The sequence below is a fragment of the Macaca fascicularis genome, chromosome 5 (assembly GCF_037993035.2).
Source record: "Macaca fascicularis isolate 582-1 chromosome 5, T2T-MFA8v1.1".
In the NCBI taxonomy this organism is placed as follows: Eukaryota; Metazoa; Chordata; class Mammalia; order Primates; family Cercopithecidae; genus Macaca; species Macaca fascicularis.
The window spans coordinates 4,193,336-4,263,728 of NC_088379.1; the positions used below are offsets into that span (position 1 = coordinate 4,193,336).

At 54.0% G+C, this 70,393-nt stretch overlaps 1 protein-coding gene across 5 annotated transcripts; it reads left to right on the plus strand.

The window, feature by feature from the left end:
* Window positions 1-15,422: 15,422 nt before the first annotated feature.
* On the plus strand, window positions 15,423-41,949 carry HMX1 (H6 family homeobox 1). Of its 5 annotated transcripts, XR_010586716.2 has the most exons (3): window positions 36,518-37,259; window positions 38,922-39,139; window positions 41,701-41,838. XR_010586716.2 is itself a non-coding variant. In XM_065544709.1 (2 exons), exons 1-2 carry the CDS (start codon window positions 15,642-15,644, stop codon window positions 41,877-41,879), a joined length of 573 nt encoding a protein of 190 aa, XP_065400781.1. In that variant the 5' UTR covers window positions 15,423-15,641; the 3' UTR covers window positions 41,880-41,949. The 5 variants fall into 5 exon arrangements, 2 of the variants coding, with proteins under 2 accessions (XP_065400781.1, XP_005554424.4); XM_065544709.1 differs by lacking the exons at window positions 36,518-37,259; window positions 38,922-39,139 and adding an exon at window positions 15,423-16,035 and having other exon boundaries at window positions 41,701-41,949; XM_005554367.4 differs by lacking the exons at window positions 36,518-37,259; window positions 38,922-39,139; window positions 41,701-41,838 and adding exons at window positions 15,423-16,035; window positions 18,906-20,187.
* Window positions 41,950-70,393: the final 28,444 nt, after the last annotated feature.

Below are 70,393 nucleotides of genomic sequence, written 5' to 3' on the forward strand. Positions count from 1 at the left end.
TCTATGAAATGAGGATAGAAGAGGCACTGCCTCCGTGGGGATGATACATTCCTGGCTGGGAGGACTATGTGAACACCACAGGACCCTGTGCTGTATTGCCCACCCCATCCCCCGCACCCCCAACCTCACCTGCTGGCCAGGCCTGCCAGGAGCCCTGGGTCATTGCTGTCAGATTCAGGTTGCATATTTGGGGGCAGGAAAGGGGGCGGCTGTGCATGTAGGATTCCCCTCGAGATGGTCTGATTAGCATTTTTAGGAACGAGGAAGAAGTATTTTTAAAGCTCACTTCAGTTCCTCTCCTTCGTAGGCCCATCGGAAACATTAAGATATCATGTGTATCATAGAAACGGTGTGGGTGTGGAGGTGCAGGGGAGTTTTGTTTTGTTTTGTTGTTTTGAGACGGAGTCTTGCTCTGTCGCCCAAGCTGGAGTGCAGTGGTGCGATCTCAGCTCACCGCAACCTCCACCTCCCAGGTTCGAGCGATTCTCCTGCCTCAGCCTCCCGAGTAGCTGGGACTATAGGCGCCCGCCACCACACCCGGCTAATTTTTGTATTTTTAGTAGAGATGGGGTTTCACCATGTTGATCAGGCTAGTCTTGATTGATCTGACCATGTGATCTGCCCGCCTCGACCTCCCAAAGTGCTGGGATTACAGGCACAGGGGAGTTTTAAGAGGGAAAATGCACATTTCCGCATCTCTGTCCAAGGAGGGTGTTGTTATTTCAAGTCAGTTCCACAAACTTCCTGGAGGTGGCGGCCTTGGGACAGGACGTTCATCCCGGAGCAGCTCTACTTTGCCTTTTTAAGCCTTCAGAATAAATTAACCTTAGATGAATACTTCCACTGTGCTAAAGAAGCGAGAGAATTCCAGCAAAATCTGGTTCATTGACAGACGGTTGGCCCGGACAATTCAGGTCCAAGGAGCTGTGTTGTTTTAGCACGTCCTCGCCTGGTCCTGAGAATGTAATGTAGGGTGATTTGGACACTAAGGTTTGTGGGTAAATTTATTTGGGGTTATTTTAAAGCTGGTGTCTGTCCCCATCTTCATCTTGGTGCTGTGAGTCCTCTGGGGGCACCGTGGACTGAAAACCAGGCCCCACCTTGCAAATGTCCCATGCGGTGGTTGCCCTTCCCACCCCAGCCCGGTCCAAATGATCCCTTTTGGGATGCTCAGAATAGACTGGTGGGGACAAAATGAAACTTTGTCGGTTGCTAAGAATCACAAACACAGGGATTCATGAGGGGCCGTGTAGAGCTGAGGGCAGTCAGAGACCACAGTGCAACAGACTTGTTCCCCTAAAGGTGGCGCAGGTCTCCAGGCTTGTCGTAGGGGCTGCGTCTGTCTAGAGGAATCTAAAGGGGGTCCCGGCTGGACTGGGGCCCACTCCTTCTCCTTCTCAGGCCTGGGGTGTTCAGAGAGCTGCTGCCACCCTGTCCTCTCTGGCAGCACAGGCTTTGGGTCTTCTGTGGAGTTGGGTGATGAGTGTGTCAGATTTGATGGGAGCCCAGTCATCCATCCAGCTGTCGCCCCCACTAAGGGGTCCCCCTTCCTGCCTGCCTCCTGCCAATGCGAGTAGTTGTCCCCAAGGAGGGCTGTAGCCAGCCCCGAGTGGGCTTCCCACCAAGAGGGGACACAGGGAGAAGAGGCCAAGGAAGTCGAGATGTGGGAGACGTGATTATCCCCCACCCCAGATACCTCCACAGGGGCTCGGGCTAGGCTCCCAGCCTACAGGGAGACTGAAGTTCAGGGTTAGAGGACACTCAGACCACCTCCTTCCCATCCCCTGAGCCCACCCCTCCCTGTTGGCTTCTGAGAAACCCAGCCATGCTGCCACACTGCGGCTTCTCCGATGCACTGAAGATGGCGGGAGGAGGTTGTCTTGTCAAAGGAAGGGACCCCAATGCACAGCTTGAGACCCCATTAGATGCATCACGTCTCTTCCCAAGGCTCTCTGCAGGCCCTTGTCATGGAAGATCCCCACTTACCTTCTTGTCCTTATAATTGGTCAGCCTGGGTCCAGCCGGCGTCAGCCCGAAGGGTGGGCACTAGCCTGGAGCTTGCCTCTTCCTTACACCCAGTCAGCTCTCAGATGTTCTCGAACAGCTGGCCTCTGCACTCCTGGGGTCCCTTTCTAGCATCTCGGAAGCACTGTCTTTCTGCACGTCGTTACAGGCTTACGTCAAGTGGGTAGTAGGAGCAAAAAACATGAGTAACCTTGTATAGTAGTGAGTTCCCTGTCAGGACAGGTATGTGAGCGGCAGCAAAATGATCCCTGTTAGGAGTTTTCTACATTGGGCCATTGTTTGGGAACCTCCCTTTGAACTAGTTTTCCAGGCTGATTCCTAGATGAGTCAACATTTCTGTTCTCTGGCTCAAAACTGCACTTTCTGCGGTCCCTGGGGTAGCGTCACCCAGGCCAAAGGAGCAAACAGCTGCTACGCTACATAACTTTGGAGGGGCCCTGGCCCAAGCTACTGCACTGGAGGCTAATGAGCATTTAGGGCTGAATACTGTCTGCTGTCATCCCTTTTTGCTTCTATAGCGAAATAGACTGGGTAATTGATAAAGAACAGAAAAGTATTTCTCATAGTTCTGGAGGCTGGGAAGTCCAAGATCAAGGTGCCAGCAAATCCGGTGTCTAACAGGGGCTTGCTCTCTGCTTCTAATATGGCATCTTCTTGCAACATCCTCACATGGCAGAAGGACCAAAAAAAAAAAGTGAACTCGCCCCCTTAAGCCCTTTTATAAGGGCACTTCTTACCTCCCCAAGGCCCTAGCTTGTCATATCCTTGCACTAGGAATTAAGTTTCAACATGAATTTGGGAGGGACACAAACATTCAAACCATAGTAATATTTCCTGAAGATATCAGGTGCTAATACCTAGAACCTGTACATGTTACCTTTTGCAGGAAAGGGTGTTTGCTAATGTGATTAGGTAAGGATTTTGAGATTAACAGGGAGCATCCAGGTAGGCCCTAAAAGGAATCACATATATACTTATGAGTGGGAGGCAGGGAGACCTGGCCACAGACACACAGAGGAGAAGGCCACATGAAGGCAGAGACAGAGTTTGGAGCCATGTGGCCACAAGCCAAGGAACGCCCAGAGCCACCAGGGACTGGAAGGGGTAAGAAGGAGTCCCCCTGAGGGCCTCCCGTGGGGCACAGCCCTGCTGACTCCTCATTTCAACCTGGTATTACTGACTTTGGACTTGTGGCCTCCAGACTGGGAGAGAATACCTTTCTGTTTTTTATGCCACCAAGTGTGTGGAACTCTACGAGTCCAGGTGGACTAAGGCCAGGTGCATGTGGATTGGTCTTTGGTGTTTCACAGACAAAACTCAGCGTCGTAGCTAGCCCGGAGCCCAGGCTGCAGCTGCAGAGCCACCCAGCAGGACTTGCTGTCTGAGGTCTGAGGGGCCTCCACTCTCTGTCTGAAGTCTCAGGGGCCTCTGCTCTCTGCCTGAGGTCTGGGGGCCTCCACTCTCTGCCTGAGGTCTGAGGGACCCTCTCCACCCTCTGCCTGAGGTCTGAGGGGCCTCCATTCTCCGCCTGAAGTCTGGGGAGCCTCCACTCTCTGCCTGAGGTCTCAGGGGCCTCTGCTCTCTGCCTGAGGTCTGGGGGCCTCCATTCTCTGCCTGAGGTCTGGGGGCCTCCACTCTCTGCCTGAGGTCTGAGGGATGCTCTCCACTCTCCGCCTGAGGTCTGAGGGGCCTCCATTCTCCGCCTGAGGTCTGAGGGGCCTCCATTCTCTGCCTGAGGTCTGGGGAGCCTCCACTCTCTGCTTGAGGTCTAGGGGGCCTCCATTCTCCACCTGAGGTCTGGGGAGTCTCCACTCTCTGCCTGAGGTCTAGGGGGCCTCCATTCTCCACCTGAGGTCTGGGGGTCTCCACTCTCTGCCTGAGGTCTAGGGGGCCTCCATTCTCCACCTGAGGTCTGGGGAGTCTCCACTCTCTGCCTGAGGTCTAGGGGGCCTCCATTCTCCGCCTGAGGTCTGGGGAGCCTCCACTCTCTGCCTGAGGTCTAGGGGGCCTTCCATCAGGAATGTTGGTGGGGAGGGTGCTTCTCCTCCCACCCTGTCTACACACAGCCATAAGAGAGTTTGAGTGGGGCAGGGAGAGAAAGTTTGATTCTTGCCTTGTCTCCTTCAAAATCCTCCTCACACTTCAGTTATCAAACTTGTCCTGCAGACGTCAGAACAGATGCGCTGTGCAGGGCCCTGGAATGAGAAATGGCTCCGCGGGGGGGTGCCGTAGCATGCAGACGATTCCATTTCCGGTCTTCCCCAGGCCAAGCCTCTGCGTTCCAGCAGCTCTGGAGGAGCAGAGATTCCCGTAGATGATGATAGATGGGTGGGCGATGATGTGGCCTGAGTTCACCCCTCCAGCCGGCAAATATTTCACCCCTCTGGGACCTGCTGAAAAGCTCACTGGTTTGGGACGACCAGCTCTTGGCAGTGAGGAGGTAACGGTCTCCGCAGGCCACTGGCACGAGACGGGGCCGACTGCCTCTGCCCACTCAAATGCCAGCACCTACTGTGCGCAGAGCCCTGAGCTGGGGTGCAGACAGATGTCATCTCTGTCCTCCGTCTGATGACAATCTCGGCAGCCAGCAGGGGGTGCGGCAGATGGTGTGGTGCTTAGAGGAGCCTGGGGGTAGGGAGGAGTGGATAGGCAGGAGGAGGAGTCCAGTTTGACTCTCAGCAGTGCCCTCCCCACCCTCCCTGCCACACCCACTGCAGATGCAGGGCTCCCTTCCCATCCTGAGTTGCCCACCCACCCACACCGGGCTCCAGAAGGGTGGGTGCCAGTGACATATTCACTGCAACTCACCAGTCCCCGACTTTGAGTAAAGACCAATTTACACCCCGGAGAGTGGCCACTGCTTACACTCCTCAGTCTGGCAAAGCCTCAAGAAGGAGGTGTGCTACCTATAGGCAGAGGAGGGGGGAGACGTGTCCTCTACGGCGCTGGTGGAAGGCCCAGGAGAGTCAGTCTTTTGGAAAAGCAATCTGGAAAATTGGAGTAACATCAGTGAGTGCACACACCCAGCCCATTAGGCCCATCAGTAGTACACCCAGGAATCTCTCCCATAGAAACAGCAGCACCAGCGCCTAAGGAGGCAGCAGCAGGTTTCTTCCCAGGCCCATGCGGTTGCAGGGCTCTGCCGTCATCAGCACTGAAGACAGGGTGAATCCCGTGAATGGGGAGATGCAGAAATGTACCCCCCACCACCACGGAAATGAGTGCAGCCACTAAACAGGGAGTGGAGGCTGAACCAGAAGACAGAGAGGGATTTCCAGGGCCCACTGGGTGGGAAAGAAACAGGCAGAAGAATGTGTGTCATGGATAGAATGCACGGAGAACAGTGAGCCCGAAATCCAACTGCCTGTACGTTGCAGCCACGCATGCCTGCGTTGCTCTGTGTCTCTGCAGGATTCGCTGAGCATGGAGAGGAAGAGCAATGCGTAAAGACATCGGGCTGGCGATGCGGGTTTTGGAGGGGGATGGGATGGGAGTGCGTGTGTTCCTGATGGACCACATAGAGCCTGTGACCCCATGGGTGGGAGTGGGACCTGGTGTCCATCTGGGTGGCATGGCAAGATGTATGGCTGTGGGGGCATGTCAAGGGGGTAGGGCTGTGTGGGCATCTATGTGGACCTATGGTGTGTGTGTGTTTGGGGGGATTTGTGAGGGGTTTATGGGGTGAGGTGTGTATACGGGGACGTGTGTCGGTGTAGATGGGGGAGTGTGTGAGGGGTTTATGGGTGAGGTGTGTATACGGGGACGTGTGTCGGTGTAGATGGGGGAGTGTGTGAGGGGTTTGTATACGGGGAGGTGTGTATACGGGGACGTGTGTCAGTGTAGATGGGGGAATGTGTGAGGGGTTTATGGGGAGAGGTATGCATAAGGGGTTGTGTCGGTGTGGACAGGCATGTGTTTTCATATGTGTGTGTATTAAGGCAAGGGTGTGGGTCTGTGTGTATAGGTTTGTAGATTGTGTGTGTGTGCTCGGGCATGTGTGGACGTGGATGGGTGTGTGTGGGTATGCTGATGTGTGGACGGGGGTGTGGGTGTGTGTGCAGGTGGGGCTGTGTGGGTGCAGGTGTGGATGGTGTGTTTATGTGACTGTGTGGGGGTGTGGAGGGATGGGTCTGTGGGTGTCGGTGAGTGTGGGGTGTGTGTGTGTTTAGGCCTTTGTCTGCCTAAAGACACGCTGGGAGAGACCATCCCAGAATGCTGACGGGGGTCTCAGAGCGGTGCTTTCCAGATGGCCTGTTATCTCTGCATCGTGGAGGATCTGTCCGGTTGTCTGTGTTGAGCATGTATTTATATACTATAAAAAGCCATTTTTGTTGTGGGAAAAGAAGGTTGAGGTGAAGGCAGAGACCCTGACGGCCCACAGGGGCAGCCTGGGCACCATGAGGCAAGGGCCAGGTTCACACACGTTGGGTTCGGGGGGCTGTGCCAGTAACCTGTGCCCCACCTCAGCTTGTGGGGACACGGGGGGTGCCCAAGGCAAGGTGTTGCATGAACTGTCTTTTTTGCTGGTGTGGGTGCGTGTTCATTCCTTTGTCAGAGGAAGAAATTGAGGCTCAGAGAGTCCAAGTGGAGGCTCAGGGTGGCAGAGCAGACTTGGTGGGTCTGATGGGCCTGGTGCAGAGCCCACCGTTCCTGCCTCCTCCAGTAGGTAAGGGGGCTACCCCGGGGCCTCCATGGCCACGCCCTGACTCTCCCTCAGTTTCACATCGGTGGGTCCATGGGATGTGAAACTGCTGCCCTGCTCCGACCCCACGCACCTGCACATGTGAACCTGGAGGGCTCTCCCAGTCTTTCAGGACCCCCACACCTCTCTTCCACATCATCTACTCTCCTTCCACAACTGGGCAGCCTCCTCGTACCCCAAGCCTCTGTGAGCTTCTACTAAGGGCCAGACACCCCTGATCACCTCCAAGTTATCTCTTTGGTGACTTTTTAGTATTTCCATTCCATTTTTTTTTTCAAGAAGAGCAGCATTTTAAAAAATTAATACTTGCACTTGGTACAAAACTCAAACCGTGAAGTTCTGAACAGTGCAGAGAGGCAGAGGTCGTCCCACCTGTGTTTCCACACCTGGTTCTGCTGCAGGGAGGTTCTGTCATCCCTGCCCACAGATAACCATGTCCGGGGGCTGCAGGAGCCAAGGAATGCCGGGTGCTTTAGAGCCACGGGACTGTATTGTCTCATGGTTCTGGAAGCCAAAATCAAGCTGTGAGCAGAGCCAGGCTCTCTCTGAGGCTCTAGGGAAAGATGAGGCCCAGGCCTCTCTGCAGCTGCTGGTGGGTCCCTGGCTGTGGCAGCACTGTCCCCACCTCCACCTCCGTCTTCCCACGGCATCTCCCTGGGTGCGTGTCTGTGTCCACATTTTCCCTTGTTGTAAGGACACCAGTCATGTTGGATCAGAGCCCACCCATCTCCAGCATGACCTCATCTGAACTAATTACATCTGCAGCCACCCTATTTCCAAATAAGGTCACCTTCTGAGGTCCTGGGGCTTAGGACTTCAACATGTGAATTTTAGGACACAATTCAACCCAGGATAGATATACACATCATCAACCGTAAATGCACATGTCGACACATGGTTCTGATGTTGATGGAGGTGCCAATGGACGTTAGCCCCCACCCCTTACTCACCTCCTGTCCTCTACTTGTCTGATTACCTCAATGGGTCCTCGGGGCGGCCCCATAGCAAGTGCACACCATTGTTTCTCCCAGCTGCATAACACGCCAGTGTGATGATGAACGCCTGTGTGCGTCACAGCTGCCGATCCGCATGAAGGCTCTTTCCATTGTTTGAGATTACAAATCCTGCTGCAGGGAATAAGCTGGGGTGGGGGTGGGGGGGCGGTGAGTGGGGACATCTTCAGGCCCAAGTCCTTGTGGGGTTTTGTGAGCATTCACGAGGAGTCCAGCATGGGGTCTACAGCCAGGCTCACGTGGAAAGTGGTTGCCAAACCTGTTGAAGCTTCTGACCTCCGTCCACCTCCAATGTGGGGGTGGGGGGCTTGTTCCCTGCCCACCTCTTGCAGCCCTCCCAAGCCCCCTCCTACAGAAAGGATTGCTAAGCCTGGAATTTTCCTCCAGACTTAACCAGAGATGCCTGTACCAAACATTTCCCCAGCACCCCGAGCATGTGCTGCCCCGTTGCAAGGAAGTGCCGTTAGGTCACGGCGTCCATTCCAAGACCAACAGGGCCAAGCGTCTAGACTGGTGGGGCTCCTGTGCTGGCCGGCTGTGGTTTCCAGAAACTTCCCTCCGGGTCCTTGGGAAAAGGCTCCCTCCACCGTGGCTGCCCCAACCCTGTGTTCCAACCTTGTTCCTCCAACCCCAAGTCACTTCTAATCAAGGTCACAGGCAGCCCGAGCTGGCTGCAGGTCCCCTGTGATTTGGGGAACTCAGAGCACAAATCTGTGCTCCATTGTGGAAACCAAAACCTACCCACCTCGAGGTGCTCTCGATATTAAAACCAGATATTCCCACACCCGGAGCCTTAAAGTGACCACAGCTTCACGTATCTTCACAGAGACCAGGAGAGGCTGGCGTCCAGCGGGCTGTGGCTGAGTGCAAGACCCGTCTACCTCCAGTGCCTGATTTTGGCATAACACCTCTGAAAGTCATCACCAGAGCATCCATCCTCTGGGCGGTTTCCTGGGGACAGAGGTCCCTCTAGCAGAGTGAGTTGGGTGTGCACTGTCACTGTCTCCCCCAGCCACCACAGCCACTCCCATGGGGCCTCGTTATTACGTCGATTTCCAGAGGAAGAAGCGGTGCTCAGGGCGGTGAATAGCGTTGTCTTCCTGCTGCTCCCATGGCAGAGCTGGGACCCAAACTCACGAATTTCTCCCTTTGTATGGGGGTCTGAGAAGAGAGGTTCTCCAAAGCCAGTCTACCTGCAGGTGTGCTAGGGCCTGCCACGCACGATGAAATTGGGGTGGAGGGGAGCAATGGGGTCCTGGGTGAGGGGACTGGACAGTGTTTTCTGTCCGGTTCTTTTCATTGTTGCCCGTGTTTAAAAGTTTTCAAAATCGAAAGAAAGTAAAGAGGGAAATCCTGCACTGAATGGAGGGCAAGGGAGCCCAGCTTGGTGGCCCTAGCACAGGGCAGGTGTTGGGGCCAGCCCCTGGGGTTGGGGGAGGAGCAGCCCATGGGCACAGCGTCCCCTCCTAGGGTGGCTTTGTTGGAGCTGCTGTCCCCGCTGAGGGGCCAGACGTTGGCGCGTCTGCCTCCCAGGCCGGCTATGGGCAGGTGGAGGGGACCCTTTCCAGGGACTCCAGCGGCGGAGGCGGCTTCTCAGCTCGCCCTAGCGGTTCCAGGCTCCAGGGGAGTCACCAGCCTGCAGGGAGCCAGGCGTAGGGGACACACACATGAGGCTGCATCCCGGGTGGGCCCTCCCTGGGAGAATGGTGCCCATGGCCACCACAGCTCCCCGGGACAATGAGTGACCCCAGGCAGGGAGAGGCTGAACCCCGTCGCTGCAAGACCTGTGCGACCAGGAACGCCGAGGTCGACATCTTTCCCCTCCCCCTCCTTCCATCCCTCCCCTCTTCCTTTCCATACCTCCCCTCCCCTTCTGCATGCTTCCCCTCCCCTTCTCCCCGCTTCCCCTCCCCTTCTTCCCATCCCTCCCGCACACTTCCCCTTCCCTCTCTCCCTCCATCTTCCTCCCCTTCTTCCTACCTCCTCTTCTTTTCTCCTTCTTCTTCCTCCTCTCCTTCCCCCTCCATTTCTCCCACTCCTTCTTCCCTTCCATCCCCTCTTCCTTCCTCCTCCCATCTCTTCCTTCTCAGACCCAGTCCTTCCCTCTCTTTTCACCTCCTTCTCCCCCTTTCTTCTTCCCCTCCCCTCCCCTCTCCCCTCCTCTCCCAGCTCCGCCCCTCCCCCCGCAGCCTTTGGGTGTGGTGCTTGATGAAAATTCTTCTCTTTCCAGGTTCTAAAGAGAGTCTTTCACAAGGAAGGAATGGCTAGAGCCCCAGAATAAAGCCACAGTAGGTTTTGAACATTTTGATCTTTTTCAAAGCATTTGGTCTCTTTCAGCATATGCAGAAGGCTTGTGTGTGTGGTGATCTGCACTCCCCACATCCCAGCCCAGGGGTGGGCATTCCTGCTGTTCCCGCTCGACAGTGGGGTACACCAAGATCCCTCAAGGGCAGTGACTTGCTCACTCCTTAGTGGGCCAGAGGCTGAGCTGGAGTGAGGCACCCTAGTTCCCAGCCACATCTTCACAGCTGCAAGGACGTTTTCTGCTGGCGACGACGTGGGGATCAGACTAAGACAACAAGAAGGTCTCGAGACTGTTCTGCTCCCCAGGCCTGAGCGTGAGGGGCTAAAGGGAGAAAATAAGACACAGCCAGGTTCAACAGCCAAGGGTTGCCTGGGGCCCCCTCCCTCCACACCCACCGACACCAGATCTGGCCCCACAGACAGCAGAGATGGGCCTCCGCTTGCCCCTGCCTCCAGGGGACGTTATTGCTCATCCCTGGACCATGTCAAGAACCTCCGCTTGCACCTCTTCATCTCCTGTCCACCCCGCATATGTATGGCGTTCAGATGACTCTTCCTAGGGCCCAGCTTTAACCCTCCCTCCCCAGCTCAACAACCTTCAGTGGCTCCCCATTGCTTTGCAAATTAAGAACCCAACCGTATTGTTCAGCTTGGCATGCAGGGATCTTCATAACAAGACCCCAATTCATCATTTTTCCCTCCTTCCCAGCAGCTGTCTCATATAAACCCAACCCTCCAGCTTCCTAACATGCTCAGCTCTGCACCCTCTCAGCAAGCAGAGACCCATTACCCCAAACAGCCAGGTGTCCCTTCATACCCGTCACAGCGTCACACGTATAAAAGTCAGATGAGACCGAGTGCTGGCGAAGATGTGAGGAAACAGAAGGAGTTACAGTTCTTGTGGAGAATGATTCTGAAGTGCTTTGCGAAGATTGGTCTGTATAGATCCATCACCCCAGGATTCCCATTCTTGGGCATTCATCCTCAGAAAAACTCAGGCTCTTACAGGAAGATGGACCGGTCGGTTCATTCCAATGTTATTTGCAAAAGCGGAGAGTCAGAAGCAGCCTACAGATAGATCTCCCAACGGGGAAATAACTGCCCTGTGGCACCTGGGCTGAATGACCGCAATGGTATTTCTCCTTGGTCAGTCTGACAATGTGACTTCCACATTCTTCCTTCTGAGAGCTGGGTCCATGTCCCTTCCCTTGAATCTTGATGGGAGCTGTGACTGCTCCAATCAATAAGTATGGCCGAGGGTTCTCTTCTCTTCTCTCTCTCTTTCTCTCTCCCTTGGTCTCTGACCTCCTCTACTTGTCCTGGGAACCCGTGCTGTGAGGAGGCCCAGGTCCCATAGGGAAGCCCCAAGCAAGGGTCCCTGAGTGCACAGCTAGCATCAGCTTTTGGATAAATGATCAAATGGGCTTTGAGAAGAGTCCACCATCCCGACCTCTGGCTTTGAGTCTTCCAGAGACCCAGATTTCAGGAATTGGAGACAAGCCATCCCTGACCCGGAGCGAGCATGAAATCCATGGCTGTTCCACACCCCGAAGGTTTGGGGAAACACGTGATAGAAATGGAACCGTGGCACATGCGAGTGCTGGGCTGTGCAGAGAGCGTAAAGAGGAAATAAGCACTGCTGCATGGGCCGGCGCGCTATTGACCTCAAACATATACTTTCAAAATGACAAGTAGTGGAGGTGTGAAATGTGACGCTGTTTCTATAAATTAAGACACCAGAGCAGGTACGTGGGGCAGCACAGGTGAGGTCAGGACAGGTAAGACTGGGATGAGGGATGAAAGAAGCAAGAAAATAGGAGAAAACTTGAACTTAAAATGGACATTCTCTAAAACTTCCAAAAGAAAATTTGATTAAAAGGAAACCAAACCTGTGCCAGCGGCTGTGGTTTGCCTCCCCCAGATCTACACTCTGTGGATTATTCCCACTCACTCAGCTGGCTGCCAGCCCCCAGGGAGGCACTGGGGACGCCGGTGAGGAAGGCTTAGGCCCTGTCAGGCAGCTCCCTGTCCAGTTGAGAAGGGCACTGGGTTCCCTGGAGAGCATTTGCTGGAAGTTACCAGGTGGGTCAGGATACAAGAGAGAGGAGGCACGCAGGTGCAGGAGGGGAGGGCGGCCTAGTGACAAAAGTGGAGTAGGAGACGGTGGGCTTGGTGGCGCACTGCCTGCATGGAAGGATGGCCGTGTGTTCGGATGTGTGTCGGGGGTGCCCTCACAGAGATGGGAGACAGGAAGGATGGCTGTGTGTTGGGATGTGTGTGTGTGGGGGGTGCCCTCACAGAGATGGGAGACAGGAAGGATGGCTGTGTGTTGGGATGTGTGTGTGTCGGGGGTGCCCTCACAGATATGGGGAGACAGGAAGGCGAAAACTCATTCACTTTGAGGCGTTTTGCTTTTTCTGCATGGGGGAGTCCTTCAGTCCCAGAATTCGGACGTGCCCGACAGTGACCAGAAATCTTGAACCGTGGTCCCAAGAGGACGAGAAACCCCGAATGAAGGCGGCGACTTTGCGGGGTCAGCCCCCGAGCGCGAGGAGCGCGCATCCCTACCTCCCCCTGCCCTGCCCGAGACCGTTCTTGGGCTGTGAACTGCGAGCCGCTCTGACCTGCCGCGCATCGAAATGCGTCAAGCCGCGAAGGCAGCGATTCCCGTTTGCGTCTCTGCCGGCAATTCTGTCTCCAAACTGGGCCTCACCACTCACCTGGATGCAGGATTTCCCTCCTGGCCGGCCCCGCCACCAGCACCGACCACAGAGGCAGCGGCCTGGGCGAGCACCAGTCCGGCCAGTTCGCGCATCCCAGTCCGACCCTGCGTCTTAGCGTCAACGATCTGCCCAATTGCTCACACCCATGCCTCGTGGACCAGGCTTCGTCGCTGCAGTTGTCGGGAAGGTAGCTGGGACCCAGTGTGGGAGACTCAGAGTGTGGACGCGCCAGCCTCTGCCCAGCGCCTGGCGCCCGCTCTCTCCGCAAACCCCAGATAGCGGGCGCCCAGATGAAAAGGGCGCATGGTCCTTGCTTCAGATCCACCGCCCCGCTCCGCTCCCACTCCAGGCCCCACGCCGCAGCGGGTGGAAACGCCGCTCTCACCCGCGCCCCCCAGAGGCAGTGGGAAGACACCCGCGAGCGCTACGCGCTCAGAGCCACTGACCCGCCTGGACGTGCCCAGCCTCTACTCCCAACAGCCTGGCACCGGTAGGGACGTTTATCGTCCGCAGTTATAGGATCAGAGACGCGAGGTGCCTCCTTCAGAGCCATACAACCCCAGAGCGGAGGGAATTAGAATTCAGACTCAGAGGAAGCCCGCCAGGCCTGAGGGAGAGAAGTGGAAATGCCACCAACCTGGGCAGGCAACGCTGGACGGGGCAGGAGTGTCCAAGCGCCGCTCACAGACCCAGGGAAGCCTGCGTGAATTGGATGGCTATCAGAAAAATGGCTATCAGATAGCCATTGTCTTTTTATCTGGACCCTCTCTGGCCCCAGTTTCCTTATCTGTCAAAAGCGCCCTAGTGTAGACGGTGTTTGCTCCAAGGCTAGCGCTCCAAACGAATCGAATCGGGCGCTCTGTCCCAATTTCCTTGGCCCAGTCCCCTCTGGCTGGGGTACCTCTGCTCCTTGGAGTCTCTCTGACCCTGGACATCCCAGGGAGCAGGGCTTGGGAGACCTCAGCTCCTCCCTAAGATCTCAACTCGCTCCACTTTGGCTTAGTGGCCTCGTCAACAAAATGGAGGGAGGAACCCCCATCTGTGTGGCTGCCTCCAGGCTAAACAACCCGGGGAGTCCCTGTCATTGATGATTTTTGCCCCTCTTGGGCTAGGATGCCGGGGAAAAGGAGATGGGCTGAGCATCTTGTCTTGGAGCCCCCGGAAAAGCCCTCCCACTCGAGATCGCGGCAGCCACGGAGCACTAGAGGTCCTTCCTGGCAGCTCCCAGAAAGCGCACCCAGGACGCGCTCCCAAGAGGCGCACCATTTTGTCTCTGCGAACCCAGGCCGGGAGGGCCCTGCTGGTTAGGCCTCCGCTGCTCCTGGAGCCCCACCGCCCCGCCAAGCAGCCGGACTACGGGGCATCGGTGCGGGGCGGGCCGGGAAGGAAGGAATTCCAGGCTTGCCGAAGCCACCTACCCTTTGGGAGAGTCTCTTCTCTCTTCCCCCGACAGTTTTTTCCTCTGAAAAATGGGGGCGATGCTCCCTCCACCGTGCTTATTTGGCAGAAGTAAGCAAAGCGGAAGCCCCAGGCCCGCGGTCACCTCCGGGAACGTGGGCGGTACTCGGGTGGACAGGGGCCTGGGGCTGGCCCTGGGAGGATGGATGTATCTCTCCGAAATAACCCGCATCGGGTGAAGCCGGCTTAACCCGTGCTTCCTCGCTGTGACCTAATGTAGGTAAGTCCGAAGTTTACCCCAGATCGGAGACAGCTCCAGGGTGCGTTCTGTTCCCGAACTTCCCGCTGCAGAAACGGGAGGAACTCCCCACCCCTTCAGAGCGAAGAAACGGAGGCACAACGAGGGATGGGGCCTGCCCCCAAGACCTCCGCCCAGGGCAGAGGCTGGGCCAGAAGCTCCCACCCTCTTCTAAGGCCCTGGCTTCCCCAGGATCGGGCGGTGGGGGTGCCGGCTCGGTGAGGACCTGCGTAACATCGAGCGGGCCCGTCGTTGCACTTCCTTACATACTGGTACTGAGCCCGGGAACTGGAGAGTTCTACCGAACTACAGTTGGCATTGAAAGCATCTTTCATTAAGTGCAAATATTAAGATATGCCACATTTCGCAGTCCTGTTTTGGCAGTGTTCCCATTTTTAAATTACATGCAAGGTCTTTAATAAAAATATGCGGCTCAGCCTCTTGCAGTTTCTTGGGAGCTCCGGGGTCTCCACGCCGCCCTCCACACATACACAGCCATTCAAACGTACACTCGAGCACACACCACGCGCGCGCACACACAGTTACTCACGCTGGGTCCAACACCCTCCTCGCAGCGGGGTAATTACAGCTCTGGCCGGAAGGTGATTGGCCAGCCAGTTCCTCATCTGGGCCCCACAGCCAATGGGTGGCCGCTCAGCCCAGGCCCCGCCCCCCCGGAGCTGGTGGCGCGGGACGGGGGAACTGATCACGCGGGGCCGGACCCAGCGCGACCCCCCGCCTGCGCCCGGGGCTGCCCGCCCTCGGCTGCGCCGCCGCCCGCGCGCTCAGGTCTGGGCAGCGTCTCCCAGCAGCAGCGGCGCTCGGGGCCCGCGCAGCGTCCTCGGGGCTCAGCGGGCCGCCCTCCCGGCCTAGCCCGCGACCCCCCCCCCGCCCCTGCTGGCCCCTCCCCCTCCCCGCCCCCAGTGAGGCCGCCCCGGCGGCGACCAGGACGGCGACCTGAAAGGCGAGCCAGGCGGCTGCCCGATCGGCTGTCGGCGCGCACTCGCTCCAGGCCCAGCCCAGCCCGGCGCGGAGGCAGCCGCCTGCCCGGCGGGGCCCGACGCCAGCGCTTCGGGTAGCAGCTCCAGGGCTGGCCCGCGCGTGCGCCCGGGAGCCGCGCGCCACCATCCCCAGCGGGGCCTGAGCACCCGGCCGAGCCCGAGAAGCCCGCGGCCGCGATGCCTGACGAGCTGACGGAGCCCGGGCGCGCCACGCCGGCCCGCGCCTCCTCCTTCCTCATCGAGAACCTGCTGGCAGCCGAGGCCAAGGGCGCAGGGCGCGCGGCCCAGGGCGACGGCGGCCGGGAGGACGAGGAGGAGGACGACGACGACCCCGAGGACGAGGACGCCGAGCAGGCGCGGCGGCGACGGCTACAGCGGCGGCGACAGTTGCTCGCGGTCACCGGGCCGGGCGGGGAGGCGCGGGCCCGGGCGCTGCTCGGGCCGGGCGCGCTGGGCCTCGGTCCTCGTCCGCCCCCCGGTCCCGGTCCGCCCTTCGCTCTGGGCTGCGGAGGCGCAGCGCGCTGGTACCCACGGGCGCACGGTGGCTACGGAGGCGGCCTCAGTCCTGACAGTGAGTGAGGGCGCGAGGAGGGGTGGGCCAGGCGGCGGGGCCCGACTTCCTCCCTGAGCATTTGCTCGGGGACTTCGGGCTTGCCGCCGCCCGTTCTGGGCCATTTTCGCCCTTCTGTGGAACGGCGTCTGGGCCGTGTGGGGCCCCCACGGAGCCCTGGTTGGGCTGGTTTGGAGGCCCACCCTCTGGGGCAGGAGCTCCGCTAACGAGGAGGTTTTGCAGGCCATAGCTTCACCCATTGCGGGGCTCCTCCGGTCCCAGGGAGGCTGGGCACAGGGGACAACAGGCGGCCAAAGAAAAGAGAAAGGAGAGTGAAAGAGGACAGGGAAAGATATAGGAGAAGGTGAAAAAGGCTGAAAAAGAAAATGGGAGGATGGAGAAAGAAAGGAATGTGCTTCGAGAGAGAGAGTGGGGTGGGGGGAAGGGAAAATGCAGGAAAAAGAACCCCAAGGGTGATCTGAGAGATAAAAGAGAAGGAAGAGATGGAGGGAAAGGGAGACAAAGTAGCGTCAGACGTGGAAAAATAAACGGGGGCATTGAGCAGAGAGCGCAATGTTGTGGGGGTGGGGCTGGGGAGGGGAGCCTTTTAACACAGCAGCTGTGCCCCCGCAGACTCCCATTTCCCCTGTGCCCGCTGCAGACAGCCTGGGGCAGGGGCCTGGGCCTCCCTCTTAGTCCTTGAGGGGCGCGGGCTGTGCCAGGCAGGAAGGGAGCCTGTTCTGAAGCCCCCAGTCCAACCCCTCTCTCTTCTTTTTCTGCCCCTCCCCCTCCCTGCCTTTGTTCCCTGCTGAGGGCTTGAGACTGGGGCTGGGGACTTCTCAACCCCAAAACCCCTCTGCTCCCTTGCTTGGGTATCTGACCCGTTAGTTCTGCTTCCCCTCCCCAGGGTTCCAGGGTCACTGCCTCCCTTTTGGACCTGCCCTTTAGGAAGACCCCTGGGAGGAAGGCCAGGCAAGCCAGTCCAACCTCCCAAGCCCTGGCTTAGCCAGCCCCCCACCCCTAACACAGCCTTCGGACCTTGAGGCCGGCTGAGGACGTGGTCCCTCTGCAGGCTCTGGCTCTGGGATCCATGCTGTCCTCTGTGTGAATATCAGTGTGTGCTGGGGAGTAAGTGGCCTATGACCCCCACTCACTCATTAGACAACCCTTTCCATGTCGTGGAGTGTCCCCTTGCAAAAGGACCCACATCGCAACACTTACACTCAGGAAGTCCAGGCCCCCACCCCCTTCACATGGACTAGAGCAGGGCCTCCGTGGTTTCCCAGAAATCAAGCGACTCTGTCTAGTGCCCTTCTGGGGGAGACTCTGGAAAGGGCTTCTCAGGGTGAAATTTGTTATCTGCTCATCCCTGGACGGCATCCCCTCCTGCAGCCCAGGTGGCACCCCTGCACCTCTGCAGAGGTGGCTCCCGCTTATTTCGTGCCATGCGGGTTAGGGTCCCGCTTCCTCACCAGAGCTGACAAGTCAGCCTAGTGCCTTGTGACAGCACATGGCCTCTGTGAGTTTGGGGTATTGCAGGTAGGCAGGGACTCCCCAGATCTAGTAGCATGCACCACAACCTGCTACCTGACTCCTCTGTGGGCGCCGTGAGGGCACACAGCATGGGGACTGGCCACGGGCATGAGTGGGATGCGCACACTCCTTGGGCACAAGGCACAGAGCTGGAACCACGCACAGAAGCCCACCAGTGTGTGCTCCCCGTGCATGAGTGTGCAAATGCTGCAAATACACTGCAAGCACACACCCAGCAGAGTGCACAGCGTTCCAAGGGCCCAGGGCTAGGCCAAACTCTGCCTCCACCTCTCACCTGTCAACCAGGGCCTGCCCTTTGCACGGGAGGCTCCAGACCAAGGCAGAAAAGCAGCGGGTCCGAGTCAGCCTCCTCTGGAGCCCTGCAGTGGGAGGCGGCTGCCTTCTTCAGTCTGGGCAAGCACTTCTGGGTCCCAGCTGGCATCTGTAACCTGACATCATCCCTTGCCAGCCCTGTGGGTCTCTTCTTGTTTCTGGGAGATGAGTAGAGGAGCTTGGTACTTGGAACATGAACTCAGACACCCTCTGTGAGCTTCTCTACCCCCAAACCCATGAGGCTGAACCTCCAGTCTAGAAGGTGTTTGGGGCAGGGCTCAGCTGCTGCATGTTGCTTGGAGTGGCATGTGCCCGTGTTCCCTTTGAGCATGATTGTGGCTGGTGTGGACTTGCCTTGTGGGCACTGGGTCAGGGCTACAGGAATATGCGGTGTGGGGGTGACGGCCTCACCTGATGGGAGTTCTCTTTTGGGGATCCTTTGCATTGTTTTGTCCTCCTACTATGGAATGTTTCTGTGCAAGCGGGCAGAGGGCGCGGGAAGAGGCCTGCGAGCTCTTCTTTCCTCTGTCTGGGGGCCTTGGTGTGGGTCTGGGTGCCAGGTGGCAGGGGGTGTCCGTGCTTATTTTTCGGTGTGTACATTTCTCGGAAGGACATCTTTCCTCTTGTCCAGGGGCTTCTGCGGGAGATTTGTGTGTTTTTCCAGGCCACCCGTGGTGCAGCTGGGAGTGGGAAGTGCTCACTGGGGTCAGCCTGCTTTTCGTGTGTAGTATTTTTGTTTCTTTTCTTTGCTCTGCATCCTTCGTTGTCCTCTGGCATGGGTGTGCGTTTGTGTTTGTGTGTGTGTTGTGGGGTGTTGGTTTGGAGCTGCTCCCTGGTCTCTGGGCTGCCTCCTATGGTTCTGCCTCTGTGTGCATCCCCAGAGCTGCTGGGTGCCCAGCCCTGTGCTGGAAAGTCTCCCTGCTTGTGGCTGTAGGCGACCTCAAGGTGGGGACGGCTGGCCTCGGTGACTGAGTCTGGTAATCAATGCCCTAGAACCAACGGTGGTGCCCCTCTCTCCCCTGCAGCCAGCGACCGGGACTCACCGGAGACGGGCGAGGAGATGGGCCGTGCTGAGGGCGCCTGGTCGCGAGGCCCCGGGCCGGGAGCGGTGCAGCGGGAGGCAGCGGAGCTGGCGGCGCGGGGCCCGGCGGCCGGCGCGGAAGAGGCGTCGGAGCTGGCCGAGGTCCCTGCGGCGGCGGGGGAGACACGCGGCGGCGTTGGCTTGGGCGGCGGCCGAAAGAAGAAGACGCGCACAGTCTTCTCCCGCAGCCAGGTCTTCCAGCTGGAGTCCACCTTCGACCTGAAGCGCTACCTGAGCAGCGCAGAGCGTGCCGGCCTGGCCGCCTCCCTGCAGCTTACCGAGACGCAGGTTAAGATCTGGTTCCAGAACCGCCGCAACAAGTGGAAGCGGCAGCTGGCGGCCGAGTTGGAGGCGGCCAGCCTGTCCCCGCCGGGAGCGCAGCGCCTGGTCCGCGTGCCCGTGCTCTACCATGAAAGTCCCCCTGCCGCGGCCGCCGCCGGGCCCCCGGCCACCCTGCCCTTCCCACTGGCTCCCGCCGCGCCCGCGCCGCCCCCACCGCTGCTCGGCTTCTCTGGGGCCCTCGCCTACCCGCTGGCCGCCTTCCCGGCCGCCGCCTCCGTGCCCTTTCTGCGGGCGCAGATGCCCGGCCTGGTGTGAGCCCCGCCCGCCGGGTCCTCTCCCCGCGACCCTGTGGACCTGTGTGGACGCGCGATCCAGCGGCAGGCACGGGGCGCAGGGGTCGTTAAGGGGAGGGATGGCCGCTCCTGCGGCCTTCTAGACACCTCGGGAGCGCAGGCCGAGGCCGGGCGCGGGCCTCAGCCCCTGTGGGGAGCGCCTCTAGAATGTAATGGGACGCCCCACCCAGTTGCCAGGCTGGATCCCCACTCAAACAGGGGGCAATGCAGAGACTGGGCTGCGCAGCCATGGCCACCCCCGGCCTCAGCAAGGAGCGGTCGGCCACGGCCACCCGGGGCAGCTGCCCTGAGGCCAAGCCCAGCACAGCAAAGGAAAACTCGGAACCGGCTGTTCAAGGCTGCGTGGTGACTGTCCCCACAGACTGCCCCCAACACTAAACGTCCTTTTCCTGGGACCCAGACAGCAGGCGGGCGGAGGGCTGCGCTGCCCCTCCCGCGGGTGCTGGTGGAGAAAGGACCTGGACCTGTGGGCCCATCTTCCCTTCCAGGAGCAGGCAGGCTGGGGCGCGCTGCAAATGTGGCGGCCTCTGGGTGGTTTTTTTAAATGAATCTACTTATTTGCGTATGGAATAAAAAGGGACATTTTCTGGACAGTTTCACTGCTTTGTGATCACGAGGGCAGGGACAGCTGAAGCTGCGGTAGGTGCCGTCCCTCCTGGGAGCACCTTTCAGTGCTGACTGGGGACACCTGGAGCCCAGGGCTGGGCCAGGTGCAGGTGGGTCAGACAGACCCTAGCCGGAGGTGGTGGGCGCTGTGCCCCTCTTCTATGACACACCACAGGGAAGGGCCAGCAGCCGGGAGTAGGGAGAAGTAAGTGACAGTGGTGTGTCCGAAGTTCTAGAGCCTTGACTGAAACCGAAAGGCAGGAGCAGGTGAAGGCAGAGGCCGACCGAAGGCCACTGGCATTTGTCACAGCGGCTCCGCTGTGTGGCGCCCCGTGTGCACAGCCCTTTCCTATCTCGCATGGAATTTTTCTTTGGGCCAAAACAAAGCCGTGGCACTCAAGGTCAGGCCACTGTGCTCTTGCCTCGGGCCTTCCTCCTGGCCTGCAGTCTCTGGTCGGCTGGAGGACTCACGCGGTGGGCAAAGCTGTTCACGGCTGATGGTGATGGGCTGTGGAGGAGAGCTTGTTCCCTGTTCTGGGCCACTGGGGCCACCCCACCTCTGTCAGCCCCAAGCTGGCTGCTTTTGGGCCCTGCCTTGGGTGGGGGAGGGACACTGGTGTGTGTTTGGGCTTAGGAGAAAGACGTTGTTCGGGTCTGAAAAGGTCACTTCCATGGCAGAATTGAGCCCCTAAGAAAACCCGTCCCCCTCCCCTGCTTCACTTGGGTGCGGACACTCCCCAGGTGAGATGGGCAGTAGCCAGGCCATACGCTGGGCCTGGGGCAATCAAGGTAGTGCCAGATGGTGGAGGACACAGTGTGGTGGGTCTGGGGTCCGTGCATCTGTGTGTCTCTACCATCCAGCTCCTGATCCAGAATCATGTCCTCCAAGTCCCCGCCCCCACCCTGGCCCATCAGTTGGTTCCTTATTGTAAGGCCAGGGTTCCGGCAAGCCCAAGGGGCCTCCTTCAGCCTCTGGGCCCTCAGGTCCACACCTGTGGGTTCCAGGCCCTGCGTCATGACGGGGTGGGCATTTTGAGAGATTCTTAGAGGGGGCAGCCATCCTTGGCCTTGAAGCAGCCCTCCCCCAAAACCCAGTCCCCATCCTGCAGGTTTGTTGCTGCTTGGGCCTCCAGCCCTTCCCAGAATTGTGTCTGGGCTCCCCCTCTGCTTTGGGGTTGCCCCCCAACTGCTTGCCTGGCTAAAGCAGGAAGTCCATTCTCACTCGGTTTCATCTGGGAGGGCCTCAGGTGAGGCCTCAATAAAATGAAATGAAAGCTCCTGGCTGCGGCCATGAGGGGCAAGGGGTGTTACAAGAGGCCCCTCGTGGCTACTCAGGCAAAGTCCAAACCCCCTGCCCCTTCCGACTCCTCTCCCCACTGGGCCCTCTAGGCCTCGCACCCCTGACTCAGGCTTCTGGGACCCTCACCTTCTGGGCTTCTGTCGCTTTTGTGCTGGCCTCACCCAGTCATCAGACACATCACTGAGTCCAGGAAAGGGGCCAAGGCACAGCCTCCGACACTGGAGCCCCACATAGGCCTGGCAAGCAGCAGCAGCAGCAGCAGCCTCTCCTTTTGAAGTCCAGGGACTGTACACCCGTGGCACCACCTCGGCCTTCCCAACGGCAATGCTGCTCGGGACTGGCAAGGTCTCGGGCACTTGCACCATGAGGTTGCCTGCCTCCTCCCCCTATTTGAAGGGGGTCATTGGAGCTCAGGCTAAAGAGGTTATCGCTGTGATGCAACTGTTTTATCTGACTGCTTCTGACCGACGTGGGTGTGGTCCCAAGGTCGCATAGCAACTGCAGGGCACCACTGAGCGCAGTGGTGGTGCCAAGGTCTGCGGGCAAATCCCCTTACAGGTGGATCAGTCAGCACTGGAGCCCTTCACAGGTGGCCGTAACCACTCCGGGAGCTACCTGACTCCGGGCCACCAGGAAGCTGGAAGGGTGAGGGCCCTATGGGTGCCGGTTTTTGATCGACCACTCTGGCTACTGGGGAACCATGGAACCGGTCACCAAGCTTAGTCTTGGCAGCCAGCATCAGAGGGTGCAGGGTCTACACAGTTCAAATGCAGGGCAGATTCGGAGAGAGTGGATGTGTCTTTCAATAGAATTAGTTAAAAATTGGGTTGGAGAGAGTCTTATGGGCCGCGGCTCAGGGCTCACCCTGGTGGGAAGGAGGGAGCCATGAGGGAGCCGGCGTGGGAGGAGGCGACCATTCCCGAGCTCAGGGAAGGGCTGGGGCCTGGAACACTGTAAGAGAGAACAAAGCTGGATTAGGCCAACTGGGCTCAGGGAACCTGGCTCTGCCCTGTTATCCGTGGGGCTCTGGCGTCTTGGGGCTGGCACCGAAGGCAGAACAAACCAGAGAGAAGCAGTATAGGACTCGGAGCCCACGGAGCCCTGGAGGGTGCACAGGACCAGACTGGGGGTAAGCCTGGCCCCTCTGAGTCCTAAGCTCCAGGGCCATCGATCGCGGGTGCACCTCGGGCGTGCGCGTTGGCTGCACCGCTGGCAGAAGATGAATGGCTTTGATCTGTCTCCACCACATGCGCCATGCGCCCTCCCGCCTCGCGGGTTCCACCCACCACCTCACCCTCTCTGCACCAGAGGCTGGATTCCAGCCACCCCGAGCTGCTCAGGGCTTCCAGTTGCATAGCCCCGAGCACCACTGGGTGCAGCGGGCTCTGGACATCCTGGACACACTCCTTTGCTGGACCCAATCCGACTTCCCCATGACTGTAGTCGTGCTCCTTCTCTTCTCCAGGCCTTGGTTTTCCCACCGCACGCCTATGGTGAGGACTGGGGTCTGTAATTTGTAAATGCTGGGCCTTCTGTGATTTGAGTGAGGCCAGCAGGACATCCCTCCCCAGCTCCCAGGGCCCACGCTGTAGTGGGACTGGAGGGTGACCCACCTCCTCTGGGCCTCTCAGTGCTCTAAGACTACAAAAGCTGAATCCCCACTGGAGCTGGCCTGAGAGGTAGGAAATCAGCTCCCCGTCCCCCGCCAGTGTTGGGCATCTGGGACCTCCGAAGGCAAAGTCCATACCTGGAGCACCAGGAAAGGCCACTACGGTGGTGTTTGGGCATGGGGGATGTGCTGTCTGGGCTTAAGGGCCCTGTCCTTGGGAACTGACTATTGAGCAGAGATTCCTAGCCTAGCTCAAATTCCACAGGGATCAGAGCTGCTGGAATCCTGGAGGCCGAACTGGGCCTGCCCCATTTCCCCCAGGTGGTGGCACCGCCCTTGGCCACTCCAGGCCCTTGACCGAGAGCGCAGGCAGCAACCGGGGCTCTGTCCTCCCAGCTTCCTCCAAAGCCACAATGAGAGACAGACAGATACCCAGGCACTGCCCTTGGAGGTGTCGATTCCCCCTGCGCTCCACCCAGCTTGGCCTTTGCACTCCGAGCCCTCATGGGACACCGCTGCCCATCGACTCCCATTCAGCCGGGAGCACCATGAGAAGATCCTCCTCATCAGGTGCAGGGGAGGGGTGCCCAGTGCCCTTACCCATCCACGTGCAGGGAGGCTTCCCAGATCCTTGGCTCTGAGCCCACTCCGAAGGCAACCCAGCTGGGCGGAGGCAGAAGGCGCTGGACCCTGGCGGGGTGAGCAGCACGAGGGAGGTGGGAGAGGCCGGGTGGGTTTCGTTCCCTTTCTGTCAGTGCGTCTCCCCCAAGAGTCTTTCGTGGCCTTCCGCCCCACCTTGCAACTGGTTGGAAAGGGAAACCGGCAGGAATTCTGGGGCAGGGTGGCACTGAGGCTCCCCGGTGCCCTCCTGCGGTGCTGCTGCTGTTCCTCCCCGCCTGTGCACTCATATGCTTCATACCCTTTGGCCCCCCTGCCCCTCTGGTAGCCAGAGTGGGCATGCCTATCCAGGGTCCCGCTAGGAAGTGGGGTCGCAGCCGCCGGAAATTCGTTCGCCAGAAGTGTCTACTGGACCCGCCGATCCCCAGGTCCCCAGGGCGGATCACCCAATGAATGGCTGCCCTGCAGGGAAACGGAGAGGTGGACACCCCTTCACAGGTGGGCCGAGAGGGGACAGCCCTGTTCTCACAGAGCTAAGCTCTGCGTGTCATGCACGGAAGGACACACAGGACCAGGCGCCAAGAGGGCCCCGAGAACAGTGGAGTGATGGAGGAGCCAGCCTCACTGCCTGGGGAGCAAACGGCCCTGGCCAGCTTTGGGAGCCGTGGGGCTGAGATTTTCTTTCTTATTACAAAAGTAATAGTGCTTTTTATTATCTGGACATTGCAGCAAAGTTCAAATGGAAATCCGTCTGCACGTCCAACATCAAAAGCCAACTGCTTTTGAGTGTGGATTTACTGAGAATTGTGACTTAAGCCGTATTGTTATTTTTAAGAAAGTTATTATCAGTGAAAATGCATTTATGTATTCCCCAGTGAAAATGTGTCTGTGTTTGCTTTATAATAAGGCAACAAAAATAAGTTAATAAAAATAAAAAGAGGCCAACAGAGGGAACTAGATTGGTCAGGGGTTAAGAACTGTGGGATAGGGGTGGGTACATGGGAATTCACTTGAAGGCTCCCTCGATTTTGTTTTATATTTGAAAATTTCCATAATAAAATGTTTCAAAAAGTGACTACCAAGAAACATTGGGGTATGTGCTCCGAGCGGCTGAATCTCTGCCTGGGGGCTGTTTTGGTTGCAGGTTTATTTCCGCCCAATCGGGGTCTCACTTTGGTCCAGCTTGCACTCTGCTTTTAAAATTGTTTTTCTGCTTAGCTAGAATGTTCGCATTTAAACCCATTAATGTGCTATCTGTAGAACGATTTCAGTCTTAACCCTTCCTCTTTTCCACGCAGCTTTCCCGGCCTCTGCCTCTTCTCCATTGGTCCTGGTGCCCACTCTGGGTTCCCCCACCCAGGGCACCTGGCGCCGGGGCGTCTCCTCCGATGGGGGGGCCTCAGACCGCGCCAAGGACAGACCAGGGAGGACGGAGAAGGGCTGACGGATCCTTGGCGCCGCCTCCCGGCCCGAGTCACCAACGCGGACGCGGTTCCGACTTCGCTGCAGGGTTTGGGAGGTTGCGCGCAGCTGCCTCCTCTTGGTCCCGGGTGCGTGTCTTTGGTTTCCGGGCACTTCCTTGACGCACTTGGCGTGCCTGGTCTGCAGCGCCCGATCCACGCGAAAGGTGCGTCCCGCTTGGCAAGAGGTTGGGGCCCTGGATCCCGGGGCTCTAAGGGTCCAGAGAGCCGCCAGGAAGCGGCGCAGAGGTCCCTGGAACAACGGCGCCCCAGGCCAGAGCTGTGGGCCTCCTCGGGTTTCGCCAACCGCCAGGGAGGGCGCCTGGCGGACAGTCCTGAAGTGCAGCCTCGGCCGTGTCCACGGGGCTCCGCCTGCGCTGCTCCGCGGTCCCCTTTGCCTCTCTTCTCCCGATGCTCCTCTGCTGGTCTCTCCTCTCGGTGCTCGAGGATCCCGCCCGCGCGTGCGTCTGCCCTGGTGGCCGCGGCTCTCCAGTGGTTCCCTATTCCTCCTTTCCCGGGCGTGATTCTCCCTACTTCCGACCGGCCCGAGTCGGGGTCCGGGAGACCGGGCGTGTTTATTTCTTTGCGGAGAGGCTTCTTGGCATATGACGCAGGAGGCGCGGACTCCGGGGCGCACCGGCACTCTGATCCCAACCTGCCCGACCCTCCTGTGCCCCGCGTCGCCCGGTCGGGCAGTGGGAAGTCGCTGCCGCGGCTTCTGGTCCGGGCCCTCCCTGCCCCGCTGGGGCCCTGTTGCCAGGCTCATCCCTGCCCGGCCTGCGCTTCCCAGCAGGTAGAGGAAAGCAGCGGCGCCCGGGCCCGCGGGGCTGCCGGAGCTAGATGGAGTGGAACCCGGGCAGTGGCGCCAGCTCCGCTGTGCCCGGGACCCCGCGGACGCGGCGCGGCCCCTCCTCTTCCCAGTCTCTGGCCGCCTGGGACCTTCCCGGCTCGCTGCCCTCCGGGGCGCCCCGCCCCCTCCCCGCGGTTCCGGCCCCGCCCCCGCCCCCGCCCCCGCCCTGCCCGCTGGCGCCCGAGCCCCCGCCCGCCCCCGCCCGGCTCACCTGGCGTCTCTCTGGCGTCTGGATGTCTGGCTCAGCCTTCGGCCCCGCCCCTCGGTTCTCACCTCGCCCCTTCTCGCTCCCCTCCCCTACCCGGTCCCTTCCCCCCTCGGGCTCTGCAAAGCGGATCTGTCCGGTCTTCCCACCGCCAACCCGAGAAGGGCGTTGAGCTCAAGCTGCGGGCAGGGCCTGGGGCTGTGGAGAAGGGAGGCGTCTGACCCGCCCGGGCCTCGTTAGGCTTCTAGGAAGCGGTGTTAACCCGAAGGCTAGAGCGGAGCGAAGTTCGAGGCGCGCAGGTGGAGACAAGGCGAACCGCCTTGCGTCTTAGCCCGTGGCGGGGGACGCGTGTCTCTCTGCCGCCTGGCCCCTTCGGGTCGAGACCTTCCCTCCCCACTTTTCGTCGGGAAGGGTTAGATTCCTGGACGGTACAGTGCCTACACTGGCCCGGTGTGGCTTTGGGAAAGTCACTTCACCTTTCTGAGCTCGTCTTGCCCATCTGGGGAGTGGTCATCGTAGCAGGGGTTAAGGCGGCGCGATGTAATGACGGGAGCGAGGGTTTGTGGCTTGCTGCTGTGTACATAGCCTTCCGTGTTCCCACTCAGCACCCACCAAAACCCGCAGCACCTCCGAGGCGCTCAACGCACGGGTCGGTCCGCTCAGCCTGTACCCGGACCCCTGCATTATATCGGTCCCAGCTGTCTTGGCCCCGGGCATAGGAAAGGTCAGGGGACGCCCCCACTTCCGTTCGGCGCGCAGTCATGCTCTCACTGGGGCACCAGGGCAGCCACTCCGCGCGCACCCAGGGGTGTCCAGGCACCAGGGCCCTGCTGGCCAGCGGACGCGTGCGCAACGGCGCTCCACGAACTCCGCTGCGCCCCTGGCGCAGTCCGCGCTGTCTGCACCGCAGTCCGCCCCGTTGGGGCTCTGCCGGTTGCTACGTCCCTAATGGGGACCCAAGCCCTCCACTCCCACCACGGGCAGTTGTGCCTCCTTGCTCCCAACCACACGGTTGGTCGCGGGAACTGGGTATCCAGAGATGGACACAGACCCAGGCCCAGAGCCGTGGGTCACTGCCCGCGCCTGCTCTGGAATGACTAATGGCCCTTCCGCCTCCCCTGGAAGCTTTCTTCGGGCCGGGAGCTGATCAGCCCGTCTTGTTCCATGGTATTTCCACGATGACAAAGGGGCGAGGGTATGTCCCCATTCGGTACCAGTGCGACTCCACGTCACACAGACCACGCACGTGTGTAGAAAAGGCAGAGGCTCTGTCCCGATTTCTCCATGGGGGCAATGACAGGGCGAGGAGGTGAGGATGCTGAGCCCAGCTCAGCCCCTGGTCTGGGTGAGTGGGGGAGGGTGTCAGCCCCGGAGGTCCCGCACCCTCGCCACTTCAAGCCTCCTCTCCCTCTTCCAGCGGGCTCTCTACATGGGGGTCTCAGAGACGGTACCCTTGTGCCCCCAGGCTGCATCTCAGAGGGCCCCATACTGTGGAGTGCCTTTTATTTTTTGGAATTTTCTAAGTCCCGCAGGCCTTTTCTGGGACTGGGGTGGAAGCGCCAAGCCAGCTTAGACCTGTAAGGCCCAGGTTTCAGGAGGGCTGTCAGTCGGGACTGGAGAGATCGCGCTAACGGGATGGTGCTGACATGCTGAATTTGGGGTGACTAAAACTGTTTATATAGACAGGAGTCCCCCATATTTGCCTAGGGTTCCTCACATCCTGGAGGGTGGCACTGTCAAGAGGTGTGGGATGGGGGGGTGCCAGCCTTGGAGTGAACCCGCCTCCCCAGCAGACCCTTAGCCTGCTAAAAGAGACCTTGGCCAACCCCATCTCACCTGTGCCCATTTTACAGATAAGCCCAATGTGGCCCCAGGAGAGGCAGAGGTGGGCTACTCAGAAGCCAAAGCCACCGGCCTCCTTCCTCCCCACTGCTCCTGCACCCAGCAAGGGGTGGGTCCAGCCAGGAGGGCGCACCCCACCACAACGGGTGCCCCAGGAACCAGAGGGATTATTCCCTCCCCGCCCTGCTCCGCGTGACGAAGAGAGGAGGGAATGGGAGGGCCCAGTGGAAACCGAGTCTTTGAGGAAGCTCGCCCACCCCAGTGTCCCCCCAGGACCTCCCAGTGGCGATCCTCCGAGAGTTTCATTCTCGGCGGGGCCCAGCGGAGGAATGCACTCAGGACCGACTTCAGGACCTTCGCTTTTCCTTGCCTGGAGCTCAGCGTCCCTAGCGGGCCCGGGGCATTGGTGTATGTGTGCGTGTCATGGTACCAACCTCTCCCGGCCGCCAGAAGCAAGGGCCCGGACGCCTGGGGCCCTGCGCTCAGGGGGCACTCCCCGCCTGACGTCCCAGAGGGGACTGGTCAAGGTAGGGGTCGGGGCCTCTCCGTCCTGCATGGACTTAGGTCTCCTGCCGGACTCAAAGGAGCTCAAATAGACGCCTGGGTCTTGGGGTCCTGGGGGGTCCTGGGAGTCTTGCCGCCCCTGGCCCAGAAGCGCATCCCCAGCCGCGCCGTCCTCTTCTGCGAAAATTTCCTGAGGCTGCTTCCTTTTGCCACCTAACCCCTCGGTGTGTCCGTCTCGCTCTTTCTCTGCCTGTCGGCATCTCTTTCTGCTTCTCCAGACCTCTCCGCTTCAGTTTCTCAAGCCATTTCGTGGTCGCCGCTGCGCCCTTCCCAGAGCGCTCTGGGGCTCCAGCTCCGCGCGCGGAACCGCAGCGTCAGCACATCCGGGCCTCGCTCATTTGATTTGGGTTTGTTTCTTAAATCGCGAAAATCCATTTCCCCCAAATGGGCGGGGGCCTCGCCCGGCTGGGGGTCGGTCGGCCTGCTGCCCCCTCCCCCACGCCGCTCCCCGAGGCCCGGCATTGATCCCCGTCTTACAGTACATCGCATTAGCCCTAATGGCTTAGCTGATGCTTCAACTTCTTTTTCGTTAAAAGCCACCCCTCGGCTTCACCCCTCCTCCGCCGCCTCTCCCCGAGCGCCCGAAGCCTTGTTCTCTCAGGACCCACTGGCCCGTAGAGACGCGGCTTCTGGAAGTGGGGCCCGGGGCTCGGCACTGCGCCTGTGGATGACCCTGGAGGAGCGCACTTCCCTGGGCAGGGGCAGGGGCAGGGGCAGGGGCAAGGAGAGGGGGAGGGAGGGGCTGCGGCAGTTTGGGATCCTCAAAGACCTCGAGTCCCCTGCCGCGCAAAATGCACGATTTAGACACAATCCAACCAGAAAAGTCCAAAGATGTTTCTCGAACCTCCAGACTCAGACCCAGGGCAGAACCGCGGGACGATCCGGAAGCTGGGAGACCCCTGCGTGCTAGCAAAGAGGCTTCTGGGCTGCGGGTTCCACAGGTCGAGGGAGGCCTGAAGCCGCGCCCCGCCGGGTGCGGAAACTCGGGGTGAGACCTGGGAGGCCCGGTGCAGCAGGGAAGCCGCGGGGGAAGGTGGAAGGAGGAAGGGGAGGCAGTCCCGGACCCCGCTTCCTGCCTCCTACCTGGGTAGGGGGTCCCACTGGCAAAAAGAATGCCACTCCCGGCGAAGGCCTCCGCCGCCCGACCCTCCAGGACTGAGGCTCCGACTGGGCGAGGCTGGCGGCCTGGAGGCGGCTGCAGGGGAGGAAGTGGGGACGGCGTCCAACCGCATCTGCCCCCGACGCCTCCTCGGCGGCTGCACTGCGTTTAAAGGAGTTCTCCTCGCAAGGAGATTGTTCGTTATTTTAAAAATTCAGAAAATACAAGCACTGAAAACAAAAGGCATCCCAAGTTCGACTACCTGGAGAAGCCAGAGTTTCAGTTTGTTTTTGAGACAGGGTCTGTGTAGCCCAGGCTGGAGTGCAGTGGCGCGATCAGGGCTCACTGCAGCCTCCATTTCCTGGACTCGACTGATCCTCCCATCTCAGTCTCCGAGTAGCTGGGACTTCAGGCGCGGTCACCACGCCCGGCTAGTTTTTATTTTTTGTAGAGAAGGGGTGCTGTATGTTGCCCAGGCTCGTCGTGAACTCCTAAACTCAAGTGGTCCTTCTGCCTCGGCCTCCCAAAGTGTTGGGATTACAGGCTTGAGCCACTGCGCCCGACCAGAGTTTTTGATAAAGTTTTCCCCCTATGATATATGTATTTTTTTAAACAGGCAATGCATCACCAAGGCACGAAATTCGAACGTATAACCGGTAGAAGATGGAAACGCTCCCTCCCCTCCGGCTTAAAAACGGGAGGTGAATGGCCAGGCGCGGTGGCTCACGCCTGTAATCCCAGCACTTTGGGAGGCCGAGGCGGGCGGATCACGAGGTCAGGAGATCGAGACCATCCTGGCTAACACGGTGAAACCCCGTCTCTACTAAAAACACAAAAAATTCGCCGGGCGAGGTGGCGGGCGCCTGTAGTCCCAGCTACTCTGGAGGCTGAGGCAGGAGAATGGCGTGAACCTGGGAGGCGGAGCTTGCAGTGAGCTGAGATCTGGCCACTGCACTCTGCACTCCAGCCTGGGCGACAGAGTGAGAAAAAAAAAAAAAAAAAAAAGGAGGTGAATGTACTGAGGGAGAAAAGTGCAAATTTAAGAGTGCAATCGGAGGAATTTTGATAAATGTACACACCTGTGTAGCCACCACCCGAATCCCCCATTTTTTAAGAAAGAAAAATGCCTACATAGATGCCTAAACTATTTAAATCCAGGGACCTAGTGCCCCCTTCTTCCTCCCCTTCCCCTGCCCCGCCTCTTCTCCTCCTCCTGGTCTTTATTTGTACCAGAGCTCCTCAGCACACAATTTAAAGTGTCCTCCACTTCTACAAAGAGCATAAACCACTCCCAGAAGAGAATCTTCCTTCCACCCCCACCAGAGGACACAGCTGTCAGCCCTGCCAGCTCTTTCTGTTCCTACCTGCCTCCGTATTTCTAAATAGGACGCTTTTGCCATGATTGTTTGACACATTTTTTCGGTTCTTTCTTTTTTAAAAGGAATCTATCAACTGCCTATGGCCTGTCTGGAAGGTAGGAAGTTCACTTGGTCACATGCCACTCAAAAGCACTCAGGGCCCTTCCCTCCCTCTCTCCCTTGGACTGAGCTGAGACGGGTCCTAGTGCTCACGGTGGCTTCCCATGAACAGCCTGCACAGCTGGGCGTGCGCTGCGAGCACATGTTTGTTCTATACTAGTGGCCTTTTCCCCTTGGTTTTCTATGGTCCTGTCATTCATCTGTTCCCAAGCTCCCTTCCAGCATGCTGCTGTCGGCTGGAGGGAGTAGATCCCCAGGGACCCCACCACATTGAGTGGGGAGGTGAAGGGCAGGCAGGCCCCCTACAGGAACCTCCTATTTCCAGCTTCCTCTGGATCCCGCTTTCAGAGACCAAGTCCAGAGGCTTCTGTGGATCAGCAGGCAGTTTGGCTCTCACTCCCAGCCTCTCACACTCCCCAGGCCCTTCCCGCCCCCACGTGAACCTCCTCAGCCGCGGTGGGTGACATTCTCAAAGATACTTGAGCCTTTCTTTGTGACTTCTGGGTCACATTTCGTTCCCAGTTCACACCTGCGAGGGCAGACACATTCCCGACCACAGGCTGAGAGTCTCCAAGGGTCCTGGCCACATCACCGGGCTGCAGAGTGTCCTGGAGGGAGAATCCTTGACCAGCCTCCAGGAGGCTCTCACTGAATGAAGCCCTGCTAAGTGCCAGGTGAGAGAACCTTCCGGACCTCTGCCAGGACTCCTGCACTTGGTGGCTCATCCGGCAGCTGGCCATCTGCCCAGGGCACCCACCCTGAACCCCAGGCTCTGCTAGGAGACCCCCGCCCTCCGCCCCCCACAGTCTCGGGTCCACCCATCATTGCCTCCCTTGCATTCCCTGACATCATGGCTGTTTGTCGTCTGACTTTCTTGTGAGACTGTGAGACTGTGAGCTCCTTGGGGACAAGATTCAGGCTGTGCCATCCCAGCAAACTACTCAGGGCTGCAGAGGTAGGCATCATCACTGATAAACAGGTGAATGAGACAGCAGCTTCATCCTCACCGCCGCCGCTCAGTGGAGGTCAGCCTTGCGTGGCCAGTTAGCTGAGGCTTGAATCCAGGTCTGTAAATTGAATCTAACAGTGTGGGTCTTCCTGGTCTGTGATGAGGCTGGAGCAGGAACCTGGCTCACCTGCATGGAGTCCACTGGGAGAGGGCCTCCAGGCACTGGGGGAAGCGGAGGTGGGGCATGGGCGTCACTCCTGTTCTTGGCTAAGGGATGGTTGACTGCTGGTGTCTGCTGTGTGGGGACTCACTGTACTTATAAGGACACCTGTGTTTCGTGCATAAGAAGGATGTGAGGGAAGAAAGAAGTTGAGTGCTTCTCATGTGCTAGGATTCCCATTGTTCACTGAAATTGTTTTCAGTGCACACTTCTGTATTTGCAGATTTAATTTAGGATGTAGAATGTATCCCTCTCTGTGATTATAGCTACAAAGTAGTTTGAAGTGTGCTGGATGATGTTGGACTTACTACTGTTACTTTAGACTTCATGTTTTTTTTTTTTTTTTTTTTTTTTGAGACGGAGTCTCGCTCTGTCGCCCAGGCTGGAGTGCAGTGGCCAGATCTCAGCTCACTGCAAGCTCCGCCTCCCGGGTTCCCGCCATTCTCCTGCCTCAGCCTCCCGAGTAGCTGGGACCACAGGTGCCGCCACCTCGCCCGGCTAATTTTTTGTGTTTTTAGTAGAGACGGGGTTTCGCCGTGTTAGCCAGGATGGTCTCAATCTCCTGACCTTGTGATCCGCCCGTCTCGGCCTCCCAAAGTGCTGGGATTACAGGCTTGAGCCACCGCGCCCGGCCTTAGACTTCATGTTTTGAATGTTTTTCTTTATATTGTACTTAGGAAATAGGGTTCTCCAAAGAAAGAGAATCAATAGAAGAGTCAGACAGACGGACAGACAGACAGGGAGTGCGTATGCAACTTAAAGAAATTGGCCCACATGATCGTGTGGCCTGGCAAGCCCAAAATCTGTAGTGCAGGTTGGCAGGCTGGAAGTTCAGGCAAGAGCTGATGTGGCAGTGTTGAGGACAGATTCCACGGGGAGCAGGCTGGCAGCCCAGGCAGTGTTTGTGTTGCAGCCTGGAAGGGAATTCCTGCTGCTTCTGGGAACCTCAGTGTTTGTGCTTCAGGCCTTCAATTGATTAGGTGAGGCCCACCATCCAGTGGCCGGTCATCCGCTTTCCCCAGAGTACATTGATATTAATCCCACCTCAGAAATACCTCCATACCTCCAGACATCTAGACTGGAGTTTGACAAACAGCCGGGCACCACAGCCCAGCTAAGTCGGCACACAGCATAACCACCGCAGGTGTCCAGGCCTCGGTGTGAAATTTAACACCCCTCCTTGATATAAACACACAGGAATGTCCCAGCAGTGATATTTTCACTGGCATTATGGCAAATGTGTGCCTCGATTTGAGCAGGCTCTGTGAGTGTCAGGCTCTTCATCCCATCAGGTTTCCCCTAGCTCCAGCCTGTGTGGGGCCCGGGCCCTGTTGGTGGATAGAGCCCAGCCCTGGGCACAGCTCTTACCCTCCAGGGCTGGCCAACAGCCCCTGAGTCCTTCCCTGGAGGTGTAGCAGGATCTGCCAACCCCTCACTGCCAGGCTGCAAGCTCCTGGAGGGCAGGGACGTGTGCCCTTCACATCAGGCCTCCAGGACCCATTCGAGGCGGGGTAAGACAGGGAGAAGTGGTGGGCGGGGATGGACAGCTGTTTCTCCCACACCATGAAGGGATCGGCAGGAGGGGACGGCAGGGTGGGGCCATGGTTCGGCTCAGGGCACACACTTCCTCTCAGGCTGGTTCAAGATGTAAAGGCAAAATCAAAAAGCTTTATAAAAAGATTAAAAATACTCATACATTTTTATCTGATCTCAAGGTGAGGAAAGGAGGGATCCATTCTTCCCCCCTCTTTTTTTTTGAGATGGAGTTTCACTCTTGTGGCCCAGGCTGGAGTGCAGTGGTGCAATCTTGGCTCACTGCAACCTCTGCCTCCTGGGTTCAAACAATTCTGTCTCAGCCTCCCAGGTAGCTGAGATTACAGGTGCCTGCCACCACACCCAGCTAATTTCTGTATTTTTAGTAGAGACGGGGTTTCATTATATTGGTCAGGCCGGTCTTGAACTCCTGACCTCAGGTGATGCACCCGCCTTGGCCTCCCAAAGTGCTGGGATTACAGGCGTGAACCACCACGCCCAGCCACATTCTCCCCTTTTGCCTTTTACTAATTGAACCCTTCTGAATTTCAGTTGGGCACTTAGCTAAAGACTACATTTCCCAGGCTCCCTTGCAGCTCAACCTGGTCACATGATGAGGTTCTGACCAGTGGGCATGAGATGTGCAGCGGGCAACATCTGGATAGATCTTTGTCTTCTCAGGAAGTTGGGTGACCCTCAGACTCTCTCCTTCCTGGCTGCCTGGAACGGGACTGTGATAGTCAGGTGAGGACAGTTTACTTAGAGCAAAGCAGAGCCTTGCATAGAAGGAGCCAGGTCCCTGGTGACCTGGGGCAGAGCTGTCCTACCCACTGGACGGTTTACCAGCTTCACTCATTTGTTTGTGAGAAACAAAAAAAACTTTCTGTCTTGGGTGAGCTACCATGACTTGGCTTCCATTTAAGAAATAGGATCAATACCCTAATACGGGAGGCCTTTGTAAACTGGGTCAGTCAGAATCTGTGTTTGGCTGCTGACAGAGCACTGGCCACAGCAGGAGGTGGGCAGCCCTGGGCTAGTGTGGCCAGGAACCCAGGGGGACTCCTTCTATCTTGCTTTTTTTTTTTTTTTTTGCCATCCTTAGTGGATAGGTTTCATCCTCCAGGTCACAGAATGGCTGCTGAAGCACCAGCCCTCGCATTCCCCTTTTATTCAGGAATAAGGGGAAGGGCGAGAGGCAAAGGTGGGCCTCCTCTCAGCTTTTAGAGATAGCCCAGAAGCCTCTTTCACTGATTTCTGCTTTCGTCTCTCTGGCTACCCCTATCTTCAAAGAGTTCTGTTGCTAAAGCAGAAGGGACAGTATGTCTTGAGAGGCAACGTGGAAGCCTTGCACAGAGGGGAAAATTCACAAAAGAGAATGCTGTTAGCTTTGGCCACAAAGCACCAAAACCAGGACTTGTAAAGCCTTTCAGTGGCACCAGTGCCCTGGTTCTTCCCCAGCCCCGGGGGCTGACTCCCCATCTCCCCTGAGCTCAGACACAGGGGTGGGGTGCATCCTGTCCCCCACACCCAGGCCCCGGGCATGCAGCCTCCTGTGAGGCAGCGTGGTGCAGAGCAGGGAGCCTGGGCATTGGAATCAGACCAACCTGGAGGAACTCCCAGCGCAGAGGACTGGGGTTCCCTGGCTGTGTGGCTTTGGGCAAGGCTCCCAACCTCTCTGATCCACCACTTCCTCATCGGTCACAGATGCTCAGAAAACAATAGCCAAGGTCGTTACAGCTGCTCCGCGACAAAGTGCAGTGGGGCAGATGCGGGGCGTGAAGGCCTGGGTTTCAGGCGGCTCCAGCGGGTTCCACGCCTCTCTGCAGCCGCATTCACTGGATGTCTGCCTTGCTGGCTGAGCCCATCTGTTAGTTTTCTTACAAATTGCCACTCAGTTGGCTTCACCCAAGGCCTGTTACCCAAAATAACGTGAGTGATTGCCCAGCGAATGCAGGGTCAATACTCATCACGCTCTCCTTGACCACAGCCCCTCGGAGCCAGGGCTGGGGCTTGGAGGAGTCAGGAGAGGTGGAGACCCTGGATTGCGCTCCCACCGCAGTGTCTGGGGACGAGAGGGGCTGCCTGCCTGGAAACCAGCTTGAGCCCTTTATGGTTTCCTGTTGGTGCCTCCTTGACACAGGGCACAGGTTCAAGGCCCTCCCGTCTCTACCTGGAGCTGTCTCCAGCCTGCTGCCCACCCTCGGGGCATGAGCGGAGGAACATGTGTCCCCACAGTGCCCAGGCCTGGGCTGCTGGTGGGAATGATGGTCTTTCCAGGACAGCAGGGAGGCCCACCCCACTGGGAAGCAGGAGGGAGAGTCCTTGGACTTGGGGGTTGGAGTTCAGGCTCTTGTTTTATGATGGCGAAATGGAGGCCCCGAGAGGCCCAGAGACTGACCCACAGGCCCGTGGCAGATTCGTGCCTGAGATGACCGTGGGTCCCAGGCCTCCTCTTTCCCTTCCAGGGCATCCTGGCCTGAGGCCCACGGATCCTTTGGTGATCCATGAGTGGGCCTCAGTGGGTCTTGTATCCAGCTGATGTGTCTGTGCTTTCTACAGAGGGCCCTTGGATGGCATCAGAGCTTACAGGGTGCCCCGACCGGTGATGAACCATGAGAGACCTTCTAGCAGTACCGTGCTGGCCACCTTCGCTTCTCAGCTGCCCCTCGGGGCATGTTGTGCCCCACCGGGAGCCATGGAGGGAAGCTGTGGGAATGTCCACCTCTGCGTCCTGTCCTGTCAAGGTCCTGGGTCTCTCCCAAGCTGGATCTAGGTGGTCCCTGGGCGCAGGCTGTGGGAAAGAAAGCCTGGGATGGGAGTGGGGGCCATTCACAGGTCTTTTGTTCTGCCACGAAGACCCGAACCCTCTTCAGATCCCAGCCTGTCCTTCCCGTGTCGTAAGGGCCCCAAACCAAAGGGGGCCCTCAGGCTTGGGTCAGACACACAGGGTCTGGTCTCCATCCTCAGCAGCGATGGCTCCTTGGGCAGCTGGCTCAGGTACTCCAAGCCTCTGTTTTCGTGTTTGCAAATGGGAATGCCGTTCAGAATTCCAGAAGCCTGGAGAGTATCTGCCAGGGCCCCGCGCTAGGCACGGGGGCCCAGAAGTGGATTCCAGGGTCCCTGCCTTGGGGGGGCCCAGTCCGGCCAAGGGAACAGCTGTGTCTGGAGAAGCAGTGTACTCTCTGGGGCACCCAGCACATGAGGGCACCGTCCTGGAGACCAGAATTCCGGACAGCGCTGGCGGCAACAGTCCCATCCTCTGAGGAGCCTGGGTCCAGCAGGAGCGATGCCAGATCCAGACCAGGAGCGGAGACCGAGTTGCAGGGTTGGGTGAGTGGAGTGGTGACGCCCTCCCGCGGGGAAGGGCAGGCGCTAACACTGGTGTTACAGGGAGACGGAGGGGCAGGTGGCCGGAAGAATATTCTGAACCGAAGGGATGGTGTGAACAAAGGCGGGAGGTGGGATAGGGTGTGGTGGAGGCGATCCTGGATGAGTCATGTGTTGTGGGGCGAGGTGCGGACGCTGTGGGAGCCTGAGAGGCCTGGAGTCCAGGCAGCTGGCCAGGGAGGGCAGCAGAGGCCAGGCCTGGAGGAGGGCACAGCCTCCACCCCAGCCAGGAGCCTGGGCTTAATCTTGCAACCCGAGGTCAGGGTAAGGGACAGTGCTTGGAGGGGCCACGATGGGCTTCAGCAGGGCCAGTGGGGACTGGGGTGGTCGGAATGGAGACAGCACCTCCAGGAACCCCACCAGAAGGAGTCGGGGCAGAGCCGACCACCCCAGGGTGGTGCCTGGGACGCCCACACTGTGCAGGGGCTCCCCACAGGCAGGTGGGTGCAGGCAGAGGTTGGCTCTGAGGGGTAGAAATGTGAGGGTCAGGAGAGTGCTGGGCTGAGCTTGGGGCTCCTGGGAACCCCCACCCTCTTCCCAGCAGTCTGCAACCTGGGTGGCCCACCCTTCCACTCCTTACCCAGCCCCAGCCAGCACCCCGTCTGCCTTTACTCATTCAGTCAGCAGACTCACTGTGTGCCCATCGGGTGCCAGGCTTGCCACGTGAGACACTCTTTGGCACACGGGTGGGCTTAGGGGGTTGTGGGACTGTGGGAGAAGGAGGCCCAGAGAAACCAACACCCACAGGGCTTTGGACACACCCATGGCCACTTCCTTTGTCACCTGCCCACCTGTGTCCCTCCTATCGGGTTCCCCTGACAGGAAGCAAGGGCAGAGAACCCTCATCTGAGGACTCCAGGCTGAGGATGGAGTTAAGTGACAAATGGTAGACCACACCCGATGCCTGTAGGGGCTGTTCCAACTCGGAGACCTCCTGTGAGGGTCCCCATTTCCTCTTGCCCCACCCAGCAAGGGCAGAGGCTTGGAAGAGAGGGAGAAAAATCCTGGGGGTTGCACCCATATGGGCCTGATGATAGTTGAAGACCGCACGCTGGGGCCGGGAGTCCCCAGGAGAGCTGCCCTGCGTGTCTCTGTGCGTGTCCTGGGGCTGCCAGGACCAACGGCCACAGGCGGCAGGTTTCAGACAATTGAAATGTTTTCTCTGCAGTTCTGGGGACCACAAGTCTGAGCCCCAGGCGTCAGCAGGGCTGTGCCCCTCCAGAGGCTCTAGAGGAGAACCCATCCTGACCCCTCCAGCTTCTGATGGTCGCCAGCAGTCTGGGGCTGGAGGCCACAGGGTGCCAGCCGAGTGCCCACCTTCTCCTTGGCTTCACACTGCCCTCCCTCTAGTGAGTCTGTGTCCAAAGTTCCGTTTGTCCTCATACACCACTCAGCTTGGGGTAGGGCCCTGCCTGCATTTCAGCTTGCCTACCTCAGGAAGACCCTATTTCCAAATAAGCTCCCGTTCTGAGGTACTGCCGGCCAGGAACTCCCCATACACATTTTGGGAGGACACAGTTCAGCCCATGACAGCTGCCATGGTTGGACCCGTCTCACAACCTCATGAAAAGGCTTCATCCCGCGCTTCATACGCCCATTTCACAGATGGGAAGATCGAGGCTCTGAGAGAAGACGTCCACGATGGAGCAGCGGGCAGGGGGAGGAGGCCCACATGTCTCAGCCGGGTCTCCACCCCCACAATGCTGCACTCTGTTCAGAGAGGAGGAATTGCTCCTGCTGTAACATGAGCTGGACAGGAGACCCTCTGCTGGGTACAGCCCACCTTTTCACAGAGGGAATATTTTTCTCTTCGTAGTTGGAAGGTGAGGCTTTGGGCGCTGTGCACAGAGGGCCAAGTGTCAGGGACTACAGGCCCTTCCCTTGGACAGCAGCCTGTGGTCTTCGCCAACCAGGAAAAGCCCTTACAATGTCTCCTTGCTACTTGCCCTGGGGTAATCTTCTGACCTGGGTTGGGTGTCAAGCGTGTTGGCATCTTGCTTGGTTCTAGTGGCCTGCAGATCTGTGTTCCTACAAGGCGTATCTGAAAAAAGGGGGACTGGGGAGCCTGGTTTAGGTTGGTCTAGAGCAGCTGGCACCTCCAAGCCTGCCTGGAGCAAGTGCCAAGCTATGGGCCCAGCTCCATCCACATGCTGTGTGACCCAGGCAACTTACTTGCCTTCTCTGGCCTCAGGTTTCCTATTTGTAAAACAAGGGGATTGAATTAGGACATTCCAAGTACTCCGCCCAGATAAGTAAAAAACAATCATAAAATTTCCACAAACTCTGTATTTCCATTTTATCAAAATATCATAGGCTTTAAGGTGACATTGTCCAATAGAAACTATGACTGCGAACCACATATGTGATATAAATTTTCTAGTAGCTACATTAAAGAAGAAACAGGTGTAAATAATTTCATCCAACATGTTCAAAATCATGTCAGTATGCAATCAATATAAAAATATTAAGATGCTTTACATGTTTCGGACTCTCTTTGGAGAGCACAAAAGCATGCATTTTTTACTTACAACACATTTCAATTCAGATGCTGAAATTTTACTGGAAATACTTTATCTGAATTTAGCTATCGTAACATTTACAGTTGAGAAAGCAGATTCTTAGACAGAAGTTGTTCCAAACATACTTCAATATTGTCCAGTAACTGAATCAAGTGTCGAGTTTTAGATTCAAAATTCGGTTCGCTGAGCTCAGATGTCACCCTGGACCTGGCACTCCAGGGATTCGGAGCCTGTTCCAGTTACCGTAAAACCTGGAGTATAGGGAACTCTTTGATTCCAGGTCAACTTAATCCAGCCGCTCTCAGCTCAGGTCCTCTCCAGAGCCACTCCAGCCTCCCCCGAGGTTCTTCCTATCCTTCCCATTCCCCTGTTTCTGAATCCTGTTTCTTTATTCTTGTGTCCAGAAAGCAATTACAGAGTACCAACTATATGCAGGATGTAATGAAGGAGGCGGTATAGTCAGGGCAGGTCTCATATCCTGGAAAGACCACAGTTCCAGGTTCGTATCTGAACACCGCCAGCTCCACGGGAGCCTGTTTCCACATCTGTGATCTGGGAGCCCTCAGCCCTGAGCAGAAGCATCTCTTTGGGGACACAGAGGGGCGGTGTGCACGTGTCCAGTGTCTGGCCGATGCTCCTTCAGGCCTGCCTGCACTCAGGACAGGAGTTCTGCTGGGCCCAGCACCTTCTGAGGAGCAGGGCTCAGTGGCTTCCGTCTGTTGGCCGCATCCCGTGATAGAAATAGCTCTTTGCAGATGTGGCTTCACCATGAACAGCATTTCTCAAACCACATTCCCAGAAGCATCTTGCTCCTCCTGGTATGAACCAGGAATTCTTAAGTCAAAGATAATCTTGGGAGACATCAGATCAAACGAAGCTCAGTGGCTTTTTAAATTAAATTAATTAATTAAAAATTTTTTAAGACAGAGTCTTGCTATGTTGCTCAGGCTGGACTGGAGCTCCTGGGCTCAATCCTCCCACCTCAGCCTCCCGAGTGGCTGGGATTACAGGCATCCCTCACCACGCCTGGCTCAATGGCTTTGTACTTTTATTTGCAGACTTTCTCAGAGCCCTTGATGTGACAATGCAAATGGTCAGGGAATTCCCACTTAGCCAGTGTGTCAGCAACCCTGGACCTGGCACTTTGAGACAGGAGCTGAATCATACTCATTCCTGTGTCCCATGTCACTTTTGCACACAGGGAACCCCTAGCTGGCACCCTGCCCTCAGGGGGTGCCTGGCAGTGGCCACTGATGAAAACATGGGCTAAAAAGCACTAAAACAACAACATGCTGGAGATCAGGGGAAGGGCCAATTATTTTCAATCAGCAGATCAAGGAAGACTGCCTGTAGGAGGAGACATTGGAACTGAGCATGAAGGATGGGCCTAGAGACCAGGGTAAGGGGTTCTGGGTACACGAAGGGGGCATTCACAAGCCCAGGAGGAGCTCTGTGTATGGTTCGATGCCCACTGGGGTGAGGGGTGAGAGGTTTGGGGTTTGGGGTGTGGGCAGGGGAGTGCGAGAGGTGGAAGAGGCAGGAGACCTCCTCAGGACTCATGGGGCTGCAGGTGGCACTTCACCCTGTGGTCAGTGCCACTCACCCCAGGGCCACTGCATTGGAATCCCAGGGGAGCCTGTTACACCTGGGCTCCCAGCTTGGTCCTACTGCACCAGTTTCTGGGAGTGGGAACCCCTATGTTGACAAGTTCCCAGGGGAGTGCTAGGTCCCTGTAGTTTGGAGACCACTCTGTGAGCCAGGTTTGGGTTTTGAGCCATGTGGCTGGCAGTGGAGCATCACGGATCAGCTGACACCTTGTGCAGACATGACTAGTGCTCCCAATACCTGATTTTCCTCCCCTGCAGGCACACAGAAGATTACACCTCAGCCTGTGCAGCGCAGGGAGGGGCAGGTGACCGGCACTGATAAATTCAAAGTGAACAGAAGTGACAGAGGGAGCCTCAGGATGGTGGAGAAGGCCACAGGGACTGGATGGTGCAGCCACAACATGGTGGAGCCTTCGTCAGCCTGGATCCCCGAGTGACCACGTGGAGCAGTGTTCCCACAGGGGGCACTCAATGTGAGCAAGAAATAAACCTTAGTGTGTGCACTTACCTGGATTGTGTTTGTTACTATTGTGTAACTTAGCCTATTATGCTGAATGCACACTCATTCCCTTTCTTTTTTTTTTTTTTTTGAGACGGAGTCTCGCTCTGTCGCCCAGGCTGGAGTGCAGTGGCCGGATCTCAGCTCACTGCAAGCTCCGCCTCCCGGGTTCACGCCATTCTCCTGCCTCAGCCTCCCGAGTAGCTGGGACTACAGGCGCCCGCCACCTCGCCCGGCTAGTTTTTTGTATTTTTTAGTAGAGACGGGGTTTCACCGTGTTAGCCAGGATAGTCTCAATCTCCTGACCTCGTGATCCACCCGTCTCGGCCTCCCAAAGTGCTGGGATTACAGGCTTGAGCCACTGCGCCCGGCCACTCATTCCCTTTCAAATGGGAAGTTTAACCCAGGGGGCACACTGTTAAATGTTTGTGGACACAAATTTTGAGCACTTAAAATAGATCACATTCCCTTGCCTTTTCCCTTCTCTCTCCTTCCCCTCCCTCCCTCCTGGGTGGCAGCTAGCCTCTCTACCAATCTTTCTGGAAATTAAGAAAAGGCTTGCCTCCAAGCCCATGCAGTTTTGGGCTGTTCAGCTTGATGAGTAGTGAGCAGAGTGAGCTGAACTTCAGCCTTGACCCGCTGCCTTGACCAGGCACTTTTGAGCAGTGCACAACCCACACAACAGCCCAGGGTGACCCAGCTATTCATCCATCCCCAGGCCCTGAGTTGGGCTCTGCAGGTTCAGAGAGCATAGGATGCTCTGTACGCCTCAAGGAGCTCGCTTTAGGGGAAGCAGACGGGACGTAGAATAGCCCTCATTCTGGTCAGCATTGAGGGAGGGATGTCAGGGTGCCTCTGACCAGGGGAGGTGGCGGGGGCAGCGCACACTGTGAGAGGCGGGCTGTTCAATGTCTGACGTGTGGAACCTCCAGCAAGCAGATGGAAGGGGTGAGGTGAGGAGAATAATGATAAATCATAGCTAGAACCTTCTGGACTCTTCTTTGCTAAGAGGCGCTAAGCAGCATTTGCTGCTGCCTAGGGGTCATTACTTCTGGATTCGTCCAGGGGGACACTGTGAGGTTGGGGTCTTGGCCTCAGAAGGCCCTTTCTCTCCACCCACCTCTGCACCTGCTGTACCCATCTGTCCCTGGCATCATAAGGATGAACATCCAGCCCAGGGCGTGGTGCAGCTGGGGGCACCCTGCACAGCCAGCCCAGGCACAAGGCGACAGGACCCCTCAGCATCTCAGACTCATCTCCACCCTCCTCATTTCCCAGTTGGGAAAAAATTCTTCCATTGATCCACCAACATTTATTGGGGGCTTCTTTTTTAATAATAGTTTTATTGAGATATAATTCACATACTGTAAAATTCACCCTTTTAATTATACAATTCAGTGTTTTTAAAGCATATTCATAGAATTGAGGTGTAACCGCCACCCCACTTTTAAATTTTAGTATCTAATTTTAGAGGATTTTCTTTTTTTCCTTTCTTTCTTTTTTTTTTTTTATATTATTATTTTTTTGAGACGGAGTATCACTCGCCCTATCACCCAGACTGGAATGCAGTGTTGCAATCTAGGCTCACCACAACCTCCACCTCCCTGGTTCAAGCGATTCTCCTGCCTCAGCCTCCCAAGTAGCTGGAATTACAAGTGTCTGCTGACAGCCCAGCTAATTTTTTTATTTGTTTGTTTGTTTTTTAGTAGAGATAGGGTTTCACCATGTTGGCCAGGCTGGTCTCAAACTCCTGATCTCAAGTGATCAACTCGCCTTGGCCTCCCAGAATGCTGGGATTACAGGCATGAGCCACCACACCCGGCCTCTTTTGTCTTCTGTTTTGAGGCAGGGTCTTGCTCTGTCACCAGGCTGGAGTGCAGTGATGTGATCTCAGCGCACTGCTGCCTTGACCTCCTGGGCTCAAGCAATTCTCCCGAGTAACTGGGACTACAGGCACACATCACTATGCTCAGCTCATTTTGTTAAATTTTTAGAGATGGGGTCTCACTATGTTGTCCCGGCTGATCTTGAACTCCTGGACTCAAGAGATCCTCCCACCTCAGGCTCCCATAGTGGTGGGATTATAGGCATGAGCCACTGCACCGGGCTTAGACCACTTTCATTACCCCCCAAAGAAACCCCATACCCCTTAGCAGTCACCCACCTTTTCTCTCTACTCCCAGCCCTGGCAACCACTAATCTACTTATATCTCTATGGATTTGCCTATTTTGGACATTTACGTAAATGGAATCACTTTAGTGGCCTTTTGTGTCTGGCTTCTATCATTTTGTGTAATGTTGTCAAGGTATGTAACAGCATTTCATTCTTTTTTATGGCCAAATAATATTTTGCTGTATGGATAGTCCTCTTTGTCCATTCATCGGTCGGTGGACATTTGGGTTATTTCCACTTTTTTGGCTATTATAAATGATGCTGCCGTGTATACACATGCACGCTTTTTTAAGTTGACAATGTTCTCAGTGCCCTTGGGCAGATACCTAGGAGCGGAATTGCTGGCTCATGTCATAATGCTCTGTTTTTGAGGAGATGCCTGACTATTTTCCAAAGTGGCTGCACCATTCTACTTTCAGCAATGTGTGAGGGTTCCCATTCGTCCAGATCTTCACCAGCATTTGTTATTATCTGCCTTTTTTTATTCCAGCTATGATCATGGGTGTGAAGTGATATCTAATTGTAGTTTGATTTGCATTTCCCTAATGACTAATGAGAATGAATATCTTTCCATCTATTTATCTGCCATTTTTATATCCTTTTTAGAGACATGTCTATTTGAATCCTTGGGCTATTTTTAAATTGAGTTATTTGTCTTTTTATTGTTGGGTTGTCAGAGTTCTTTATATGTTCTGGATACAGGTTCTAAATGATATATGTGTGTTGCAAATATTTTCTTCCATTCTTTGTGTCATCTTTTTACTTTCTGGATGGAGTTCTTGGAAGTGAAAAGCTTTACACTAATTTACATTAATGTTCAGGTAATTAATAACAATGGTGACTGTCCCGTGCCAGAGTAGTGTACGTATTGGCCCATATAAGCTGCACATCAACCCATGAAGTCAGGACTCCCATTGTCTCCAGGCCATAGCAGAGGAAACAGGAATGCAGAGATCAAGTAAGAGGCTCCAGACAGTGAACCTAATACAGACAGAAGCAGGGCCTGGACCTGGCATCTGGTTCCAAGCTCTGGCTCTTCACCACCACACTGTCGGGGCTCTGCATTGAAGCCTTCACCATTCAGAGGAGACAGGAAGGTGGGCTTGTAGTTGTACCAAGAAGCATTATTGCCTCTTGCAAGCATCGGGGATCTTCAAGGGAGGGATAGTTATCTTCCAGGAGTGGAGCATCAGAGGATGGGCTCCCAGGCTCTTGGCAAACAATTATGTTGCTGGGCCTCACAAATCCTGGATGCTCATGTATGGCTGTCATTCCCTCATTAAGGAGGCCATATGCCCCACTGCCATCATCTCTACCACATCATCATCACCACCACCATCATTACCACCACTATCAACACCACCACCATCATCACCACCAGTATCACCACCACCACCATCATTACCACCACTGTCACCACCACCATCATCACCATCATAATCACCATCACCAGTCATCATTACCACCACTATCACCATCACCACCATCATTGCCACCACTATCACCACCACCGCTATCATCACCATCATAATCACCATCACCATCACCACCATAATCACCATTATCACCATCATAGTCACCATCACCATCATCACCAAAATAATCACCATCAACACCACCATTATCACCATCACCATCATCACCATCATAGTCACCATCATCATCATTACCACCACCATCACCACCACCACCATCACCACCATTATCACCATCACCATCATCACCACCATAATCACCATCACCATCATCACCACTGCCATCATTACCACCACTATCAACACCACCACCATCATCACCATCATAATCACCATCACCATCATCACCACCATCATCACCATCACATCATCGCCACCATAATCACCACCACCATCATCACCATCATCATCATCACCATCATTATCACCGTCATCACCACCACCATTATCACCACCACTATCAACACCACCACATAATAATCACCATCACCACCATCATCACCACCACCATCATTACCACCACTATCACCACCACCACCATCATAATCACCATCACCATCATCACCACCATAATCACCATCATCACCACCATTATCACCATCACCATAATCACCATCACCATCATCACCACCACTGTCATTACCACCACTATCAACACCACCACCATCATCACCATCATAATCACCATCACCATCATCACCATCACCATCATCACCACCATTATCACCATCACCATAATCACCATCACCATCATCACCACCACTGTCATTACCACCACTATCAACACCACCACCATCATCACCATCATAATCACCATCACCATCATCACCATCATCACCACCATAATCACCATCACCATCATTACCATCACCATCACCACCATCATTATCACCGTCATCACCACCATCATCGCCACCACCATCATCACCACCACTATCAACACCACCACCAACATCACCATCATAATCACCATCACCATCATCACCACCACCACTATCACCACCACCACCATCATCACCATCATAATCACCACCATAATCACCATCACCACCATAATCACCATCACCATCATCACCATCATAGTCACCATCACCATCACCACCATAATCACCATCTTCACCACCATAATCACCATCACCAGGACATCACCATCATCACCACCATTATCACCATCACCATCATCACCACCACCACCATCATCATCATCATTAACATATCACCATCACCATCATCACCACCACCACCATCATCATGATCATTAACATATCACCATCACCACTGTCATCACCATCACCACTGTTACCACCATTGACACCACCACGACCATCATCAGCACCACCACATCACCATCACCATCATCACCATCATAGTCACCATCACCATCATTACCACCACTATCACCACCACCACCATCACCACCATTATCACCATCACCATCATCACCACCATAATCACCATCACCATCATCACCACCACCGTCATTACCACAACCACATCACTATCATTGCCATAATCCCCATCACCATAATCACCATCACCACCACTAACACCATCATCGTCACCACCATCACCATCATCACCATCACCATCATCATCCTCACCACCATCACCATTATCATCAACACTACCATCACCATCACCATTGTCATCCCATCTTCGTCATCATCATCATCATTATTTCCATCATCATCGCCACCACCATCATCACCATCACCACCATCACAATCATCACTGTACTGGCACTGAGAAGGTGTACTGAGCTCTTGGGGCCAGGCCCAGAGCTCTGTACTTTATAACTGTCATCTAATTTAGTCATCCTGGCTGCCCTACAAACTGGGCCTGAGGCTCAAAAAGAAACAGTCACTTACCCCCCATCCCCATAGCACCCATTGAACCTGACCTTTGCTCTTAAACAAGTCCTGCCCATCCATCTTACAGATATGTGAATGGAGGACGTGGTATTAGGGACTAAGGGAAAGTGAGGGGAGGCGGGTACTGGAGTAAAATCCTGGCCAACGTGGAGGGCTGGCCAAGCGGTCCCAAGACTGTGGCCTCCAGGAAAAGATGCTTCAGCAAGTCCTGAGAGAGGGAGGCTAGAGGCTGGGCTCCCAGGCATGAAGCCATTGTGGACAAGGGCAAGGGTTGGGGGACCACGGCCAACCCTATCAATTAGTGCAATTAGGCGTCAGGACGGAGGCCTGGGCGCTAATTGCCTGGTGACCAGCTGAGGTGCTCAATAATGGATTAGCTGAGTGCTGTGGCCACAGCAGAGGTGGCCTTCACCTCCTGGGGTCAAGGCCAAGTGCTCCAGGGATGCTTCCTCTCCTGGGCACAGCCCAGACCTCCGCAGCTGTGCACCGCCCCTCCTTTGCCTATGCCGTTTCCCCAGGACTGAGAAAAGCCAACCCAGGTGGGCAAATACTGTGGTCACAAGCATCCTGAGGTGCCTCATCCAGGCCCTGGGAGCGGGGGGGCCTCTCCCCCTGCCGAGACCCCCCCTCTCACACGTGGGCTGTCTGGGAATTTCAGCCCCTCCTCTCCAGGAAGCACTGGGTCAAGCAGGACCTGGGGAGAGAACACCCTCTCCTGTCATCTCGGTCCCCCCTCTGTAGATGGGGGGCCACTTGCCTACCTCGCCTCCCTGCGGGGATAAGAGGGGTCCATGTTCCTGAAAGCTCCTTGCAAGACCTGCCACCTGGGGTGGCTCAGGCCACTGGTGGAATTGGATGGTGCAGTCCCAGCCACCCAGAATGGTTCCTGTCTCTTCACCCTCCTTCACGTACCTGACTGGGCCAGGTGGAAGACAGGGGAGTGGGGCTGCTCTCTAGGGACCTGGAAGCTGGGCCAGGCACGGGACTTTCTCCTGAGGGCAAGGGGGAGCCACTGAAGGGCTCTGAGCAGGGTGCCTTGGGCCCCTTTTGCATTGTAGAACAGTCCCTGATGGGGGCTATGAAAAGGGGCTACAAAGGGGACAGGCAAGAGCTAGGGTGGAAGGGCCTGTCCCGAGCCAAGCCGGGTGTGGGGAGGAGGTACAGATGTGCTGGACCTTGGGTGACAGTAGATGAGCCCCTGGGACTAGCTTTCTTCACTCGCCCTTAAGTTTCAGCCATTGGCCCCTCCTCCAGGAATCGCCCTGCTCTGCCCCTGGGGCCTCATAATGTCACCTTCTCTGTCCCCACCCTCGTCACCCTTGGACCCCGTCTCCTGCTCTGGGCTGAAGGCCTCATGTTTCACACCCCCCACCCCATCCCGGGTAGGCTCGACTCTTCTCTCTGTCTCCCTGAGCACAGAGGAGGCTCCCATGCAACCCTGGCAGGGCTGGCCTTCCCAAGGTGCCGGATTGTGCCCATCCGGGTCCCACCGCCTCACGCAGCAGCTCTGGGCAGCTGAGGCACAGGATTGTTATTATTGTTTTTAATTTAATGAACTTTACTTTTAGAGCAGTTTTAGACTCACAGAAATATTCAGCAAAAAGCACAAAGAGTTCCCATATTCCCATATCCCCCTATTCCAATATCCCCATATCCCCATATCCCAATATCCACGTAGTCCCACCTTCCCACACCCCCATATCCCCATATTCCAATATCACCATATCCCCATATTCCAACATCCCCATATCCCCATATCCCAATATTCACATAGTCCCATCTTCCCACATCCCCATATCCCCATATTCCAATATCCCAGTATCCCAATATCCCCATATCCTCATATTCCCATATCCCAACATCCGCATATTCCCATCTTCCCATCTTCCCATATCCCCATATTCCCATGTCCCTATATCACCATATTCCCACATTTACATATCCCCACATCCCCATATTTGCATATCCCCATATCCTCACATTTGCATATCCCCATATTCCCATGTTCTCACATCCCCACATCCCCATCTTCCCATCTTCTCCCCCGCAAGTTTCCCCGATTCCTATCACCTTGCATTAGTGTGGTGCAGAGTGGTGACCAACAGTGATCCATGATTACCTAAAGCTCACATTCACATCGAGGGTTCCCTCTTGGTGTTGCACACATGCAGGTTTGGACAAACACACGATGACATGGATCCACCACGGGAGCACCATCCGGAGCAGCGCTGCTGCCCTCAAATTCCTCCGAGCCTTGCCGCTTCATCCCTCCCTCCCCCAGCCCCCACCAACGGCTGAGCTCCTCACCGCCTCCACGGTGTTGCCTTGTCCAGAATGCCATTGAGCTGGACTCACCGTGTGTAGGCTTCTTTCACTTTGTGACATGAACTCAGGGACCCTTCATGGCTTTTCATGGCAGGATAGCTCGTTCCTTTCAAGGGCTGAATCATATTCCACTGTCTGTACCACAATTTATGTATCCATTTGCCTACTGAAGGACACCTTGGTGGCTTCCAGTTTCCGGTGACCATGAATAAAGCTACCATAAATGTCATGTGCAGGTTTTTGGGTGGCTATAAGTATTTAATTCATTTGAGTAAATATCAAGGAGTGCAATTGCTGGATTAGATTTTAAGTACATTTAGTTTGGCAGGAAGTTGCCGAACCGCCTTCCAGAGCAGCTGTGCCACTTGGCGTTCTGTGTTGTTCAACAGGAGCCATGAGTGAGCGCTCCTGCTTCGTACCAGCATTCAGGATAGTCTGTGTTCTGGATTTTGGCCATTAATAAGTATGTAGTGGTGTCTTGGTGTTGTCTTCCTTTTTTTTTTTTTTTTTTTGAGAGCGGGTCTCGCTCTGTTGCCCAAGCTGGAATACAGTGGTACAATCACAGCTCACTGCAGCCTGGACCTCCCAATCTCAGGTAATTCTCCCACCCCAGCCTCCTGAGTAGCTAGGACTACAGGTGCACACCACCACGCCTGGCTAATTTTTGTGTTTTGGTTTTTGTGGAGACAAGATCTCACCATGTTGCCCAGGCTGGTCTCGAACTCCTGGGCTCAAGTGATCCGCCTACCTCGGCCTCCGAAAGTGCTGAGACTACAGGTATGAGCCACCATGCCCAGCCTTGGTGTCGTTTCAATTTGCAATTCCTTGGTGACATATGACACGGACCATCTTTCCGTATGCTCATTACTTTCTGGGTATCATCTTTGGTGCCTGTTAGGATCTTTGGCCCCCTTTTCACTTGGGTTGTTGGTTTTTTATCGTTGAATTCTATGTGTTCTTTGTACTTATTCTCTTAACGGTGTCTTCTGCAGAGCCTAAGTTCTTGATTTTAATGAAGTCTAATTTGTCAAGTTTTTCTTCATCGATTATGCTTTTGGTGCATAAAAAGTCATCGCCAAATCCAAGGTCACTTAGATTTCCCCTCTGTTACCTTCTAGGAGTTTTTTAGTTTGTCTGTGGCCCAGTTTGAGTTAACTTTTGTCGGTATAGGTCGGGGTCTGGGTTCAGGTTTCTCGCGTGGATGTCCACACACAGGATTTTGCACAGCTGCTTCCTGGTGACTCTCCCTTGCAGGAGCCTCTGCTCTGGGGTCAGTGGGTGGGATCCCAGCTCTGGGTCTGAGATGCTGTCCTGGGAACGCTGGCACTCATATCTTGAGTCTCTGGGAGAGGAGCCTCATTCCCACGGGGGATGTGAGGGTACCAAGACCAGAGAGGCCAGGCAGCTCATCCCAGGAGGGCCCAGGTTGGCCCCTGAACCTCTGGATTCTGGTTAATGAACCGTGATGGCTCCACACCTGGGTGACCAGGGCTTGCACCTGTTTGGAGGAGCGACGTGGGAACCCCTGGGCTGTGCTGAGCTCAGGCAGGCCCCGGTAGGAGGGGGCTCTGTTGACCAACGTGAGCAGGGTGGTTGTGCTCTTGGGGGCCGTGGTGGAGCAGTGAGGGAGGGCTCTCTGAAGGCGGTGAGACCAAAACCTAGCCTGGAACTGGATGGAGAGTCAGGATCAACCATGCAGAGTGGACTGGGGAACCCACCCCTTCCCATCTCTCCACACCCGACTCCCAGGTCCTGCCTGTTCCAGCCCCAACACCCTTCCAGTGCACCCATGTCATGTCCTGGCCCCGCCCCTACCCCGTCTCCCTGCCTCATCCTCCCCATGCCTGTCCGGCCCCGCATTCATCCCAGCGAGGCCACCAGCTCCGAGGTTTCACACAGATCTGGCTGGGCCGCTCCCTGACCGCTCTGGCGCCTGCAGCCTTATGCCTTGGTGGGACATAAGGACTTACCTGACCGGCGCCTGTCCCAAAAGCAGGGACGGAGACAGGGGCTGCATGCAAAGAATTGGTTTAGGAGATGCAGGGCCCCCAGCAGGGGAGGGGGAGGCGAAGTAGGGAAGGGAGGGGTCAGCCAGTTATCCCCCGGGGGCCACCCCATCTCTCCAGGCACTCCTCCTGAGTGATCCCGCAGTGGGGCGGGGTGCTGGCTGAGGGCCGCTGGGAGGGGGTGTTCATTTCCTTGGCACCCCCTCGGACAAAGAGATGTGGACAATGTGGAGAGGAAAGTAGCCAGGAGCTGCAGGGCGGGGCTGGACAATGTGGGTGATAGGGGTGCTGCGTTATAGGGTCAGGGTAGTAACGCATAGAGGCGCTAAGCAGGGCAGGCTGCCACCAAGGACCACGGGTAGACGATGTCGTGGAGGACGCCCCCGTGGCTGCGTGTCCCTCAGGGATGCTGCACAGCCCGGGGTCCTCCTCGCTAGTCCTCTTCACCAGCATCCCCGTGGCCTTCTCCGTCCCGCACGAGGAGCAGGCCTGGCTGTGAGATTGGAGGGCATACAGGGCCGTCGTGGACGTGGCAGCGGCTCTAGTGTTCAGGTCCTCAGAGGCTGATGAAATGCCACAAACCAGCACGCCTACAACCCTCCAGAGCCCGGGATCCTGCTGGGCGCCTGTGATAACGCCGATTCAGGGCCTGGACTGGGGCCTGAAAGTCTGCATTCTAACAAGCTCCCAGGTGATATCAGGCAGCTGGCCCAGCTACCACACTCTGAGAAGCCAGGTGTGAGCTCCAGACAGCCACACACACGTTCTGAAATGTCACCCAGAAACCTTCCGGAAGCAGCTTTGAGAGAAAAAGGATTGGCTTCTCTTTTTTTTTTTTTTTTTTTTGAGACGGAGTCTCACGCTGTTGCCCAGGCTGGAGTGCAGTGGCGCGATCTCGGCTCACTGCGGATTGGCTTCTCTTTCTGGCTCCAGAACTGATTGGCTGTGTGATGCTGGGATAGTCATGGCCCTCTCTGCTCTGGAGTGTCCTCAGAGATAAAACAAAGCCTAGGACCAAGCCATAGCCCTTCTATAATCTAAGTGCCACCTTCGGTTTATGGAGCACCTCAGGTGTCACACAGCACTGACTCATGATCACAAATCTAGAAAACATTGCCCCCATTTCACAGGTGAGAAAACTGAGGCTCAGACAGTGTCCCGGCAGGGAAGTTATCGCCCAGCTTTTCGGTGGCAGAGGCCCGCTTTGAACCCGAGTCGGCTGGTTGCAAAGCCCTTGTTTTTTTCTCCATGAAGTGGTCTCCTGTTTCACTTGGGGAATAAAATAAAACTTTCTCACAATGAGAGATGAGACGTGAAAAGGGTTTGAATTTCTCCATCCAGAGAACAATCATTGCTTAGGCAAAGCCATTTGTGGTCACTTCGATTTCCTCCAAAATAGTTTTTGCAAGTTGATGAGAAAGGTTTGTTCTCTGTACTCTAAGGAAGCGAGTCAGTAAACAATAAATCGGCGTTCTCGTAATTAGCTCTTAAACTGTTCCTCCGTATGAAAGTTTCCCCCAGTCCAAGCTCCACGTTGCTTCTTGCACATTCTTACTATACAAATCCGAACAATTTTTGACAAGATTTTTGAGTTTTGTCAGATGTGAATTGTTAAGATTTAATTGAAAAAATGAACAGAACACAGCCACTATTTCAAAGGGAGTGACCCAGAACCAATTAGAATTTAGTAACAATTGACCATTCACCACTGAAATCCATGTTGAGAATCAGATTAAAGCCACTTTAATTTCCCCCCCACCCCCTTGTTCCTGAACTCAAAATATCATTAGTGGGAGATTTCCCTGAATTTTTTTCCAATCAATTTTCCTGGTTTTAAAGGTGAAGTTCAACTGGGGGAACTGTGCTGAGGAGGGTGCCGGCTGGTGATCTCCAGGGCTGAGATGATACACAATATAGGTTACCATCTTGAAAAAACAGGTCAGGCCGAGCAACATTCCTCGTCAAATTGCTGTTGACAGCCCAAACAGGAGATGGAGGAGGGCCACAAAAAGACCCTTTCATCTGGAGACAGCACAGCGTATAATTGGTCATTCTTCCCTTCTCCGGCCTCTCCTTCTCAGCTGGGGGACATTTCCCAAACAAAGCCAGGCGTCCTAAGGCAACTTCTTAATCCTTTCTGGCAGATGCGCCCGGGGAAGTGTTGGCTGAGAGGACAGGGCAGGGCGCTGGCTGGGCCTGCGTGGGCACGGTGCCTGGTGCATAGTAGGCACATAGTAGGTGCTTCTGGCCGTGGAGTCGGTGAATGGTTGGCATCAAGAGCTGCGGTACCTGGCTAGTTAGCTCTGTCCACGGCACGAGGGCAATGGCAGAGCAGACGTGTGTGAAGCGGCTTTTCCTGATCCGTCCCAGACCTCTGCTGCATGACCCCAAACCACCCCACTAGTGGGAGCCGAGGCCACATTCTAACAGAAGAGAGCCAGAGCTTCACGTGGGCTCCAGCATCTTCCAGTCCAGCCTGGTTTGTGCAATCCATGACTGCTCCCTGGGCTTTCCCGGCTCATCTCCGAAGGCCTCTTTAGCTCCAGGTCCCGGTCTGCTTCTCTGCGCAGCTCCTGACGGTCACCACTGTCTGCTGAGTACACACCAGGTGCCAGGTGCTGCAGGGGCTTTGCGCCATAGCCCTCCGGGAATCCTACTGGGAAACGGAGGCTTGGGGAGGCCACATGGCCTTGGACTAGACCCCCTTCCCGCCCTCCAGTGCTCACAACGCCACTGCCGTTTCCCAACGCTGGGTCCTGGAGCTTCTAGAAGCAGGGCGCTGCCCCAGGCCTTTCTGTGTCTAGTCCCAGGGAGTGAAAGAGCTCAAACCCAAAACCGGGGCACATCCTGGACTTGATTTTTGCAGGATAAAGTGAGTCACAGACACGAATGTCCAGGCCGGACCGTGCCACGGCTGTTACCTCATTATTGCTTTAACGTCACCTTGCGGAGCACCCTGGAATTCTCTGCCTCCAATGCAGGCTTCCCATTAGCCATGTCATCACATCCAACCCCAAACTGGTTTGGGTACATTTATGTGCATTTCCAGAAGTTGAGGAAGACCGCAAAGTGTTTTCTGAGTATCAGAGTCCAAACGCAAACAGAAACACACAAACAAAAACACCCCACAGGCGTTTAGAATAGGAAGTCCGGGGCGATCTTCAGAGGACTCCAATACTTCCGAGGATTCCAATCTCAGCTGCTTGGTGTCTTAGTTTGGGTCCCCAGGTGCAGACACGGAGACGAGGACTTATTTTTGAGGTGATCCCAGGAAACACGGGTGGGAAGGAGGGAAAGGAAGCAGTGGGTGGCTTAGAGTCAGAGGTGCTTCCACAGCAAGCACCTGGAGCTTCATCCCGTCGGGAAGATGTGGGGCACTGCGTAGAACAGGGGCTCGAAAGTTACACCCAGTGGTGTGGGCGCTGGGGTGTTTATCCGGCTCCCACCTGCTTCTGGGTGGACGGGCCATTCATTCCCTGGGCACTTCTGGCTGCCTGCCCTGCACACAGCAGAGAAGGGCCTACCAGCCACACAGGCCCCAGGCTGAAGGGTGCAGCTCCAGCCTGTAGGCAGTTGGGGTCACAGCAGCTGCTGTAGCGGGGACGGCCTGTCTCCTGAGCATGGTAGCAGCAGCCCATTCAGCCTTCGGTTCAGAGGAGCTGGCAGACCTGGGTCTGTCACAGATGGCTATGTGGACTTGGGTGAATCACATGACCTTTCTGAGCCTCCGTTTCCTCACCTGTATGATGGGAATAACAGCTTCAGTATGAGGCTTCAGTGAGACCCCACGGGTGTGGCATCTAGTGCCAGAAGGGCCAGTATGAAGAGCCGCCCCACAGTTGGGTCAGGTTCAGAAGTGCATGGGGCTATTGTCCCCACTCAGGGGCAGTTCACTGACTCTTCTGGGTACCTTACATTAAGGTAATTAGATAGTGCCTGAGGTGGTCCCAGGACACAGTGTGAGGTCATGGCAGAAACTGAGCTGTGACACCTGAAAGAGAGGGGATCAGACCCTGAGAACACTGTCTCTGGGAAGAGGGGCTCACATGCCCTGCACAGTCCTGAGGTCAGCACTGGGGACTGCAAGGGGAAGCGGCTGTTTCACATGCATTTCAGGAAGGATGAAGCTGATGGCAGAAAGAGCAGGTCACTCAGTGAAGTAGTGAGCTCTCCGTCCCTGGAGGTGTGTAAGAGGCTGGATGTTGTGTTCAATTTTCTTGGTCGTGTGGGGAGCTCCCGGCTCTGGATGGCAGCAGTGGTGGTGGATGGGGGTGGCTGGATAGGATGCCTTTTAAGATCTTTCCCACCCGAGAGAGTCTAGAATTCCATGTGTCTGTCAGGGGCCGAGCGCTGGAAACGTGCTCCTCATTTGATGCATTGCATCCGTGACTCCTTGAGGCGCCCTAGGTAGAGTTCAGCAGCTCGGGCCTGGTCTGAATTAGTGGGAGCGACGTTGAAGGGAAGAGCCTGGCTGCAGCCTGAATGATCTGCTGACTGGCGGCCTGGAGCCTTCGTGGAAGAGGAGCCGCTAGTCCACGGAGTCCCTGGGGCCTCCGACTGCTATGAAAAGCAGAGAGGAGACTGCCCTGATGGGGGTGGGGAAAAGCTTGGGGGGCCTGTGTCTAGCCGGAAGCTCATGCTTTGGGAAGTGCCCTGGGCAGAAGCCTGCGGGAGGAGTCTCCGAGGAAAAGGAACTGCATTCACACCCAGCCAGGGGCCACCTGCACACCTCGGCCCATCTGAGCTCCTGGGCCCGGGGCTGGGAGTTCAAGTCCTGCTTCCTCCTTTATGTCGTCCCGAAGGCTCCCCGAGCCTCCGGTGTTCTGCTGTGGCGAGGTGACGTGCCCCTTTCCTGGGGAGGTAGGTTGGCAACTGTGCCTGGGGTTGGGATGCTTCAGGAGACAGTCAAGACCACATGCTGCCTGGGGCTGCTTCTGCTTCTCTGGCTTGTCCTTGGAGTTTGGGACCCTCAGGCTGGGAGTCCCTGTTGGGGGAGCCTCATGGTTCGGTCACGTCCCATCATCCCTTCTCTTGCCTGGTTGATATTACAGATGCTGCCTCCTGTGCAGCTCACAAAAGGAAGCCACAGAGACAGATTGCAAAGGAAATCAGAACCACTCTGCACCTGCTCCAGGCTGCTCACCCAGCCACGGTGGACCCCGAGGTAAAGAAGGCAGCCTCAGTCCCTGCAGGCTCCTGGCTGTGGGCTCCGGAGGGCTTCATTCATTCATTCATTCATTTACTTGCCTCCTCTGGGCTAGGCTCTGTGTTAGGAACAGTAATTGATCCCAATCGATACGATTGGCAATCCTTAGGCGTGCAGTAATTGATGAGGCCTCACAATCTGAGTTTCCTGTGTCTTTACCTAATTCCTGTATCATCTACAGAGTGGATACCCTACTACTAGGCCCTGCTCGGGTTTTAAAACCCAACCATGCACTATGCACATCTTTATAGATCACTTGCCATGGCCCCATGTGATTAATTTTAGACAGCTTGACGGCTGTGCCTTGAGCTTCTCCATGCCTGGTGCTGGGCCTGGGACTGGAGGTGCAGAGGTGACTGCACAGTCCTAGAGGGGCTACGAGAGGCAGAACCTCAAGGACCAAGGCATTGAGGCCATTCCCCTTCTCTCCTCCCCTGTATAGATCTCAGATGAAGGAGCCAACACTCTCATAACAGAAAGTCACCCGTCCCAGCTAGAGGGGTTTGGGGCAGCCCCTCATACCAAGCTGACACTTGCAGACACCTGATCAATCAAACCGTGAGATTCACATCACAAGGGCTGGAATTCGGCCTCCACCACTCGCTTGTCTCGTCAAGTTATTAAGCCCTGTGGGCCTCAGTGTGCCCATCTGTAAGGTGGAGGTAAGAGCTCTCCCACATGAGGCTTTTGAGACATTTAAATGAGGTGACTGTGCTTCTAGAAGAGTAACCTGCAGGAGTATTGATGGAATTTAATTTGAGCTGCGGAAGCCCAGGACACCGAGGCTGACAGAGGCAGAACTTGGAACCCAGGTGCCTGGGCTTCCGGACTTTGCCACACGGCCCTTGAAAACCCACACACTGGGAAGGAGTTTGCAGGATGGGGGCCTTGGTGGATTCTGCCTTCACCAGAGGCGCTCCCGTCTTCCTGGAGGACCTGGCTCACTTGTCTCCTTAGGGCTAGGAGAGAGGAGTGGGGCCAGAAGAAAGGCTTGAAACCGTATCCTGCCCCGGCGTGGGGTCAGGGGATCAGACCCCCATATTTTCCCCACCGTCAACTCCCCTAGGATTTTCTTGAAGTTAAGTTTCACATCATATGGCTGAACATTTGGAACTTTTTAAGCAGAAATTGTAGAAAAAATGAAAAGTATTTTAGTCTCAGAACACAATACCTTCCTGGCAGGGAGCCACAGCAGAAATTTAGCAACAGGCTCGACGCCGGAGAAGAACGCGTCATAATTGTCCATCTGGATTAATCTGGCGTTCTTTAGCTTAACCTCATGTCAGGCTGAGTGGCTAATCAGGGCTGGGAAGACATTGTCTTTTGTAACTGTACCGAGGCTCCAGTTTCACACATCAGCTAATTTTCCTATCACATTTCCTTAATTGTAAGCTCGGTTTAATGGAGCCCCGGACAGGACTGAGCCGTAAGGAACATGCTCATGCCCCGGCTAGGGGGTGCCAGGAATGTGTGGCTGAAATATCACAGCTCATCACCTGTGACTTAGTGGGCAATGCTCAAAAAACACTTCAAGGCCTCTGGAAAAACTCAATTAGTGGTGGGCCAGGGGCAGGGCAGGGCACGTGTGGTGTCATGATTAGAGTTACCGTGTGGGAGAGTCCTGGCCTCCAAAAACCCAAGGCAGTGCGGTGGCATCATCCTTCAGACTCCCGGCAAGAGGGGCTGCCGCAGTTCCATTCCACAAATGCTGAAACTAAGGGGCAGACAGAGGGTGGATGGGGTCTCCTGTCCTGCGCTGGGGTCCTGGGGTGTGTAAACCTCCCCGGCCTGTGCCTTGCCTGCCAGATGGGTGGGTGGTGTGTCCACGTCTGCCTGGCAGGGGTGACAGGAGGAGGAAAGGACCTCTAAAAAGGCCCCGCCCACTGGATGCAGGCCTTGAGGAGGGAGGGTTGGGCAGAGCTGGTGGGAGCCCCTCCCTCTCTGTGACAGCCTTCCTCCAACCCAGGCCCTTCGCTTCCTCATTTTCCCTTCCTGCGCCCTTTCTCTTGTCCCAGATCCTCATCCTCCCGGCCCCCAGCCCGCGCTCTGGTGAGCCCATCCGGCTTGTGATGGGGCTGGTCACTGTTCTCCCCTGGGCCTCAGTTCTCAGGGCTCCGGCTCATGGGGAGGGGCAGACAGAGACATGAAGAGGGGGTGATTTTAAGGTGGCAGGTGGGGGCGGGTGACTCTGAATTTACCCTGGAGGCAGAGGAAAGTTCTGGGCTCAGCAAGGGATACCCCTGCGGTGTGGCTTGTTGCCTCCTCTCCTGTGATGTGAGGGATTTCGCCCAGGGGACACCGAGGCCCTGCCAGTTCATCCACCCTCTATGGCCTGGGAGCTGAGCTCCATCCAGCCCTCAGCAGGCTCAGTCCAGATCTGTCAGGCCAGAGGCTGGAGCGGCTTCCTGAGCTACAAAGCTCTGATGTGCCCAGGGAGAGCAGCCGCCATGCCTCGCCTTCTCTGTTCAATGGCCAAGGCCACTGGGCTTGTGTGGAGGTTGTCAGAGCCAAGCCAGGCTCCGGGTTGATCTCTGTTTCACCAGCTTTTGGTGGGTTCTTTTAGGATAAGCCTTTAGTCCATCCCCATGGAACCGGATCGGACCGTGGAAACGGATCAGACATCGTCCTGCCGTCAGAGAGCACATGGCTCAGGGGAGCTGTTCGTCCTCAATCAGAGGTTGTCTTGTTGCCAGTTACAGCACAAAGGCAGGATGTCAACTCTGCTTGGTGCCTCTAGGAAGGCTTCCTGGAGGTGGTGTCACTTCAGAGATTCACAAAGATTAAAGTGAAAATTGCTAGATGCACAAGGTCCTGGGGGCAGTGAAAACAGAGGAACCGGAAGGAGTAGCTGGTGTGGCCCTCAGGGACCTAGGGGGCTCAGCCTCAGGCCCCCTTGAGACAGAGGATGTGGTCAGGAGTCTACAAGAGCCTTGACTTTCTGGTTCAGAAGAAAACTTTGTCCAGAGGCAATGGTGAGCCTGTGGGGTTTTGTCTGCAGGGAAGGAACTGATCCTACTCTGTTGTGAGCTCTCCGTCAGCCGTGAGGGAGAGGCGGGGGTGAGTCTGGGACAGGTGACCACAAAGAGGTCCTTGGGGATCCAGATAGGCTGGAGTGTTAGTCCTGCCAGGCAGTGGCAGTGGACCTGGGGGGGTGGACAGACAGGAAAGGTGGTTCTGGAGGGCTTGGTGCCTGGTGGGACATTGGATGGGGGTAGGGGAACCTGGGCGGGCATCAAGACTGACGTCCTAGTCCCTAGTCTGAGGGTTCAGAGAGATTTGGTGTGGAAGCTGCAGGGACAAGAAAAAGGCATCATCAAAAACACTGCAGTCCCCCCAAATTAACCTCTAAGACCCCGGCAGAGTCTTTGAAGATGAGAACGCCCACTGCTCTGCGGTCAGCCTGGCCCTCTGCAGCAAATCAGCTCCTTGGCTGACTCTGAAAAGCCCTTTGGATATCTGGGACCAAAGACTTTGCACCCCAGAGTGCCCCTGACACCCCTGCATACCTCCCACATCTCCCCTGAGTCCAGGGAGGAAAGTCAGACCTGAATCTGGGCCAGATGTGCCCCCGTGCCCAGCGGAGCCACTGCAGGGAATGATTAATGAATGCTCCGTCCTCAAAGCTCTGGAGATAAATCCCCACTTGTGTTTCATTCTAGGAAGCTCATCTCTGCAGACCAACTGGTCAAAGGTGACAGGTGGCTCCCTGCGGGCTTCTCTTGACTATGGTTACCACGCTTGGGCTTCCCTCCCAGTGCCCACTGGTGTTCTTCTGGCCAGCCTGGGTGCCAGCTGGCACCGGCTCTCTGTCCCCTTCTCAAACTACTCCCTGTGCCCCACGTGCCAGGTTCTGGGGGACCAGAGTGGGAGGGAGACAGGCAGATACTTGCTGGACCTCCTGGACCAAACACATGCATTTTTAAAGGTTTCCAACGTCAGTCACTTTGGAAAGAGTTGCAATGAATCTCCTTCTGCTTCAGTGGGGACGCCCAGACCCCCCTCCTTGGGTCACACCTCACTGAGTTATTCTTTTTTCCTAATTTTCCCCCAGACTTCTGTACTTTCTCCATCATCTTGCTCAAATAGGGCTCCTCTCCATGGTCTTCCCTGACTACCAGGCTGTGGTATGGAAGATTGGTGGCGATAGTGACCAAGTCCTCCCCCCTTCTTCGTAGCTGCAGCTTAGCCAGGTGATTCTTCAGGGTGGAGTTCGTGCCAGCCCTGTGCCTCAGAGGCCCATGACTTGCTTCGGCCAATAGAACACAGCAGAAGTCACAGCGTGGCCACTGCAAGCCAAGGCCTAAAGAGACGGCATGGATCTTCATGAAGTCTCGGGACCAATATTTCCCTTCACAGTGTGCATATTTGGGCATTGTGTTTAGAAATTCCTTCCTACTCTGGGGTCACACAAATATTATTGTATATTTTTTCCTAAAAGTTTTGTAGTTCTTTTCACATCTATGTCTTGAATCCATCTGGAATTGATTTTTCTGAACAGGGAGGTAGGGATTTAACTTTCTCTTTTTCCTTGTGGAAAACCGACTGTCCCAGCGCCGCGAGGGGCTGGTCTGTCCTCTTGGTGCCGATTCGTGTTGCTGTTTCCGTCGAAAATGGAATTCCCACACTCCTACGTGTTGTTTCCATGCTTCCTGGTCGGCTCCCTTTGTCTTTCTGTCTCTTCATGACCCACTCACACACTTTCCTAATTACTGTAATTTTAAATTAGTAGGCTTTATTTTTCAGAATAGCTTTAGGTTCACAGCACAATTGGGCAGAAGATATGTACAGGGATTTCCCATTTCCCCCCCTGTTCTGACACATGCATAGCCCTCCTCTGTACCAACATCCCTACCAGGGTGGGACACTCCTCACAACTGGTGAGTCTCCACAGACACACTGTTAGGACTCAAATTGCGGAGTTTGCATGAGAGTTCAGTATGGGTGTTGTGGGTTCTATGGGTTTACACAAAGGTACAAGGACAGGTGTCTCCATTTTACTGTCATACAGTATAGTGTAACTGCCTGACACTCCTCTGTACTTCACCTGTTATGTTTCCCTCTCCCTGAATCCCTGGTAGCCACTGATTTTTTTTTTTTTTTTGAAACGGAGTCTCACTCTGTTGCCCAGGCTGGAGTCCAGTGGTGCAATCTCAGCTCACTGCAAGCTCTGCCCCCCGGGTTCACGCCATTCTCCTGCCTCAGCCTCTGGAGTAGCTGGGACTACAGGCGCCCGTCACCGCACCCGGCTAATTTTTTGTATTTTTAGTAGAGACGGGATTTCACCGTGTTAGCCAGTGATTTTTGTTAATCATCTCCATAGTTTTGCCTTTTTCAGAATGCCACATGGTTGGGGTCATATAATATGCACTTTTTCCAGATGTGCTTCTTTCACTTAGTAATGCACATTTAAGTTTCCTCCATGTCTGTTTATGGCTTGATAGCTCATATCTTTTTAGTGTTGGATAATATTTCATTGCCTAGGAGTTTTATGATGTATTTATCCAATCAGTTACTGAAGGATATCTTGGTTTTCTTTTTCCAGTTTTTGGCAATTATGAGTAATACTGCTCTAAATGTTTATAAGTAGGTTTTTGTATGGATATAATTTTTCAACTCCCTTGGTTAAATAAATACCAAAGGGAACAATTTCTGGATCTTTGGTAAGAGTATGTTTAGTGTTGTAAGAAATCACTAGGCTGTCTTCCAAAGCAGGCATATCATTTGGCATTCCCACCACCCAAGAATGGGAGTTCCTGTTTCTCCACATCCTTGCCAGCATTTAATGATGTCAGTAGTCTGGATTTGGGCCATTCTACTAGGTGTATAATGGTGTCTCATTGCTGTTTTAATTTGTAATTTCTTAATAACATATGATGTGGTTCATCTTTTTTATGCTTATTTGCCATCTGTATATCTTCTTTGGTAATACATCTGTTAAGGTTTTTGGCCCATTTTTTAGTTGGGTTTGTTTTCTTACTGTTAACTTTTGAGAGTTCTTTGTACATTTTGGATAATATCCTTTATCATGTATGTCTTTTGTAAACATTTTCTTCCAGTCTATGGCTTGCCTTTTCATTCTCTTAACAGTGCCTTCATGGAACAGAAATATTTCAATTTTAATGAAGCCCAGCTCATCAATTCTTTCCTGGATCCTGCCTTTGGAATTGTATCTAAAAAGTCATTACCAAACTCAAGATTGTTTAGATTTTCCCCTATATTATCTTTTAGGATTTTATAGTTTTGAGTATTATATTTAGGTCTATGATTCATTTTGAGTTACATCTTTGTGAACTATATAAGATCTGTGTCTAGATTCATTTCTTTTTCTTCTTTTTGCATGTGGATATTCAGTCATTCTGGCACCATTTGTTGAAAAGACTATCTTTGCCCCATTCTATTGCCAACCTTTCTTTGTCAAAAATCAATTGACTATATGGGTCTATTTCAGGGCCCTTTATTCTGTTATGTTGATCTATTTGTCTTCTCTTTTGCCAATACCACACTGTCTTGATTACTATAGTTTTCTTTATGGTAAGTCTTGAAGTCAAGTAGTGTTGGTCTTCTAACTTTGTTCTTCAATATTGTGTTGGCTATTCCGAGTTTTCTGCCTCTCCATATAAACTTTAAAATTAGTTTGTTGACACTCATAAAGTAGCTTGCTGGAATTTTGATTGGGATTGCACTGAGTCTATAGATCAAGTGAGGAAGAATGGACATCTTGATAATATTAAGTCTTTTTATCCCTGAATGTGGAATATATCTTCATTTACTTAGTTTTTCTTTGATTTTTTTTATCAGTTTGTATTTTCTTTTTATAGATCTTATACATATCTTGTTAAGTGTATACTTAAGCATTTCATTTTGGGGGGGTGCTAATGTGAATAGTATTGTGTTTATCATGTTTTAAATTTTGAATTCCACTGTTCACTGCTGCTGTATAGGAAAGCGACTGAATTTTGTGTAAGAACCTTGTATCCCACAATCTTGCTATAGTTACTTATTAGTTCTAGGGGTATTTTTTGTAGATTCTTTTGGATTTTTTTGCATAAACAATAATGTCAACTGTGAACAAAGACAGTTTTATTGCTTCATTCCCACTCTGTATATGTTTTGTTTCCTCTTCTTGTCTTACTGCATCAGCCAGGACTTCCAGTATGATGTTGAAAAGCAGTGGTGAGAGAGGACATCCTTACCTTGTTCCTGACCTTAGTGGGAAAGTTTAGAATTTCTCATCATGAAGTATGAAGTTAATTATAAGATTTTTGTAGACATTCTTTATCAAGTTGAGAAAGTTCCTCTCTATTCTTAGTTTACTGAGAGTTTTTATCATGAATGCATGTTGGAGTTTGTCAAATGCTTTTTCTGTGTCTACTGATATAATCGTGATTTTTCTTCTTTAGCCTATTGATGCAATGTATTATATGAATTGATTTTTGAAAGTTGAACCAGCCTCAAATACCTGGGATAAATCATGTGGTGTATAATTCTTTTTTATACATTGTTGATTTCTATGTGCTAATATTTCGTTAATTTTTGCGTTTATGATCATGACACATATTGTTCTGTAGTTTTCTTTTCTTGTAATGTCATTGTTTGTTTTATTTTGTTTTGAGACAGAGTCTTGCTCTATTGCCCAGGCTGGAGTGCAGTAGCATGATTACTGCTCACTGCAACCTCTGCCTCCCAAGCTCAAGTGATCCTCTCATCTCAGCCACCGGAGTAGCTGGGACTACAGGCTCATGCCACCATGACAGGGTCTCACTACATTGCCCAAGCTGGTCTTGAACTGCTGGGCTCAAGCAATCCAGCTGCCTCAACCTTCCAAAGTGCTAGGATTACAAGCATGAGCCACCGTGCCCAGCCTCTTGTAATGTTTTTGTCTGGTTTTGGTATTAGGGAAATGCTGGCTTCAGAGAATGAGATAAGTGTGTTTTCTTTGCTTTTATCTTCTAACAGAGATTGTAAAGAATTAGTATAATTTATTTCTTCAATGTTTAGTAAAATTTACTAATGAACCCATCTGGGCTTTCTCTTTTGGAAGGTTATTAAGTATTAATTCAATTTATTTAATAGATACAAGCCTGTTTAAATTGCCTATTTGTTCTTGCATGAGCTTTGGCAGATTGTGACTTTCAAGGAATTGGCCCATTTCATCTAGATTATCAAATTTGTGAGCATAGAGTTGTTCATAGTATTTCTGTAACATCCCTTTCGTGTCCATGAGATCTGTAGTGATATACTCTCTTTCATTTTTGATATTAGCAATTGTTGTCCTCTTTTTTTCTTAGCCTGGCTAGAGGCTTATTGATTTGTTGATATTTCATAGAACAAGCTTCTGGTTTCATCGATTTTTCTCTGTTGATCTTCTATTTTCAATTTCATTGATTTCTGCTCTAATTTTTATTATTTCTTCTTATTTTGGAATTAATTTGCTCTTCTTTTTCTAGTTTCATAAGGTAGAAGCTTAGATTATTGATTTTAGACCTTTGTTATTTTCTAATATATGTATTCAAAGCTATAAATTTCCCTCTGAGCACTGCTTTTCCTTCATCCAACAAATTTTTATAAGTTGTATTTCATTTTCATTTAATTGGAAATATTTTTAAATTTCTCTTGAGATTTATTCTTTGACCCATGTGTTATTTAGAAGTGTTTTGTTTAATATTTAAGTAATTTAAAATTTTCTAGGCATCTTTTCGTTATTGATTTCTGATTTAATTTAATTGTGGTCTGAGAGCAGATATTGTGAGATTTCTATGCTTTCAGTTTGTTAAGGTGTGTTTGATGCCCCAGAATGTCATCTATCTTGGCAGTTGTTCCATGAGAGCTTGAGAAGAATGTGTAATTTGCTGTTGGATGACGTAGTCTATAAATGTTAATTATATCCAGTTGATCGATAGTGTTGTTGAGTTCAACTTTGTCCTTACTGATTTTCTACTTGCTGGATCTATCCATTTCTGATAGAGGTGTGTTAAGGTCTCCAACTATGATAGCAGACTTATCTGTTTCACGGGGCAGCTCTATCAGTTACTGCCTCAATATAGTTTGATGTTTTCTTATTAGGTGCATAAATATTAAAAATGGTTATGTCTTCTTGGTGAACTGAATTTTTTATCATTATGTAATGACCCTCTTTATTCCTTATAACTTTCCTTTTTCTGAAGTCTTCCCAAATTAATTTTAAAGTAATCCTTTATATATTTTTATGTTCTAAAAATTTATGTTATTCTGGTCATTTTTTCTCCCATTATTCTTTTATATTAGCTTTCCATGTCCTATGAGGAAAACTCTATTAGAATTTTTGATTCAAAGTACATTGACTCTAAAGACTAATTTAGGAAAAACTGATGTGTTTCTGATATTGAGTCTTCCTATCCATGAATATGGTATATTTCATAATTTTTCCCAGTAAACATATCACACAGCTCTAAATGTTAAAGTCTTGATTACCTTTATGATTGGAAATCTTTTCTCCATTTTACTATTGATGATTAGTGGCATGTATAAATTCTATTGCTTTTGTATCCAGCAAACTTACTAGTTATTAGTTATACCTGTATTATATTTATACTACTTATGCCAGTTTGTCCATAGATTATTTTAGATTTTCTACATGGACAATCATAGACTTTTTCAACGTTTGCATCCTTGAATTTTTCTTTGTCCTATTTTATTGTCTAAATCTACAAGTACAATGTTGAACATAGTGACGAGGAATGCATCCTTGTCTTGATCCTGACTTTAGTGCGAATACTTTTAAACTTTAATAATTAAGTATAACGTTTACTCTATATTTTAGATAGACACTCTTTATCCGGTGTAGCAGAGCCTGCAAATGGACCCTTCTCATGCTTTCTCCCTTATTTATTTTTATTTCAGTAATAGATCTCCTTTGGATTGTAGACAGACACGTGTCTACCTAGGTGAAAAGTACATTTCCACTTCCCTTTTAGCCTGGTATGTCCGCATGACTAGGTTCTCATTAATAGTCATGGGAGAAGTGATGTGTGCAAATTATATATCACGTTTCCTCTTTGTCTTTCTGTGGAAATGATAATAGTGAATGCACTTTGACTCTGTGGATGAGGACAACATTCTAGAACGTGTAAAACATCACGATAGGAGGCATCTGTGTCTCCAGTGCCTCTGCCTCCCACCTCCTCTGCACTGTTACATCTCACAGACACAAACTCCACTCCCATCCCAGCCACCCGGCTTTGGTGTCCCTTTGGTCACAAACTCCATTTCCATCTCAGCCACTCTGTTTGGTGGCCCTTTGTTGAGCAGCTTAGCATCTGTCTACCTTGTCTAAATGTATCCAAATAAGAAAACTTCATGCTATTCATAGTTTACTAAGAATTTGAAAAACTCAATCTTGAATAAATGCTGAATTCTATTGAATGCTTTTTTTAGTTTCTATTAAGATGATAAAGTTGGATTCTCTCATCTTCTCCTCTCTTAATGTGTCATTGTTTATTCCTAATTTTTTTTTTTTTAAGATGGAGCCTTGCTCTATCACCCATGCTGGAATGCAGGGGTGCCATCTCTGCTCACTGCAATCTTCGCTCCTGGGTTCAAACGATTCTTATGCCTCAGCCTCCTGTGTAGGTGGGACTACAGGCGTGTGCCACCACACCCGGCTAACTTTTTTTTTTTTTTTTGAGACAGAGTCTCACTCTATAGCCCTGGCTGGAGTGCAGTGACGTGATCTCGGCTCACTGCAACCTCTGCCTCCTGGGTTCAAGCGATTCTCTGCCTCAGCCTCCCAAGTAGCTGAGATTACAGGCGCCTGCTAACATACCCGGCTAATTTTTAGTGGAGACATGGTTTCACCATCTTGGCCAGGTTGGTTTTGAACTACTGACCTCGTGATCCACCCGCCTCAGCCTTCCAAAATGCTGGGATTACAGGGGCGAGCCACCATGCCCAGCCTAATTTTTGTATTTTTTTAGTAGAGATGGGATTTCATCATGTTCGCCAGGCTGGTCTCGAACTCCGGGCCTCAAGTGATCCACCCACCTCGGCCTCCCAAAGTGCTGGGATTACAGGTGTGAGACACTGCATCCAGCCTATTCCTAAATTTTTGAAATAAGTACTCTCCTTGACTTTCGGAGGTAAACTAAAATGAGCTGTCATTATTTTAATATGCAGCAATATTTGATTTGCCAGACTTTCCCCTAAGATTTTTAAAATCTATGTTTAGAGTTGAAATTGGCGTCGTATTTTCTTTTCATAAACGATCATTTAACTTTAGTCATTAGATTACACTATTTTCATAAAATGAATTGGTTAGTTTCCCATTTTTTTCCCTTATTCTCTGCAATAGTGTGTATATAGTAGGGATCATTTGTCTCTTGAAGATTTGCTGGCTCTTGCTGTAATACTACCCGGGTTTGGTGACTTTTGTTTGTTTTCTTTGGGTGTATAAATGTTTGCTAATCAATTCTATTTTTTCACTGGTTATTGCTTTGTTTGTGTCTTCTATTTCAACTTGAGTTATTTTTAGTAAATAATGTTTCTTCAGGAAAAATGTTCATTACACTGAAATTTAAAATATATTGGTATAAAGTTGACTGCAGTATCCTTTAACAATTCTTCTAAATCTCTTCTGCTTCCTTCTTTATTCCTAATGTGATTTGTTGATAGCACTTTTTTCTTGATTAGTCTTACTAGAAATTTTTCTATTTTATTTTCTCTGAGGGCAGAATTTTGCTTTTGTTGATAATTTATATTTTTCTTCATTTTCTGTTTAATCCATTTCTTCTCATAGCTTTACTTCTTTTCTTCTATGTTCTTTAGAATTATTGTCAGTTTTCTATTTTTAGTTAAGATTGTACCTTATTTATTTGTAAGTTTTCTTATTTTTGTAATCAATGCAGAGTTTACAAACATACCTCTAAAAACGAATTTGCTATAACCAAGAAAACTGCTGTATAATGCCCCCCACCCCCGTTTTTTTTCCATTCAGGACTAAATCATTTGTAATTTCCATTGCAATCTTCTCTTTAACCCACAGGTTATTTAGGAGCATGTGTCAATCTTCTAAACCTATATGGATGTGCATTTTAATCTTCTTTTTATGTTACCTCCTAAATGAATCACCTTGTGGTCAGAGAATACATTCCGTATGAAAATCATTCTTTGAACTTTGTTGAGGTTTAATTTTGACCTGTAGGTTGTCAGGTTTTGTAAGTGGAGCTCCTGTGTTTAAAGAGAGCTCAGACTTTCCTGCGGAAGGAAGTGCCGTCATATCACCGTGGAGACTGCTTTTCACCATGTTCAGTGCTGGGCAGCACAGGGGCTTTTTTATACCCTTACAAGTGGATCCAAACAATCCTGGGAGGGCAGCAGGGCAGATAATAGCCCCATTTTATAGGAGAGGGATTCAGGCTGGAGAGGGAGAGCCATGAGCCTGCGTTCCACAGCTCCCCGGTGATGAGTCCCTGTGGAGGAGCACAGCTCCTTCCTTCTGTTGCTGTGGAGCACCTTGGTGGTGCCTAATGGAACAGTGTTGACCACCATGGAACAGCACGGGAGGGTGTGTGGGTTCTGCCTGCCATGAGCACTGGGCCCTGGTCCTGACGCAGGCCAGCAGTCACAGCACCATGTCTGCTGCCACACATTCTCACATCTGCAACCCCAAACCCTCATCGCGCCCCTCTGGCCTCCCTCGCTTAGCTGAAGCTGGGCCCGTGCTGGAACCACCTTCTCCAGCCCACATCATTTCGGCCTGGCCCCGTCCAGCCTTCCCTCTAAGGTCCTCCTCCCCCTTTACGCTTCCTGCTCTCTGGCCTGTCACCACTCCCACATGGGCCTTGCTTTCTGGCCTCCGGGCCTTTGCTCGAGGTGGAATAGCCTCCCGTGGGGTTTCTGCAAAGTCAGCGTGACTTTGCTCAGCACTCTGTGGAGCCTGAGCCCCCCTGGATTGAGATTCTCTCAATCTAGGGCATTATCCAGCCACGCCTTTGCCAGCCTGCTGCAGTCACAGGGGGTGTTTCTAACAAATTTGACGCCCCTCTCCTTGTCTCATTCCCACGGCACCTCCCACCACCTCGCTCACTTCCAGCCTCCCTCCTCTTGGCAGCCCATGCTCCAGTTACGCAAAAGAGTTCCATCTCTCCGCCCAAAAACCACCGCCAGTGCTGTTTCCTGTCTAGCTCCCTCTTCTCCTTCAGTGATTTCTGGCCAGTGCTACCCATCCTTCAAGACCTGGCTCCATATCCCCTCCTCCAGGCAGCCTTTCTTGATCTCCATGCTGGATTAGGGACCATCTACCATTCCACTGCACCTGGGGCTTCCTTCAGTCAGGGCTTGGATGGTGCCGTGTGGTTGTTGCCATTTTACTTGGCAGCAGGGCTGGCACCTGCTTTAAACCTCTGAACCTGGTTGTCCGTTG

Coding starts and splice junctions, on each gene's coding strand:
- HMX1 (XM_005554367.4), top strand. CDS start 15,642: ATGCCTGACGAGCTGACGGAGCCCGGGCGCGCCACGCCGGCCCGCGCC. Junction 16,036..18,905: donor AGGCGGCCTCAGTCCTGACA/GTGAGTGAGGGC, acceptor TCTCCCCTGCAG/CCAGCGACCGGGACTCACCG.